General features: G+C 44.1%; 1 protein-coding gene across 1 annotated transcript; it reads left to right on the forward strand.

Annotated features, from left to right (window-relative positions):
* The first annotated feature begins 27,046 nt into the window (after window positions 1–27,046).
* LOC110529269 (uncharacterized) lies at window positions 27,047–48,096 on the forward strand. Its single transcript, XM_036984591.2, has 4 exons — window positions 27,047–27,200; window positions 33,482–33,784; window positions 37,549–37,781; window positions 47,243–48,096. The coding sequence occupies exons 2-4, from the start codon at window positions 33,505–33,507 to the stop codon at window positions 47,360–47,362; spliced, it is 633 nt and encodes a 210-aa protein (XP_036840486.2). The 5' UTR covers window positions 27,047–27,200; window positions 33,482–33,504; the 3' UTR covers window positions 47,363–48,096.
* The last annotated feature ends 23,993 nt before the right edge of the window (window positions 48,097–72,089 follow it).

Consider the following 72,089-nt stretch of genomic DNA (forward strand, 5'->3'; position numbering starts at 1 on the left):
ACCCTAATCCATGTCCATCAAGATAAGGGACCCTAACCCTAATCCATGTCCATCAAGATAAGGGACCCTATCCCTAATCCATGTCCATCAAGATAAGGGACCCTAACCCTCATCCAAATCCATCAAGATAAGGGAACCTAACCCTAATCCATGTCCATCAAGATAAGGGACCCTAATCCATGTCCATCAAGGTAAGGGACCCTAATCCATGTCCATCAAGATAAGGGGCCCTAACCCTAATCCAAGTCCATCAAGATAAGGGACCCTAACCCTCATCCAAGTCCATCAAGATAAGGGACCCTAACCCTAATTCATGTCCATCAAGATAAGGGACCCTTACCCTCATCCATGTCCATCAAGATAAGGGACCCTAACCCTCATCCATGTCCATCAAGGGACCCTAACCCTAATCCATGTCCATCAAGATAAGGGACCCTTACCCTCATCCATGTCCATCAAGATAAGGGACCCTAACCCTAATCCATGTCCATCAAGATAAGGGACCCTAACCCTAATCCATGTCCATCAAGATAAGGGACTCTAACCCTAATCCATGTCCATCAAGATAAGGGACCCTAACCCTAATCCATGTCCATCAAGATAAGGGACCCTAACCCTAATCCATGTCCATCAAGATAAGGGACCCTAACCCTCATCCAAGTCCATCAAGATAAGGGACCCTAACCCTAATTCATGTCCATCAAGATAAGGGACCCTTACCCTCATCCATGTCCATCAAGATAAGGGACCCTAACCCTCATCCATGTCCATCAAGGGACCTTAACCCTAATCCATGTCCATCAAGATAAGGGACCCTTACCCTCATCCATGTCCATCAAGATAAGGGACCCTAACCCTCATCCATGTCCATCAAGATAAGGGACCCTAACCCTAATCCATGTCCATCAAGATAAGGGACCCTAACCCTAATCCATGTCCATCAAGATAAGGGACTCTAACCCTAATCCATGTCCATCAAGATAAGGGACCCTAACCCTAATCCATGTCCATCAAGATAAGGGACCCTAACCCTAATCCATGTCCATCAAGATAAGGGACCCTAACCCTAATCCATGTCCATCAAGATAAGGGACCCTAACCCATGTCCATCAAGATAAGGGACCCTAACGCTAATCCATGTCCATCAAGATAAGGGACCCTAACCCTAATCCATGTCCATCAAGATAAGGGACCCTAACCCTAATCCATGTCCATCAAGATAAGGGACCCTAACCCTAATCCATGTCCATCAAGATAAGGGACCCTAACCCTAATCCATGTCCATCAAGATAAGGGACCCTAACCCTAATCCATGTCCATCAAGATAAGGGGCCCTAACCCTAATCCATGTCCATCAAGATAAGGGGCCCTAACCCTAATCCATGTCCATCAAGATAAGGGACCCTAACCCTAATCCATGTCCATCAAGATAAGGGACCCTAACCCTAATCCATGTCCATCAAGATAAGGGACCCTAACCCTAATCCATGTCCATCAAGATAAGGGACCCTAACCCTCATCCAAATCCATCAAGATAAGGGACCCTAACCCTAATCCATGTCCATCAAGATAAGGGACCCTAATCCATGTCCATCAAGATAAGGGACCCTAATCCATGTCCATCAAGATAAGGGGCCCTAACCCTAATCCATGTCCATCAAGATAAGGGACCCTAACCCTCATCCAAGTCCATCAAGATAAGGGACCCTAACCCTAATTCATGTCCATCAAGATAAGGGACCCTTACCCTCATCCATGTCCATCAAGATAAGGGACCCTAACCCTCATCCATGTCCATCAAGGGACCCTAACCCTAATCCATGTCCATCAAGATAAGGGACCCTTACCCTCATCCATGTCCATCAAGATAAGGGACCCTAACCCTCATCCATGTCCTTGGTTGAGGTTTGGTTTCTCAAATGATTGCCTCGCCTGGTTCACCATCTACTTCTCTGATAGAGTTCAGTGTGTCAAATTCGAGGGTCTGCTGTCCGGACCTCTGGCAGTCTCTATGGGGGTGCCACAGGGTTCAATTCTTGGACCGACTCTCTTCTCTGTATACATCAATGAGGTCGCTCTTGCTGCTGGTGAGTCTCTGATTCACCTCTACACAGACGACACCATTCTGTATACTTCTGGCCCGTCTTTGGACACTGTGTTAACAACCCTCCAGGCAAGCTTCAATGCCATACAACTCTCCTTCCGTGGCCTCCAATTGCTCTTAAATACAAGTAAAACTAAATGCATGCTCTTCAACCGATCGCTACCTGTACCTACCCGCCTGTCCAACATTACTACTCTGGACGGCTCTGACTTAGAATACGTGGACAACTACAAATACTTAGGTGTCTGGTTAGACTGTAAACTCTCCTTCCAGACCCATATCAAACATCTCCAATCCAAAGTTAAATCTAGAATTGGCTTCCTATTTCGCAACAAAGCATCCTTCACTCATGCTGCCAAACATACCCTTGTAAAACTGACCATCCTACCAATCCTCGACTTTGGCGATGTCATTTACAAAATAGCCTCCAATACCCTACTCAACAAGTTGGATGCAGTCTATCACAGTGCAATCCGTTTTGTCACCAAAGCCCCATATACTACCCACCATTGCGACCTGTACGCTCTCGTTGGCTGGCCCTCGCTTCATACTCGTCGCCAAACCCACTGGCTCCATGTCATCTACAAGACCCTGCTAGGTAAAGTCCCCCCTTATCTCAGCTCGCTGGTCACCATTGCATCTCCCACCTGTAGCACACGCTCCAGCAGGTATATCTCTCTAGTCACCCCCAAAACCAATTCTTTCTTTGGCCGCCTCTCCTTCCAGTTCTCTGCTGCCAATGACTGGAATGAACTACCAAAATCTCTGAAACTGGAAACACTTATCTCCCTCACTAGCTTTAATTAAGCACCAACTGTCAGAGCAGCTCACAGATTACTGCACCTGTACATAGCCCACCTATAATTTAGCCCAAACAACTACCTCTTTCCCTACTGTATTTAATTTCTTTATTTATTTTGCTCCTTTGCACCCCATTATTTTTATTTCTACTTTGCACATTCTCCCATTGCAAATCTACCATTCCAGTATTTTACTTGCTATATTGTATTTACTTTGCCACCATGGCCTTTTTGCCTTTACCTCCCTTATCTCACCTCATTTGCTCACATCGTATATAGACTTGTTTATACTGTATTATTGACTGTATGTTTGTTTTACTCCATGTGTAACTCTGTGTCGTTGTATGTGTCGAACTGCTTTGCTTTATATTGGGCAGGTCGCAATTGTAAATGAGAACTTGTTCTCAACATGCCTACCTGGTTAAATAAAGGTGAAATAAATAAAGAAATTACATTACATTTACAGGTGTTATTACATTTACTGGTGTTATTACATTTCATTTACAGGTGTCATTACATTTACAGGTGTTATTACATTACATTTACAGGTGTTATTACATTTACAGGTGTTATTACATTTACAGGTGTTATTACATTTACTGGTGTTATTACATTACATTTACAGGTGTCATTACATTTACAGGTGTTATTACATTACATTTACAGGTGTTATTACATTTACAGGTGTTATTACATTTACAGGTGTTATTACATTTACTGGTGTTATTACATTACATTTACAGGTGTCATTACATTTACAGGTGTTATTACATTACATTTACAGGTGTTATTACATTTACTGGTGTTATTACATTACATTTACAGGTGTCATTACATTTACAGGTGTCATTACATTTACAGGTGTTATTACATTTACTGGTGTTATTACATTTACAGGTGTCATTACATTTACAGGTGTTATTACATTTACAGGTGTTATTACATTACATTTACAGGTGTTATTACATTTACTGGTGTTATTACATTACATTTACAGGTGTTATTACATTACATTTACAGGTGTCATTACATTTACAGGTGTTATTACATTTACAGGTGTTATTACATTTACTGGTGTTATTACATTTCATTTACAGGTGTCATTACATTTACAGGTGTTATTACATTTACTGGTGTTATTACATTACATTTACAGGTGTTAATACATTACATTTACAGGTGTCATTACATTTACAGGTGTTATTACATTTACTGGTGTTATTACATTTACAGGTGTCATTACATTTTCAGGTGTTATTACATTACATTTACAGGTGTCATTACATTTACAGGTGTCATTACATTTACAGGTGTTATTACATTACATTTACAGGTGTTACTACATTTACCGGTGATATTACATTTCATTTACAGGTGTCATTACATTTACAGGTGTTATTACATTTACTGGTGTTATTAGATTACATTTACAGGTGTTATTACATTACATTTACAGGTGTCATTACATTTACAGGTGTTATTACATTACATTTACAGGTGTTATTACATTTACTGGTGTTATTACATTTCATTTACAGGTGTCATTACATTTACAGGTGTTATTACATTTACTGGTGTTATTATATTACATTTACAGGTGTTATTACATTACATTTACAGGTGTCATTACATTTACAGGTGTCATTACATTTACAGGTGTTATTACATTTACTGGTGTTATTACATTACATTTACAGGTGTTATTACATTTACTGGTGTTATTACATTACATTTACAAGTGTTATTACATTACATTTACAGGTGTTATTACATTTACTGGTGTTATTACATTTAATTTACAGGTGTCATTACATTTACAGGTGTTATTACATTACATTTACAGGTGTTATTACATTTACAGGTGTTATTACATTTACTGGTGTTATGACATTACATTTACAGGTGTTATTACATTACATTTACAGGTGTTATTACATTTACTGGTGTTTTTACATTACATTTACAGGTGTCATTACATTTACAGGTGTTATTACATTACATTTACAGGTGTCATTACATTTACAGGTGTTATTACATTTACAGGTGTTATTACATTACATTTACTGGTGTTATTACATTACATTTACAGGTGTTATTACATTACATTTACAGGTGTTATTACATTACATTTACAGGTGTCATTACATTTACAGGTGTTATTACATTTACAGGTGTTATTACATTACATTTACTGGTGTTATTACATTACATTTACATGTGTTATTACATTACATTTACAGGTGTTATTACATTTACAGGTGTCATTACATTTACAGGTGTTATTACATTTACAGGTGTTATTACATTACATTTACTGGTGTTATTACATTACATTTACAGGTGTTATTACATTACATTTACAGGTGTTATTACATTTACTGGTGTTATTACATTTCATTTACAGGTGTCATTACATTTACAGGTGTTATTACATTACATTTACAGGTGTTATTACATTTACAGGTGTCATTACATTTACTGGTGTTATTACATTACATTTACAGGTGTTATTACATTTACAGGTGTCATTACATTTCATTTACAGGTGTCATTACATTTACAGGTGTTATTACATTACATTTACAGGTGTTATTACATTTACAGGTGTCATTACATTTAATTTACAGGTGTCATTACATTTACAGGTGTCATTACATTTACAGGTGTCATTACATTTCATTTACAGGTGTCATTACATTTACAGGTGTTATTACATTTACTGGTGTTATTACATTTCATTTACAGGTGTTATTACATTTCATTTACAGGTGTTATTACATTTGCTGGTGTTATTACATTTACAGGTGTTATTACATTTGCTGGTGTTATTACATTACATTTACAGGTGTTATTACATTTCATTTACAGGTGTTATTACATTTACAGGTGTCATTACATTTCATTTACAGGTGTCATTACATTTACAGGTGTTATTACATTACATTTACAGGTGTTATTACATTTACAGGTGTCATTACATTTAATTTACAGGTGTCATTACATTTACAGGTGTCATTACATTTACAGGTGTCATTACATTTCATTTACAGGTGTCATTACATTTACAGGTGTTATTACATTTACTGGTGTTATTACATTTCATTTACAGGTGTTATTACATTTCATTTACAGGTGTTATTACATTTGCTGGTGTTATTACATTTACAGGTGTTATTACATTTGCTGGTGTTATTACATTACATTTACAGGTGTTATTACATTTCATTTACAGGTGTTATTACATTTGCTGGTGTTATTACATTTACAGGTGTTATTACATTTGCTGGTGTTATTACATTTCATTTACAGGTGTTATTACATTTCATTTACAGGTGTTATTACATTTGCTGGTGTTATTACATTTACAGGTGTTATTACATTTGCTGGTGTTATTACATTTACAGGTGTTATTACATTTACAGGTGTTATTACATTACATTTACAGGTGTTATTACATTTACAGGTGTTATTACATCTACAAGTGTTAATACGTTTATTGTTGTTACAGGGTGTTATTTGGGACGCAGAGGAAGTGGATGATGCCTCAGAGTCTCCGTGGGTTTTGGCTTCCATCGAGTTACCTTTACATGAACCCTGAGAGAGGCATTTTGATTGGCTGATCCCTCGGCGTATCAGTGGTGGTTGAAATTTGGAGCGGTTGACAGTGTGTAATCAGGAGGGGGTGGGGGTGGCGTGTGTGTGTGTGTGTGTGTGTGTGTGTGTGTGTGTGTGTGTGTGTGTGTGTGTGTGTGTGTGTGTGTGTGTGTGTGTGTGTGTGTGTGTGTGTGTGTGTATCGCAATGGGCACGAAGGGGGATGGGGTGAGGAAGGGAGACCAATGCTTGACATTAAAAAAAATGTTCTCTCAAACACCTTTCTGAAGTATACTGCTCTCAAATATGGATTGAGGGGAGAATTAGGAGGGTACACTGTTAATGTCATGAAATACAAGGCATATGGAGGACATAGCGACTAGGGATGTAGGCACACTGTTAATGCGTCGACAGCATAGGTGTTTATCAAAAAAAAGTACCACGTCCTAAAAGTGCTTGCGGAAGCTGTTAGTGATGCTCTCGTGACTACCGGTGTAGTTTGAAATAACTCACGGAGTGGAGCACTTTAGAAGATCCCACAAGAGACGTCGACTGACAGGAAATTAGTCCCGACACAGAGCCTGCCAACCTGCCAGCCTGCCACTGCTCACCACACAGGAGAGGAAGAGATGTCATTGGAGGCGACAGTTGGGAGAGTTTTAAGGCGATTTCGAAGGATGTCTCAATATTGCAAAGGACGGTACTGTACCGTAGTAGAGGATTTGAAAGCGACAGACAACCAACGACAGTTGGATACAAAGGGGTTTGAATGAATGTGCACAATGCATGATATTTTACATTTACAGTAAATATGCCCTTGCATTATTTTTGAAACAGGGATTTTACTGTATCCAATGTATTCAATTACTTTAACACTTTTCATATTTCATATCTCCGAGCCCAATTTAATTGATATAACTACCCCAGAGTGCATCTCTGAGAGGTGAGTGAGTTCGTTTGGTTTGAAATATTTTGCTCTGGGAATATTTATCTGCCCTATTCTGGGAATACTCATTAAATATTTATAAACACAAATTTACAGCAAGATTAAAAACAACACTTCCCAGAGAAATAACTAGTTTGATTTCTGTTTCTTTGTTTTTCTAACGAGGCACACGCCGGGGGCACACACACACACACACACACACACACACACACACACACAGCGGCACATTACTCTTATAAAAATGTCAGCCTCTGAAAAGTAGTTCTGAACGGGTTCAACGTTGTTGGAACGGGAACCTGAGGAGGTTTTCTACAGTTTAATTCCTCTGGGACTATTAGCTTCTTCTTCTGCTCTGATTCCTGAAGAGAACTATCTATTATTACGCCTGATAGATCTATCCATCTGTTAGTGGTTATTATGCCTGATAGATCTATCCATCTGTTAGTGGTTATTATGCCTGATAGATCTATCTATCTATTAGTGGTTATTATGCCTGATAGATCTATCCATCTGTTAGTGGTTATTATGCCTGATAGATCTATCCATCTGTTAGTGGTTATTATGCCTGATAGATCTATCCATCTGTTAGTGGTTATTATGCCTGATAGATCTATCCATCTGTTAGTGGTTATTACGCCTGATAGATCTATCCATCTGTTAGTGGTTATTATGCCTGATAGATCTATCCATCTGTTAGTGGTTATTATGCCTGATAGATCTATCCATCTGTTAGTGGTTATTATGCCTGATAGATCTATCCATCTGTCAGTGGTTATTATGCCTGATAGATCTATCCATCTGTTAGTGGTTATTATGCCTGATAGATCTATCCATCTGTTAGTGGTTATTATGCCTGATAGATCTATCTATCTGTTAGTGGTTATTATGCCTGATAGATCTATCCATCTGTTAGTGGTTATTACGCCTGATAGATCTATCCATCTGTTAGTGGTTATTACGCCTGATAGATCTATCTATCTATTAGTGGTTATTATGCCTGATAGATCTATCCATCTGTTAGTGGTTATTATGCCTGATAGATCTATCCATCTGTTAGTGGTTATTATGCCTGATAGATCTATCCATCTGTTAGTGGTTATTATGCCTGATAGATCTATCCATCTGTTAGTGGTTATTATGCCTGATAGATCTATCCATCTGTTAGTGGTTATTATGCCTGATAGATCTATCCATCTGTTAGTGGTTATTATGCCTGATAGATCTATCCATCTGTTAGTGGTTATTATGCCTGATAGATCTATCCATCTGTTAGTGGTTATTATGCCTGATAGATCTATCCATCTGTTAGTGGTTATTATGCCTGATAGATCTATCCATCTGTTAGTGGTTATTATGCCTGATAGATATATCTATCTATTAGTGGTTATTATGCCTGATAGATCTATCTATCTATTAGTGGTTATTATGCCTGATAGATCTATCCATCTGTTAGTGGTTATTATGCCTGATAGATCTATCCATCTGTTAGTGGTTATTATGCCTGATAGATCTATCTATCTATTAGTGGTTATTATGCCTGATAGATCTATCTATCTATTAGTGGTTATTATGCCTGATAGATCTATCCATCTGTTAGTGGTTATTATGCCTGATAGATCTATCCATCTGTTAGTGGTTATTATGCCTGATAGATCTATCTATCTATTAGTGGTTATTATGCCTGATAGATCTATCTATCTATTAGTGGTTATTATGCCTGATAGATCTATCCATCTGTTAGTGGTTATTATGCCTGATAGATCTATCCATCTGTTAGTGGTTATTATGCCTGATAGATCTATCCATCTGTTAGTGGTTATTATGCCTGATAGATCTATCCATCTGTTAGTGGTTATTATGCCTGATAGATCTATCCATCTGTTAGTGGTTATTATGCCTGATAGATCTATCCATCTGTTAGTGGTTATTATGCCTGATAGATCTATCCATCTGTTAGTGGTTATTATGCCTGATAGATCTATCCATCTGTTAGTGGTTATTATGCCTGATAGATCTATCTATCTATTAGTGGTTATTATGCCTGAAATCCCCAACAGACACCTCTAACTACTGATGATCGTGATCATTGGGATGTTAATATCTCAGTATAGAATATTGTTTGACAGTAAAAAAAAAAATTATGGATGAAGAAACGAGTTGGGTTGGCTGTTGAAGAGTGTGGTGATGTGAATGTATGGCATGTTTTTGTATCCCACTCAGTATGAAGTGTTCGAAGTGTGTGGGATATTTATGTAGAATGGTTACATCCTACTCATTATCCTTTCTTCCTACGTTGGGAAAACTGGCTTCACTATGTTCAGTACGGCGTAGTGAAACTAATTTACAGAGCGAACAAACTTTTTAACCAGAACCCTTTATTTGTTATCGAATCGTTTCGTTCTGAACAGAACTATTATTTTTTTTAGTTCCGCTCCGCTGTTCCGACCTGCAGAGTTCCGCTCCGCTGTTCCGACTTGCAGAGTTCCGCTCCTCTGTTCCGACCTGCAAAGTTCCGCTCCGCTGTTCCGACCTGCAGAGTTCCGCTCCGCTGTTCCGACCTGCAGAGTTCCGCTCCGCTGTTCCGACCTGCAGAGTTCCGCTCCGCTGTTCCGACCTGCAGCAGAGTTCCGCTCCGCTGTTCCGACCTGCAAAGTTCCGCTCCGCTGTTCCGACCTGCAAAGTTCCGCTCCGCTGTTCCGACCTGCAAAGTTCTGCTCCGCTGTTCCCACCTGCAGAGTTCCGCTCCGCTGTTCCGACCTGCAGAGTTCCGCTCCGCTGTTCCGACCTGCAGAGTTCCGCTCCGCTGTTCCGACCTGCAGAGTTCCACTCCGCTGTTCCGACCTGCAGAGTTCCGCTCCGCTGTTCCGACCTTCAGAGTTCCGCTCCGCTGTTCCGACCTGCAGAGTTCCGCTCCGCTGTTCCGACCTGCAGAGTTCCGCTCCGCTGTTCCGACCTGCAGAGTTCCGCTCCGCTGTTCCGACCTGCAGAGTTCCGCTCCGCTGTTCCGACCTGCAGAGTTCCGCTCCGCTGTTCCGACCTGCAGAGTTCCGCTCCGCTGTTCCGACCTGCAAAGTTCCGCAACGCTGTTCCGACCTGCAAAGTTCCGCTCCGCTGTTCCGACCTGCAGAGTTCCGCTCCGCTGTTCCGACCTGCAAAGTTCCGCTCCGCTGTTCCGACCTGCAAAGTTCCGCTCCGCTGTTCCGACCTGCAGAATAAAGTTCAGAAACGGTTGAAACACCCAAACAGTTACGGTTAATATAGTTCCGTTCTGTTCCTTTTTAAACCTCTGAAATCTTTTTTTTTTTACATTTAGCTCGACATGAAATCACTTCACCAATCAGTGCAGATAAAGCAGCTTGCTACTGAGCAGGTCAGATATAGCAGGTCAGATATAGTAGCTTGCTATGGAGCAGGTCAGATATAGCAGGTCAGATATAGCAGGTCAGATATAGCAGGTCAGATATAGCAGGTTGCTATGGAGCAGGTCAGATATAGCAGGTCAGATATAGCAGCTTGCTATGGAGCTGGTCAGATATAGCAGGTCAGATATAGCAGGTCAGATATAGCAGGTCAGATATAGCAGGTCAGATATAGCAGGTCAGATATTGCAGGTTGCTATGGAGCAGGTCAGATATAGCAGGTTGCTATGGAGCCGGTCAGATATAGCAGCTTGCTACGGAGCAGGTCAGATAGAGCAGCTTAATATGGAGCAGGTCAGATATAGCAGGTTGCCAAGGAGCAGGTCAGATACAGCAGGTTGCTATGGAGCAGGTCAGATATAGCAGCTTGCTACGGAGCAGGTCAGATATAGCAGGTTGCTATGGAGCAGGTCAGATATAGCAGGTTGCTATGGAGCAGGTCAGATATAGCAGGTTGCTATGGAGCAGGTCAGATATAGCAGGTTGCTATGGAGCAGGTCAGAAATAGCAGCTTGCTATGGAGCAGGTTGGATATAACAGCTTGCTATGGAGCAGGTTGTAAGGACCGGCGTTGGAGATGAGAAGCAGGTACGGGGAGTCAACATTTAATCGGGACCAGACAGGTGACAAGACAGGCACAGTGTCGGCACACGGGTAAACAAGGACATATAACAATCAACGGTGAAGCGGGGAACAGAACTGGGGAGCAGACAGATATAGGGGAGGTAATGACACAGGTGATTGAGTCCAATAATCACTGATGCGCGTGACGGGGGAAGGCAGGTGTGTGTAATGATGGTGGCAGGAGTGCGTAAAGCTGGGGAGCCTGGTGTGACAGTACACCCCCCCCCCCCCCTCTCTAGGGGCGCCACCCGGCATCCCACCTGGGCGAGCCTGACGGGCCGGCCGAGGCCCGACAGTATGGATGACTTCTGTTCCTGGTTTTGATTCTGTTCCTCTATCTTTTGTTATTTTCCGGTTTAATGTTCCCTGATCCGGTTTCAACCCCTGATTTCAACCCCTGATTTCAACCCCTGATTTCAACCCCTGATTTCAACCCCTTATATTTCTCGTTGACGTTGAATGCAATGCAAACCAGATTATAACAATGGGTGAATCCATTTGAATACAGTAACTTTTTGACAGTACCCCTTTTATTTTAACGAAACCTCCACACATATTTGGACATTATAGTAGCGATCAGAAAGTAACTTTTATGGACCTGGGTGACAAAACATTCAAGAGATAAAAGTGCTCAAAATGGACCCGTTTTGTCTTCATCACCGGAATAGATAAACGATTGAGATTAATGTCGTTTAAAAACAGTGTCTTGTTGGGATGTTCTCAGTACAGAATGTTGTTTGACAGGAAAAAATGTAAATGGATGAAGAAACGAGTTGGGTTTGAAGCATTTGAAGAGTGTGGAATATATCAATTAAAAAGCTTCACAAACAGTGTTGTCCAAGTATTTTGTCATTTGCGGGGGGGGGGGGGGGGGGGCAACGTCAATTATGTAACGTCAATTATCTAAAAATGCTTTAACTCAAATGTTTGTAGGTTAGACCGTATTTTATATAATCTTTCTGATTATAAAGGTTTCTGTGTTGTCTAAGCTACAACATATGCAAATCTGAGTGTACTCGTTTTTTTAGATAATTTACTTTAAAAGGTTTAAAAATGTTAGTTTTTTCAAGAGAGAGAGAGAGAGAGAAAGAGAGAGAGAGAGAGAGAGAGAGAGAGAGAGAGACCCCCATTCCTGTTTGGACAGCCTATTGACTGGCTAAACCCTGGGGGTAGGGGTGGTGGCTGGGGGGAGACAGAACAGAGAGCAAAAACAACCACCTAACTTTCTCTCCCGAACTAGGGTGGGGTCTTGGTGGCTGGGCGACAGAGGTAGGGGGGGGGGGTGCTGCTATCTAAATAACAGGAGCTCAAACAAGGACGAGGAGTTTGGGAGGAACTGGGGAGGGGTGTTTGCTTGTCTTGTTGTCTCACAGATAGTGCCTGTCATAACAAACCATCTTCTGGAATTTTAAGATAAGTTGAGAAAATCACTCTTCACACATCAGCAGATGTTGGGGTGAGGTACTGTGGAGCAAGGACACTGTCCTATACACTGCTTATACACACTACATACACACTCACACCACACTGAAACTCACACACATTCACATACACTACATACACACTCACACCACACTGAAACTCACACACATTCACATACACTATATGCACACTCACACCACACTGAAACTCACACACATTCACATACACTATATACACACTCACACCACACTGAAACTCACACACATTCACATACACTATATACACACTCACACCACACTGAAACTCACACACATTCACATACACTATATGCACACTCACACCACACTGAAACTCACACACATTCACATACACTATATACACACTCACACCACACTGAAACTCACACACATTCACATACACTACATACACACTATACACACACTCACACACATATCAACAAAATAGACACACACACATAGTACATACACACATTTACGTTCATCATTTGCTGCTTGCTACTCTGTTCTTTATTTTACTCTGATTATTATCTATCCTGATGTCACTTTACCCTGCCTTCATGTACATATCTACCTCAAATACCTTATTATTATCTATCCTGATGTCTAGTCACTTTACCCTGTCTTCATGTACATATCTACCTCAAATACCTTATTATTATCTATCCTGATGTCTAGTCACTTTACCCTGCCTTCATGTACATATCTACCTCAAATACCTTATTATTATCTATCCTGATGTCTAGTCACTTTACCCTGCCTTCATGTACATATCTACCTCAAATACCTTATTATTATCTATCCTGATGCCTAGTCCCTTTACCCTGCCTTCATGTACATATCTACCTCAAATACCTTGTATCACTGCACATTGATCTGGTACTGGTACTTCCTGTATATAGCTCCACATTGATCTGGAACTTCCTGTATATAGCTCCACGTTGATCTGGTACTTCCTGTATATAGCTCCACATTGATCTGGTACTTCCTGTATATAGCACCACATTGATCTGCTACTCCCTGTATATAGCTCCACATTGATCTGGTACTTCCTGTATATAGCTCCACATTGATCTGGTACTTCCTGTATATAGCTCCACATTGATCTGGTACTGGTACTTCCTGTACATAGCTCCACATTGATCTGGTACTTCCTGTATATAGCTCCACATTGATCTGGTACTTCCTGTATCTTCAATCTTGTGTATTTTATTCCTCTTGTGTTTGTATTTCTATTATTACGTCTTAAATGCATTGTTGGGATGGGATCATTTCACTCTAGTTTACACCCATAGACTTTGCGTGTGACAAAGATTGTTTGATTTGATTTGTTACTTAATTAATGATTTTACTCTGTAATTGACTTGCAGTTGACTTCCTGAAGACAATCATAGCAACACGAGGGTTTAAATGGACTACTTAGACTGTCTCCTGTCTGTACCTGTCTGTACCTGTCTGTTGTGCCAGTATACACCCTCACAGTAACACATTTTCACTTGTGCCCAATCGCAATGCAGATCAGGGACTGATAAAAGTATAATTTTTGGAATGACGCAATGCCATCTACACTAGGATGCACACACACAGAAACACACACGCACACGCACACACACACACACACACACTGCGACCCCCTACCCTGCAGCTAGCCAGGGCCACCAGGGTCGTTGTTGTGTCAGTGCAGATGTACTGAAGGAGGACACACACAGACGGTCAACAACGCCCTCAGGACAGGAGGCTGTAAAGCAGCACAGGGCTCTGTCTCTGTGTTTGTGCAACAACAGCACATCTCATAGTGCTTATATCTGGCAGGATAACCCCACAGGCAGGATAACCTCACAGACAGGAAAACCCCACAGGCAGGATAACCCCTCAGACACTATAACCCCACAGAAACTATAAGCCCACAGGCAGGATAACCTCACAGACAGGAAAACCCCACAGGCAGGATAACCCCTCAGACACTATAACCCCACAGAAACTATAAGCCCACAGGCAGGATAACCTCACAGACAGGAAAACCCCACAGGCAGGATAACCCCTCAGACACTATAACCCCACAGAAACTATAAGCCCACAGGCAGGATAACTCCACAGGAAACTATAACCCCACAGGCAGGATAACCCCACAGACAGGATAACCCCACAGACAGGATAACCCCACAGACAGGATAACCCCACAGGCAGGATAACCCCACAGGAAGGATAATCCCACAGAGACTATAACCCCACAGGCACTATAACCCTACAAATACTATAACCCCACAGACAGGATAACGCCACAGGCAGGATAATCCCACAGGAAGGATAATCCCACAGAGACTATAACCCCACAGGCATTATAACGCTACAAATACTATAACCCCACAGGCAGGATAACGCCACAGACAGGATAACTCCACAGAAACAATAACCCCTCAGACAGGATAACCCACAGAAACTATAACCCCACAGAAACAATAACCCCTCAGACAGGATAACCCCACAGAAACTATAACCCCACAGAAACTATGAGCCCACAGGCAGGATACCTCCACAGAAACTATAACCCCACAGGCAGGATAACCCCACAGGCAGGATAACCCCACAGGCAGGATAACCCCACAGACAGGATAAACCCACAGACAGGATAAACCCACAGACAGGATAACCCCACAGACAGGATAACCCCACAGGCAAGATAACCCCACAGACACAATAAACCCACAGGCACTATAACCCCACAGGCAGGATAACCCCACAGGCAGGATAACCCCACAGACAGGATAACCCCACAGACAGGATAACTCCAGAGAAACTATAACCTAACAGGCAGGATAACCCCACAGGCACTATAACCCCACGGGCACTATAACCCCACAGGCAGGATAACCCCACAGGCAGGATAACCCCACAGGCACTATAACCAAACAGGCAGGATAACCCCACAGGCAGGATAACCCCACAGGCAGGATAACCCCACAGGCAGGATAACCCCACAGACAGGATAAACCCACAGGCAGGATAACCCCACAGGCACGATAACCCCACAGACACAATAACCCCACAGGCAGGATAACCCCACAGGCAGGATAACCCCACAGACAGGATAACCCCACAGACAGGATAACTCCAGAGAAACTATAACCCCACAGGCAGGATAACCCCACAGGCACTATAACCCCACGGGCACTATAACCCCACAGGCAGGATAACCCCACAGGCAGGATAACCCCACAGGCAGGATAACCCCACAGGCAGGATAACCCCACAGGCAGGATAACCCCACAGGCAGGATAACCCCACAGGCAGGATAACCCCAAAGGCACTATAACCCCACAGAAAGGATAACCCCACAGGCAGGATAACCCCACAGAAAGGATAACCCCACAGGCAGGATAACCCCAAAGACAGGATAACCCCACAGAAACTATAACCCCACAGGCAGGATAACCCCACAGACACTATAAACCCAAAGACAGGATAACCCCACAGACACAATAACCCCACAGACACAATAACCCCACAGGCAAGATAACCCCACAGGCAGGATAACCCCACAGGCAGTATAACCCCACAGACACAATAACCCCACAGGCACTATAACCCCACAGGCAGGATAACCCCACAGGCACTATAACCCCACAGGCAGGATAACCCCACAGGCAGGATAACCCCACAGACAGGATAACCCCACAGACAGGATAACCCCACAGACAGGATAACCCAACAAACAGGATAACTCCAGAGAAACTATAACCCCACAGGCAGGATACCCCCACAGACAGGATAACCCCACAGAAACTATAACCCCACAGAAACTATGAGCCCACAGGCAGGATACCTCCACAGAAACTATAACCCCACAGGCAGGATAACCCCACAGGCAGGATAACCCCACAGGCAGGATAACCCCACAGACAGGATAAACCCACAGACAGGATAACCCCACAGACAGGATAACCCCACAGGCAAGATAACCCCACAGACACAATAAACCCACAGGCAGGATAACCCCACAGGCAGGATAACCCCACAGACAGGATAACCCCACAGACAGGATAACTCCAGAGAAACTATAACCTAACAGGCAGGATAACCCCACAGGCACTATAACCCCACGGGCACTATAACCCCACAGGCAGGATAACCCCACAGGCAGGATAACCCCACAGGCACTATAACCAAACAGGCAGGATAACCCCACAGGCAGGATAACCCCACAGGCAGGATAACCCCACAGGCAGGATAACCCCACAGGCAGGATAACCCCACAGACAGGATAAACCCACAGACAGGATAACCCCACAGACAGGATAACCCCACAGGCAGGATAACCCCACAGGCACGATAACCCCACAGACACAATAACCCCACAGGCAGGATAACCCCACAGACAGGATAACTCCAGAGAAACTATAATCCCACAGGCAGGATAACCCCACAGGCACTATAACCCCACGGGCACTATAACCCCACAGGCAGGATAACCCCACAGGCAGGATAACCCCACAGGCACTATAACCAAACAGGCAGGATAACCCCACAGGCAGGATAACCCCACAGGCAGGATAACCCCACAGGCAGGATAACCCCAAAGGCACTATAACCCCACATAAAGGATAACCCCACAGGCAGGATAACCCCACAGAAAGGATAACCCCACAGGCAGGATAACCCCACAGACAGGATAACCCCAAAGACAGGATAACCCCAAAGACAGGATAACCCCACAGAAACTATAACCCCACAGGCAGGATAACCCCACAGACACTATAAACCCAAAGACAGGATAACCCCACAGACACAATAACCCCACAGACACAATAACCCCACAGGCAAGATAACCCCACAGGCAGGATAACCCCACAGGCAGGATAACCCCACAGACACAATAACCCCACAGGCACTATAACCCCACAGGCAGGATAACCCCACAGGCACTATAACCCCACAGGCAGGATAACCCCACAGACAGGATAACCCCACAGACAGGATAACCCCACAGACAGGGCATCATCTAATGGAGAATGACTCATGTTGTTGGTACCAGGAGGAGAATATTCTGTTTTTCCCCACAGAAACTATAACCCCACAGACAGGATAACCCCACAGACACAATAACCCCACAGATAGGATAACCCCACAGGCAGGATAACCCCACAGACAGGGCATCATCTAATGGAGAATGACTCATGTTGTTGGTACCAGGAGGAGAATATTCTGTTTTTCGGTCTCTGTTTTGTGTACTACTGTAATACTGTATGCATTCAGAAAGTATTCAGACCCCTTGACTTTTTACACATTTTGTTACATTACAGCCTTATTACAAAATGGATAAAATCATGTTTTACCCTTATCAATCAACACACAATACCCCATAATGACATCACAATACCCCATAATGACATCACAATACCCCATAATGACATCACAATACCCCATAATGACATCACAATACCCCATAATGACATCACAATACCCCATAATATCAAAGCAAAAACAGTAGACATTAGAGTAGACAGTAGACATTTTTGCTCATTTATATTTTTTAAATATACTTAAAAATCACATTTACATAAGCATTCATACCCTTTCTCCAGTAAATTGTTAAAGCATCTTTGACATCACATCACATCACATAGAATAACAGAATAACATAAAATCACATAGAATAGCATCACAAAACATCACATCACATAGAATAACATCACATAACATCACATCACATAACATCACATCACATTACATCACATAGAATAACATAACATCACATAACATCACATAGAATAACATCACATAACAGCACATAATGTCACATAGCATCACATTGAATCACATCAGATAACATCACATAGAATAACATCACATAACATCACATAACATCACATAGAATAACATCACATAACATTACATAACATCACATAGAATAACATCACATAACATCACATAACATCACATAACATCACATAACATAATATCACATAGAATAACATCACATAACATCACATAGAATAACATCACATAACATCACATAACATCACATCACATAGAGTAACATCACATAACATCACATAACATCACATCACATAGAGTAACATCACATAACATCACATAGAATAACATCACATCACATAGAATAACATAACATCACATTACATCACATAGAATAACATAACATCACATAGAATAGCATCACATAGAATAACATCACATAACATCCCATAACATCACATAACATCACATAACATCACATAACATCACATAGAATAACATCACATCACATAGAGTAACATCACATAACATCACATAACATCACATCACATAGAGTAACATCACATAACATCACATCACATAGAGTAACATCACATAACATCACATAGAATAACATCACATCACATAGAATAACATCACATCCCATAACATCACATAACATCACATAACATCACATAACATCACATAGAATAACATCACATAGAATAACATCACATAACATCACATAACATCACATCACATCACATCACATCACATAGAATAACATCACATAGAATAACATCACATAACATAGAATAACATCCCATAACATCCCATAACATCCCATAACATCACATCACATCACATCACATCACATCACATAGAATAACATCACATCACATAGAATAACATCCCATAACATCACATAACATCACATCACATCACATAGAATAACATCACATAGAATAACATCACATCACATCACATCACATCACATCACATCACATCACATAGAATAACATCACATAGAATAACATCACATAGAATAACATCACATAACATCACATCACATAGAATAACATCATATAACATCACATAGAATAACCGAATAGCATCACATAACAGCACATAATGTCACATAGCATCACATTGAATCACATCACATAACATCACATAGAATAACATCACATAGCATAAAATCATTGGGTTTGGCATAGTAGTGGTTATATCAGCTGAGAGACAACAGAGTCACATGTCTATTTTCACCTCCATGTGTATAAATGGGAGAAGAAAGAGCTGGGACCATAACAAAGCATATGATTGGCAGGTTATGCGTCGCCATTTAGCAGGGTCGCCAATAGCAGGGTTACTAGTGAATGAATCATATTGGGCCAATAGCAGGGTTACTAGTGAATTATTTATATTAGACCAATAGCAGGGTTACTAGTGAATTAATTATATTGGGCCAATAGCAGGGTTACTAGTGAATTAATAATATTGGGCCAATAGCAGGGTTACTAGTGAATGAATCATATTGGGCCAATAGCAGGGTTACTAGTGAATGAATCATATTGGGCCAATAGCAGGGTTACTAGTGAATGAATCATATTGGGCCAATAGCAGGGTTACTAGTAAATTAATCATATTGGGCCAATAGCAGGGTTACTAGTGAATTAATTATATTGGGCCAATAGCAGGGTTACTAGTGAATGAATCATATTAGACCAATAGCAGGGTTACTAGTGAATTAATTATATTGGGCCAATAGCAGGGTTACTAGTGAATTAATTATATTGGGCCAATAGCAGGGTTACTAGTGAATTAATTATATTGGGCCAATAGCAGGGTTACTAGTGAATGAATCATATTAGACCAATAGCAGGGTTACTAGTGAATTAATTATATTGGGCCAATAGCAGGGTTACTAGTGAATTAATTATATTGGGCCAATAGCAGGGTTACTAGTGAATTAATTATATTGGGCCAATAGCAGGGTTACTAGTGAATGAATCATATTAGTGTCATGTACTGTCATGTTGTGTCTTGTCTCTGTCCTTTCCCTTCACCCTGTCTCCCTCTGCTGGTCGTTGTTAGGTTACCTTTTCTCCCCCGCTTTCCCCCAGCTGTTCCTTGTCTCCTCTGACTACCCATTCACCCCGTTTCCCACCTGTTCCCTTTTTCCCTCTGATTAGGTCCCTATATCTCTCTCTGTTTCTGTTCCTGTCCTTGTCGGATTCTTGTTTGTTGTGTTTCATGCCAGAGCCAGACTATCGTCATGTTTGCTGTAACCTTGTCCTGTCCTGTCGGAATCTGCCGGTCTATCTGAGCCTACCTATGTTTGGTTATTAAAGAAGCTCTGTTTAAGTTAGTTCGCTTTTGGGTCCTCATTCACTCACCATAACAGAAGACTCCGACCAAGAATGGACCCAGCGACTTCGGATCCTCTCCACTCAGCCGTCGGGATCCAGGGAGCGATGCTAGGCAGACACGAGCAGGAAGTGTCTGCTGCTCGACATGCCGTTGAGACCCTGGCCACCCAAGTCTCCAACCTCACAGAACAGGTTCACCATCTCCGCCTCGATCCACCGGCCACTTCCAGGGCTTTCGAATCTCCGGAGCCCAGAATCAATAACCCGCCGTGTTACTCTGGGGAGCCCACTGAATGCCGCTCGTTCCTCACCCAGTGTGATATTGTGTTTTCTCTCCAGCCCAACACTTACTCCAGGAGCACTGCTCGTGTCGCCTACGTCATATCTCTCCTTATTGGACGGGCTCGTGAGTGGGGCACGGCAATCTGGGAGGCAAGGGCTGAGTGTACTAACCAGTATCAGGACTTTAAGGAGGAGATGATACAGGTTTTTGATCGATCTGTTTTTGGGGAGGAGGCTTCCAGGGCCCTGTCTTCCCTATGTCAAGGCAATCGATCCATAACAGACTACTCTATTGAGTTTCGCACTCTTGCTGTCTCCAGTGGCTGGAACGAGCCGGCCTTGCTCGCTCGTCTTCTGGAGGGTTTCCGCGCAGAGGTAAAGGATGAGATTCTCTCCCGGGAGGTTCCTTCCAGCGTGGATTCCTTGATTGAACTCGCTATTCGCATTGAGCGACGGGTTGATCTTCGTCACCGAGCTCGTGGAAAGGAGCTCGCGCTCTCCGTCGCCTCCCTCTCCGCATCACTACCATCTTCCTCTGCCGGCTCGGGTGCTGAGCCCATGCAGCTGGGAGGTATCCGCATCTCGACTAAGGAGAGGGAACGGAGAATCACCAACCGCCTCTGTCTCTATTGCGGTTCCGCTGGTCATTTTGTCACTTCATGTCCAGTAAAAGGCCAGAGCTCGTCAGTAAGCGGAGGGCTACTGGTGAGCGCTACTACTCCTGTCTCTCCTTCAAGATCCTGCACTACCTTGTCGGTCCATCTACGCTGGACCGGTTCGTCAGCTTCCTGCAGTGCCTTAATAGACTCTGGGGCGGAGGGCTGTTTTATGGACGAGACCTGGGCTCGGGAACATGACATTCCTCTCAGACAAAGGAGCCCACGGCCTTGTTCGCCCTGGATGGTAGTCCTCTCCCCAGGATTCAGCGTGAGACGCTACCTTTAACCCTCACTGTTTCTGGTAATCATAGTGAAACCATTTCTTTTTTAATTTTTCGTTCACCTTTTACACCTGTTGTTTTGGGCCATCCCTGGCTAGTTTGTCATAATCCTTCCATTAATTGGTCTAGTAATTCTATCCTCTCCTGGAACGTCTCTTGTCATGTGAAATGTTTAATGTCTGCTATCCCTCCTGTTTCCTCTGTCTCTTCTTCACAGGAGGAGCCTGGTGATTTGACAGGGGTGCCGGAGGAATATCACGATCTGCGCACGGTGTTCAGTCGGTCCAGGGCCACCTCTCTTCCTCCACACCGGTCGTATGATTGTAGTATTGATCTCCTTCCGGGAACCACCCCCCCCCCCGGGGTAGACTATACTCTCTGTCGGCTCCCGAACGTAAGGCTCTCGAAGATTATTTGTCTGTAGCTCTTGACGCCGGTACCATAGTCCCCTCCTCCTCTCCCGCCGGAGCGGGGGTTTTTTTTGTCAAGAAGAGGACGGGTCTCTGCGCCCCTGCATAGATTATCGAGGGCTGAATGACATAACAGTGAAGAATCGTTATCCGCTTCCTCTTATGTCTTCAGCCTTCGAGATCCTGCAGGGAGCCAGGTTTTTCACTAAGTTGGACCTTCGTAACGCTTACCATCTCGTACGCATCAGGGAGGGGGACGAGTGGAAGACGGCGTTTAACACTCCGTTAGGGCACTTTGAATACCGGGTTCTTCCTTTCGGCCTCGCTAACGCTCCAGCTGTCTTTCAGGCATTAGTCAATGATGTCCTGAGAGACATGCTGAACATCTTTGTTTTCGTTTACCTTGACGATATCCTGATTTTTTCACCGTCACTCCAGATTCATGTTCAGCACGTTCGACGTGTCCTCCAGCGCCTTTTAGAGAATTGTCTTTTTGTGAAGGCTGAGAAGTGCACTTTTCATGCCTCCTCCGTCACATTTCTCGGTTCTGTTATTTCCGCTGAAGGCATTAAGATGGATCCCGCTAAGGTCCAAGCTGTCATTGATTGGCCCGTCCCTAAGTCACGCGTCGAGCTGCAGCGCTTTCTCGGCTTCGCGAACTTCTATCGTCGTTTCATCCGTAATTTCGGTCAGGTGGCAGCTCCTCTCACAGCCCTTACTTCTGTCAAGACGTGCTTTAAGTGGTCCGTTTCCGCCCAGGGAGCTTTTGATCTCCTCAAGAATCGTTTTACATCCGCTCCTATCCTTGTTACACCTGACGTCTCTAGACAGTTCGTTGTCGAGGTTGACGCGTCAGAGGTGGGCGTGGGAGCCATCCTTTCTCAGCGCTCCCTCTCTGACGACAAGGTCCACCCATGCGCGTATTTTTCTCATCGCCTGTCGCCGTCGGAACGTAACTATGATGTGGGTAACCGCGAACTGCTCGCCATCCGGTTAGCCCTAGGCGAATGGCGACAGTGGTTGGAGGGGGCGACCGTTCCTTTTGTCGTTTGGACTGACCATAGGAACCTTGAGTACATCCGTTCTGCCAAACGACTTAATGCGCGTCAGGCGCGTTGGGCGCTGTTTTTCGCTCGTTTCGAGTTCGTGATTTCTTATCGTCCGGGCTCTAAGAACACCAAGCCTGATGCTTTGTCTCGTCTCTTCAGTTCTTCAGTAGCCTCCACTGACCCCGAGGGGATTCTCCCTGAGGGGCGTGTTGTCGGGTTGACTGTCTGGGGAATTGAGAGGCAGGTAAAGCAAGCGCTCACTCACACTCCGTCGCCGCGCGCTTGTCCTAGGAACCTTCTTTTCGTTCCCGTTCCTACTCGTCTGGCCGTTCTTCAGTGGGCTCACTCTGCCAAGTTAGCCGGCCACCCTGGCGTTCGGGGTACGCTTGCTTCCATTCGCCAGCGTTTTTGGTGGCCCACCCGGGAGCATGACACGCGTCGTTTCGTGGCTGCTTGTTCGGTCTGCGCGCAGACTAAGTCTGGTAACTCTCCTCCTGCCGGCCGTCTCAGGCCGCTTCCTATTCCCTCTCGACCGTGGTCTCACATCGCCTTAGATTTTGTCACCGGACTGCCTTCGTCAGCGGGGAAGACTGTTATTCTTACGGTTGTCGATAGGTTCTCTAAGGCGGCTCATTTCATTCCCCTTGCTAAGCTTCCTTCTGCTAAAGAGACGGCACAAATCATCATCGAGAATGTTTTCAGAATTCATGGCCTTCCGTCAGACGTCGTTTCGGACAGAGGTCCGCAATTCACGTCTCAATTTTGGAGGGAGTTTTGCCGTTTGATTGGGGCTTCCGTCAGTCTCTCTTCCGGCTTTCACCCCCAGTCTAACGGTCAAGCAGAACGGGCCAATCAGACTATTGGTCGCATCTTACGCAGTCTTTCTTTTCGTAACCCTGCGTCTTGGTCAGAACAGCTCCCCTGGGCAGAATACGCCCACAACTCGCTTCCTTCGTCTGCGACCGGGCTATCTCCTTTTCAGAGTAGCCTCGGGTACCAGCCTCCGCTGTTCTCATCTCAGTTCGCCGAGTCCAGCGTCCCCTCCGCTCAGGCTTTTGTCCAACGTTGCGAGCGCACCTGGAAGAGGGTCAGGTCTGCACTTTGCCGTTATAGGACGCAGACTGTGAGGGCTGCTAATAAGCGTAGAACTAAGAGTCCTAGATATTGTCGCGGTCAGAGAGTTTGGCTCTCCACTCAGAACCTTCCCCTTAAGACGGCTTCTCGCAAGTTGACCCCGCGGTTCATTGGTCCGTTCCGTATTTCTCGGGTCATTAATCCTGTCGCAGTTCGACTTCTTCTTCCGCGATACCTTCGTCGCGTCCACCCGGTCTTCCATGTCTCCTGCATCAAGCCCGTCCTTCGCGCCCCCGCTCGTCTTCCCCCCCCCCCCCCCATCCTTGTCGAGGGCGCACCCATCTACAGGGTCCGTAGAATTTTGGACATGCGTCCTCGGGGCCGTGGTCACCAGTACCTCGTAGATTGGGAGGGGTACGGTCCTGAGGAGAGGAGTTGGGTTCCCTCTCGGGACGTGCTGGACCGTGCGCTGATCGAGGATTTCCTCCGTTGCCGCCAGGTTTCCTCCTCGAGTGCGCCAGGAGGCGCTCGGTGAGTGGGGGGGTACTGTCATGTACTGTCATGTTGTGTCTTGTCTCTGTCCTTTCCCTTCACCCTGTCTCCCTCTGCTGGTCGTTGTTAGGTTACCTTTTCTCCCCCGCTTTCCCCCAGCTGTTCCTTGTCTCCTCTGACTACCCATTCACCCCGTTTCCCACCTGTTCCCTTTTTCCCTCTGATTAGGTCCCTATATCTCTCTCTGTTTCTGTTCCTGTCCTTGTCGGATTCTTGTTTGTTGTGTTTCATGCCAGAGCCAGACTATCGTCATGTTTGCTGTAACCTTGTCCTGTCCTGTCGGAATCTGCCGGTCTATCTGAGCCTACCTATGTTTGGTTATTAAAGAAGCTCTGTTTAAGTTAGTTCGCTTTTGGGTCCTCATTCACTCACCATAACAATTAGACCAATAGCAGGGTTACTAGTGAATTAATTATATTGGGCCAATAGCAGGGTTACTAGTGAATTAATTATATTGGGCCAATAGCAGGGTTACTGAACTCTAACGGTTCAAGAGTTACCTATGGCAAGTTATTTTATTCAAATTTTGCAAGTTTATGCAGATTTATATAGTTATAAAGTTTATCAAAGTTTTTAAGAATTGGAAGTTAGGATAGCCTGAAAATGTTTAAGTTGGTTTGGTGTCTCTAGCTTGAAAAAATGAAGAGTTACTGTTTTTGAGTTATTTTATGCAAATGTAAGCACATTTATATAGTTATAGTTGATAAATATTCAAAAGCTGTTGAAGTTAGGATAGCCTAAACATGTGAAAATGTGTTTGGTGTCTCTAGCCTCAAAGGTTCCAGAGTTACTGTTTAATAATTTTATGCACATTTATGTAGTTTATAGTTGATAGAAGTTTGTTTGAATTTGAAGTTGGGATAGCCTGAATGTTTTCAAGCTGGTCTTGTAGCTTAATTGGTCAAGGAGCAGGACCAACTTGAAAAGCTACCCCTGTATTCCCGTGATTTAAAATCATCTTACTTTATGCAAATTGAAATCGTTATAGTTAAAAAAAAGTATACATAATATAACAACTGATTTGACGAGCAATCTAAATCAGGCCAGTCTTAACATCTGAACAATGGTTTGGAGCTGATAACTTACTTAAATGGTGAAAGAGGAGATAGGTCTAAAAATAAATATATATATTTTAATGTACCTTTCCACTCTATGGCCTCAGAGTTCCCTGATTTGTGTTACATGCCAGGAAATGCCATGAAAGTGAATGAAGCATTGACCAAAAGAAGGACTAAACTAAATGTATAACTTGAAAAGTATAAAAGATATCAACAAATTTTAAACATTTCAGCCTAAACAATATAGGAGTTGAGTGATAAAGAATAAGAAGAAGAAGAAGTATGTTGAAGATGTAACTGGGAGATTATGCTTTGCAAGCGGCACAATAATCTGTTGTTCTGCCCCCTGAACAAGGCAGTTTTAACCCCACTGTTCCTAGGCCGTCATTGTAAATAACAATTTGTTCTTAACTGACTTGCCCAGTTAAACAAAGGTTAAATAAAATAACATGAACATGTAAGAAAGCTAGATTTGTGCTTTGTCTTCAGCAAGCACACCTAATACATCACGAAAGAGCGTTTTTATTGACATGGGTTTTGCGTGATGGCAAGGCAGACCAACAAATTGATGGACTGTCACTTTAAGAGAATTGATTTCCATATTTTATTCGCCTTGTCTGGGCGGACCGATTTGTCACTGGTACTTGAGAGAGAGAAAAAACACTTGTACAGAAACGGCAAACGTTCATCTGAGAGACTGTAATGCAAGAGGTTGAAGGATACGCAGCTCTATTTAATTCTGGAGAATCAGTAACGACAAGTTGACAAGATACCACCAATCACAACGAAAGTAACTTACTTAACTGGCGGTGAGTCCTACATATGAGTCAGTTCGTAGGGTTGTTTATAAAATGACATTTGTAGGTTTTGGTTGATGTTGTCAGCGCGCTGCCGGGTCACCCAGTTTGTAAACAAATGCGGTGAACATGCTCGGTCATCGGGTTGTGTGTGATGGATTGTCTGTCAACCGCTTTCTGTTTACAGGGAAATAGCCTCCAGGCAGCGCAATCAAGGAGGGCCTTTAAACGAGTTAATTAATGCATTTTTGAATCAATTAAAATTAGCCTATTTAGCGGATAATTAATTGATTGAGTGACTGAATAGAATGAAAGTGCGGATCAGTTGTTCTGCTTCTTACCTTGTTTCCACACACCACTGTTGTTTAGAAAATCCGATTTTAGATGATATTTTGTATTGTGGTTGACATTTAGTTAGAATGTTTTGGACTAATGTCTGGAATTGATAGGCCAAATACAATCCGACAACAAGGGAGTTGAGCGTGACTGATATCAAATTGAGATGGGAATGATTTCGCTGCACGGGATAAATTAATGACGTTTTCCTCATAATTAACCATGGCAGTGTGTGTGTGTGTACTGTCTGTCGCACTGTCATTTATTGTTTTCGCTACAATGTTCAAAGCTAAATCAATATGTAATTTACCCGAAACTATGTTTATCGCACGTCAGTATCACGTTATAACATATTTGTTACGCACGCAGAACCATAAACGGTTTGTTTACTTGGAGAGTGACGGCCCATGGCAGCCTGCTTGCCACGCGAACCTCAACCAGCCTGGTCTCATAGACTAGACATGTTGGGCGGTAGGTAGCATAGCGGTTAAGAGTTTTGGGCCAATAACCGAACGGCTGCTGGTTCGAATCTCTGAGCCGACTAGGGGGGGGGGGGGGGGGTCTGTTGATGTGCCCTTGAGTAAGGCACTTTACCTAAATTGCTCCTGTAATTGCGTAAATGTACATAACATATTAAACATAAATCCGGGACACTCAAATTAGTCTGATATAGTGCGCTGAAAATACTGGACCCATATCGCACATCACTGTCACATCATTAAAAAAAAAAGAACAATGTACTAAGCTTTGAACACTTCATCAGATTTGCAAACGTGAAGCCAGTCTATAAAGGTGTCTTGATGGTCTTCCCCTGAATCCCTGACCAGAAGCTGCAACGGACTGGAATGTCCACCACGGGAAAAGGCAGGGTCCCTCTACATATAAACCTCTATAGGCCAGTCCTAGACCTTCAGAGGTGCACATGCATGGAACATTCTATCAGAAGAACACAAACGGTTGGAATCTTTTTTAGTACATTCTAAATAAACACCCAAAACTGGTTACTACAGCTCCAACAGTACAATCCTCTATGAACTATGGTGTGTTATGCTATGTTATTTTATTATAATTGTTTGATTATGTATTTATTTAGTTATTTTTCCCCTGTTTTCCTTCAAGTCCATCTAAGGACGAGTGTGTAACTTTTTGTTGTTGTTGCGTGAGCTAGAAACGCTATAGTGCAATGCGTCAGACGATCGTTTGCTCGATGTGTCAATGTGTTTGTACTTGTCCCTATCCAAATAAGCAAAAACAGAAGTAGTGTAGTTCGTTGGGGTGGATGGGTTGGCATGTAAGGCTAATGTCTAGCAAGCCAAAGTTTGCGTGTTCAAATCTTATCACGGTCAACATTAGCATTTTTTTTATATATATATAATTAGCAACTTTGAAACTACTTACTACTTTTTTTTAGCTACTTTGCAACTATTTAGCATGTTAGCTAATGTTAGCTTTAGCCACCTAGCTAACATTAGCCAGAACAAATTGGAATTCGTAGCATATCGTACGTTTCCAAATTCGTAATATATTGTATGATTTGCCATTAATAATATATCATACGAATTGTAATTCGTAACGTATAATACCTAATGTATAATGGACATCCACAAATGAATACATACAATACGAAACGTAACATATCATACTAATTTGAGTGTCCGGGATATACATTTACTATGTTACGTCGACCCCTGAATCCAGGTTGCCTCAACAGATGAATGTAGGCTAATGGGGTTCCCCAGACTAGCACCACATGCCCCCAAATTCACCCCGATTTCTAGGATGACTTTGAATTATGAAGAAAAACGTTTTTAAAAGCCATTTTGTTTAGATTGTAACCTATTTCATATCCAATAATTAGACATGATTAGGAATTATATATATATTTTTTTCAAACCAATTTCATGGTAATTAGAAAATACACACATTTAGACAGGCTGTGCTGTGCCAATGATGCCTAGTACTGCATTCTCCCATAGCCTGTCACAATAGCAGGTGCCTGGGTATACAGCCCACCTTGTGCCTTGACCTTCTGCCAATAAAGGGAGAGAGGTGGAAGACAGAGAGAGAGAGATGTGGAAGAGAGCCCAGTGCACAGACTGAACAGCAGAGGGAACTACTCTCCTCTGCAGTCTCAGCCCCTGTGACCGTGCAGTAGAAGTTGGCATGCCTGTGGGGTGTGTGTGTGTGTGTGCGTGTGAAACCCTGTGCCAGCCTTCTGCCCACTGCCAGCGTGGTTTACTTACTAGTTGTGTCATGTTCATAGTATCTGAAGTTCCACTTGCTGTAGCATACCATAGGAAAGTGCCTAGTAGTGCTTCATCGGGTATCATTTGCCTAAGTACGCATTGCGCCACCGCCCTGCCAAAGACAGATATCCAGGTGAAACACTGCCCAGTGTGACTGCTCATCATCATCAAACTATTTGGAAATGCCTTGTAAAATATTTCCCGACATAAATAAATACAAAATGTTTACATTTAAATGTATGGCAAACTAAAATAATTGGCCAAATCATATTGTATTTTTATTTGTTTTATTCATTACAATATGATTTGGCCAATTATTTTAGTTTGCCATACATTTAAATTAAAATCAAATAAATTGTATTCATGTTGGTATATATTTTACAAGATGGAATTTTTTTTTTTTGTTATGAAGTTGAACATGTGCTCTTTATGACAGAATAAACAATTAAAAAATTGGGGGGGGGGGAGAGAGAGGGGGGGGGGAGAGAGAGGGGGAGAGAGAGAGGGGGGGAGAGAGGGGGGGGGAGAGAGAGGGGGGGAGAGAGGGAAGGGAGAGAGAGAGAGAGAGAGAGAGAGAGAGGGAAGGAGAGAGGAAGGAAGGAGAGAGGGAAGGGGGGAGAGTGGGGGGAGAGAGGGAAGGGGGGAGAGTGGGGGGAGAGAGGGAAGGGGGGAGAGTGGGGGAGAGAGGGAGGGGGAGAGAGAGGGGGGGAGAGAGGGAAAGGGGGGAGAGAGAGGGAAGGAGGGGGGGAGAGGAGGGGGAGAGAGAGGGAAGGAAGAGAGAGAGGGAAGGAGAGAGAGAGAGAGAGAGAGAGAGGGAAGGAGAGAGAGAGAGAGGGAAGGAGAGAGAGAGAGAGAGGGAAGGAGAGAGAGAGGAAGGAAGGGGGGAGAGTGGGGGGAGAGAGAGGGAAGGGGGGGGAGAGGGAGGGAGGGAGGGGAGGGAGAGAGAGGGGGGGGAGAGGGGGGGGAGAGAGAGGGGGGAGAGAGAGAGAGGGAACTAGAGGAGAGGAAGGAAGGAGAGAGGGAAGGGGGGAGAGTGGGGGGAGAGAGGGAGGGGGAGAGAGAGGGGGGAGAGAGGGAGGGGGAGAGAGAGGGGGAGAGAGGGAGGGGGAGAGAGAGGGGGAGAGAGGGAAGGGGGGAGAGAGAGGGAAAGGGGGGAGAGAGAGGGAAGGAGGGGGGAGAGGAGGGGGAGAGAGAGAGAGAGGGAAGGAGAGAGAGAGAGAGGGAAGGAGAGAGAGAGAGGGAAGGGGAGAGAGAGAGAGAGAGAGAGAGAGAGAGAGAGGGAAGGGAGAGAGAGAGAAGAGGGAAGGAGAGGGAGAGGAAGGAAGGGGGAGAGAGGGAGGGGGAGAGAGAGGGAAGGGGGGAGAGGGAAGGGGGGGGAGAGGAGGGAGAGAGAGAGAGGGAAGGAGAGAAAGGGAAGGAAGGAGAGAGGGAAGGGGGGAGAGAGGGAGGGGGAGAGAGGGAAGGAGGGAGAGGGAAGGGGGGAGAGAGAGAGAGTAAGGGGGGGGAGAGAGGGAAGGAGGGGGAGAGAGGGAAGGAGGGGGGAGAGGGAGGAGGGGGAGAGAGAGAGGGAGGAGGGGGGGAGAGAGAGAGGGAGGAGGGGGGGAGAGGGAAGTAGGGGGAGGGGGAGAGAGAGGGAAGGGGGGGAGAGAGGGGAGAGGGAAGAGAGGGGGGAGAGAGAGAGAGGGGGAGAGAGGGAAGGAGGGGGAGAGAGGGAGGGAGAGAAGGGGAGGAGAGAAGGGGAGGAGAGAGGGAAGTAGGGAGGGAGGGGAGAGAGGGAAGTAGGGAGGGGAGGGGGAGAGAGGGAAGAGGGGGGAGAGGAGGGGGAGAGAGAGAGAGAGAGGGAGAGGGAAGGAGAGAAAAGGGAAGGAAGGAGAGAGGGAAGGGGGGAGAGAGGGAGGGGGAGAGAGGGAAGGAGGGAGAGGGAAGGGGGAGAGAGAGGGAAGGAGGGGGAGAGAGGGAAGGAGGGGGGAGAGGAGGGGGAGAGAGAGAGGGAGGAGGGGGGGAGAGAGAGAGGGAGGAGGGGGGGAGAGGGAAGTAGGGGGGAGGGGGAGAGAGAGGAAGGGGGGGAGAGAGGGGAAGGGGGGGAGAGAGGGGAGAGAGAGAGAGGGAAAGGGGAAGAGAGGGGGGAGAGAGAGAGAGGGGGAGAGAGAGAGGGAAGGAGGGGGGAGAGAGGGAGGGAGAGAAGGGGAGGAGGGGGAGAGGGGGGAGAGAGGGAAGTAGGGAGGGGAGGGGGAGAGAGGGAAGAGGGGAGGGAGAGAGGGAAGTAGGAGGGGGAGGGGGAGAGGAGAAGTAGGGAGGGGGGAGGGGGAGAGAGAGGGAAGGAGGGGGAGAGAGAGAGGAAGGGGGGGGAGAGAGAGGGAAGGGGGGGAGAGGGAGGGAGGGGAGAGAGAGAGGGAAGGAGGGGGAGAGAGTGGGAAGTGGGGGGAGAGGGAAGAGAGGGGGGAGGGGCGAGAGAGAGAGGGAGAGAGGGGGAAAGAGAGGGGGAGAGAGAGGGAAGGAGGGGGGGAGAGAGGGAAGTAGGGAGAGAGAGGGAAGGAGGGAGGGAAGGGGGAGAGAGGGAGGGAGGGAAGGGGGGAGAGAGAGAGGAAGGAGGGGGAGAGAGGAGGGAAGGGGGGAGAGAGAGAGGGAAGGAGGGGGGAGAGAGAGAGAGGGAAGAGGGGGAGAGAAAGAGAGGGAAGAGGGGGAGAGAGAGAGGGAAGGGGGGGAGAGAGTGGGAAGTGGGGGGGAGAGAGGGAAGGGGGGGGAGGAAGGAGGGGGGAGAGAGGGAGGGGGAGAGAGAGGGAAGGAGGGGGAGAGAGAGGAGGGAAGGGGGAGAGAGGGAGGGACGGGGGAGAGAGAGAGTGGGAAGTGGGGGGAGAGAGAGTGGGAAGTGGGGTGGGGGAGAGAGTGGGAAGTGTGGGGGGAGAGGGAAGGGGGGAGAGAGAGAGGGAAGGGGGGGGGGAGAGAGAGTGGGAAGGGGGGGAGAGAGTGGGAAGGGGGGGGGAGTGTCCAGTGAACTTGTTTTGTTTTTCTTTTGCTCCATGGAGCTCGTGTCTTTCGTTGTGGCGGACGCTTGGAGTTTCAGCAGGAACTGTGGTTTCACCCTGGGAAGGCAGCGTTGGGTACCGTTAGGCAGCTTTACGCCAGATCTGTTGGCTGACACTTATCAGGAGCAGCTCTGCTCGTGTGTGTGTGTGTGTGTGTGTGTGTGTGTGTGTGTGTGTGATGAGCGATGGCATATTGAGAGCAGCCTTTCCAGGCGTACGCTACGTCTCCATACTCTGTGACTGCTGCCTCATGACACCGATGTGAAAGGGAACTCACAAACTCCAAAAATCAGGCTGATTTTTTTAAACTGACTTTTGAGAAATGGTGTGTTTTTTTTGTTGTTGCAGTGATTGTGGTGTGGTATTACCACACATCCCCATGTGTGTGTTTTTTTGCACCTGTTATGAATGTCAAATGATGAATCATTCCATCCACTTCCTCAAGTTCAGCAGGTCTTTTATTACTACAGCTTTGATTGCTATTAAGACTTCTTCTTTTTTTTTCTCCCAAAGAATTGCTGGTCGCCAAAGTGAAGTTCCACGTGATTTACAGTAACTTCATCCAATGTTTTCCCCATGTCTCTGTCACAGACACTAAAGAGGAGGGCCTTTATCTCACTCACTCACACTCTCACTCACTCACTCACTCACTCATCCTGTTCTAATGTGTCCCTCTCTCCTGTAGGGAGACTACCGCTGAGGCTCCTAATGGATGATGAGGAGGAGGACCTGTCTCTTCAGCATCCTGCCTCACAGTGCTGTTGCACCCCCTTCAGGGACATCAAGTTCCACACCATGGACAGCAGAGGGTCCAGAGACGCCGGGGACAGAGGGGACACCCGGGACAGGTCTACACAGATGTCGACCGGACCCAATGCCATTGTCCCGCGGTCAGAGGGACACAACATCATGGTTCCACAAGGGCACAACAACAACACTTTGCCCTGTGGGTTACAGGACAATCGCCAGGCCATAATGCGTCTCCATGGTAACAACCACTAACACACATAACATCAAACCTACACTGAGTTTATAAAACATTAAGAACTCCTGCTCTTTCCATGACAGACTGACCAAGTGAAAGATATGAAACCCTTATTGATGTCACTTGTTAAATCCACTTCAATCAGTGTAGATGAAGGGGAGGAGACGGGTTAAAGAAGGATTTTATTAAAGCCTTGGAACAATTGAGACATGGATTGTGTGTGTGTGCCATTCATAAGGTGAATGGGAAAGACAACAGATTGAAGTGCCTTTGAACAGGGTAGGTAGTAGGTGCCAGGCGCACCAGTTTGTGTCAAGAACTGCAACGCTGCTGGGTTTTTCCAAGCTCAACAGTTTCCTGTGTGTATCAAGAATGGTCCACCACCCAAAAGACATCCAGCCAACTTGACACAACTGTGGGAAGCATTAGAGTCAACATGGGCATCCCTGTGGAACGCTTTCGACACCTTGTAGAGCCCCATGACCCGACGAATTGAGGTGTTTCTGAGGGCAAAAGGGGGGTGTTAGGAAGGTGTTCCTAATGTTTGGTTTACTCAGTGTATTTCAAATGCATGAATCAAACACAGTGTGGTTAGGTCTGACCAGAGGACAGTGGTAGTGTGGTTAGGTCTGACCAGAGGACAGTGGTAGTGTGGTTAGGTCTGACCAGAGGACAGTGGTAGTGTGGTTAGGTCTGACCAGAGGACAGTGGTAGTGTGATTAGGTCTGACCAGAGGACAGTGGTAGTGTGGTTAGGTCTGACCAGAGGACAGTGGTAGTGTGGTTAGGTCTGACCAGAGGACAGTGGTAGTGTGGTTAGGTCTGACCAGAGGACAGTGGTAGTGTGGTTAGGTCTGACCAGAGGACAGTGGTAGTGTGGTTAGGTCTGACCAGAGGACAGTGGTAGTGTGGTTAGGTCTGACCAGAGGACAGTGGTAGTGTGGTTAGGTCTGACCAGAGGACAGTGGTAGTGTGGTTAGGTCTGACCAGAGGACAGTGGTAGTGTGGTTAGGTCTGACCAGAGGACAGTGGTAGTGTGGTTAGGTCTGACCAGAGGACAGTGGTAGTGTGGTTAGGTCTGACCAGAGGACAGTGGTAGTGTGGTTAGGTCTGACCAGAGGACAGTGTTAGTGTGGTTAGGTCTGACCAGAGGACAGTGGTAGTGTGGTTAGGTATGACCAGAGGACAGTGGTAGTGTGGTTAGGTCTGACCAGAGGACAGTGGTAGTGTGGTTAGGTCTGACCAGAGGACAGTGGTAGTGTGGTTAGGTCTGACCAGAGGACAGTGGTAGTGTGGTTAGGTCTGACCAGAGGACAGTGGTAGTGTGGTTAGGTCTGACCAGAGGACAGTGGTAGTGTGGTTAGGTCTGACCAGAGGACAGTGGTAGTGTGGTTAGGTCTGACCAGAGGACAGTGGTAGTGTGGTTAGGTCTGACCAGAGGACAGTGTTAGTGTGGTTAGGTCTGACCAGAGGACAGTGGTAGTGTGGTTAGGTCTGACCAGAGGACAGTGGTAGTGTGGTTAGGTCTGACCAGAGGACAGTGGTAGTGTGGTTAGGTCTGACCAGAGGACAGTGGTAGTGTGGTTAGGTCTGACCAGAGGACAGTGGTAGTGTGGTTAGGTCTGACCAGAGGACAGTGGTAGTGTGGTTAGGTCTGACCAGAGGACAGTGGTAGTGTGGTTAGGTCTGACCAGAGGACAGTCGTCTCATGTTTTTTTTTTACATGTTTCAAACACATTCTTACAGTTTCTCATTCAGGAGAAAAAAACAGACAGAGGCTGGAAAATACACACACACACACAGACACACACAGACACACACAGACACACACACACACACATTTGAATAGAAGGTTGTGTGATGTAATGTCAGTGTGACATCACTCTAACAGCGTAAAACCGTTGAGTAACGCAGTCTGACTGCCGCCTGTTTATCAGACCAGTGAGAGGTGACCATTTTGTTCTCAACGTCTGGGTCAAAGTTCAGACACGTAAACACAGCCTACTGTTCTAACCTGCAGGCAGCAATTATTATGATCCGTGACTTGTCGTAGACACTAGACACTTTTTTCCCCATTTATTTATTTATTTATTTATTTATTTATTTATTTATTATTTTATTATTTTATTTATTATTTTTTTATAGTGTGTGACCTTTTACCTCTCTCACCGACATCCAGTTTAGGACTCTGTTCCCCGTCTCCAGCCTTCTCCATCTCTTTGTGTTCCTGTCCATCTCTCACTGTGGACTAAGAAACATCCAGATCTATTTTTATTACACAAAGATAATTGTTTTCTTAATGGCTTTGACAATGGCAGGTAAAGCGTGCCAATGGTCGGTGACTAAACTGCCAGACTGCTCTGACTTGTGGCTCTTCTAGGGAGGGTGTCATTAAGGTTGTTGTTGGTTTATCTTTAATGTTTGAGTTTCTACCGGTTACCGACACGCTCGTATAGAGGGAGGTTCTACCGGTTACCGACACACTCGTACAGAGGGAGTTTCTACCGACACACTCGTATAGAGGGAGTTTCTACCGACACGCTCGTATAGAGGGAGTTTCTACCGACACGCTCGTATAGAGGGAGTTTCTACCGACACGCTCGTATAGAGGGAGTTTCTACCGACACGCTCGTACAGAGGGAGTTTCTACCGACACGCTCGTACAGAGGGAGTTTCTACCGACACGCTCGTACAGAGGGAGTTTCTACCGACACGCTCGTACAGAGGGAGTTTCTACCGACACGCTCGTACAGAGGGAGTTTCTACCGACACGCTCGTATAGAGGGAGTTTCTACCGACACGCTCGTATAGAGGGAGTTTCTACCGACACACTCGTATAGAGGGAGTTTCTACCGACACGCTCGTACAGAGGGAGTTTCTACCGATTACCGACACGCTCGTATAGAGGGAGTTTCTACCGGTTACTGACACGCTCGTATAGAGGGAGTTTCTACCGGTTACTGACACGCTCGTATAGAGGGAGTTTCTACCGACACGCTCGTATAGAGGGAGTTTCTACTGACACGCTCGTATAGAGGGAGTTTCTACCGACACGCTCGTATAGAGGGAGTTTCTACCGACACGCTCGTACAGAGGGAGTTTCTACCGACACGCTCGTATAGAGGGAGTTTCTACCGACACACTCGTATAGAGGGAGTTTCTACCGGTTACCGACACGCTCGTATAGAGGGAGTTTCTACCGGTTACCGACACGCTCGTATAGAGGGAGTTTCTACCGGTTACCGACACGCTCGTATAGAGGGAGTTTCTACCGGTTACCGACATGCTCGTATAGAGGGAGTTCCTACTGTTTTATTACTCTATAATTTGACTGTAAGAAACTAGAACCAGTTTAGTGTTACTGGCGCCGGTACAGCGGCGTCATGCTAAAGTAAACACCGTGAGTCACCTAGCCTGCCAGCCGCTCTTTGGTGACAGACAAAAGGAGCATTGTGTTTTCTGTTCCTGGCACATAAACACAACCACCAGTAAATCTAGAAAGATTAGCTGCTTGTCACGAGACCAGAGTCGAGGGCCAGTTCTAACTCAAGTCCCCATACTAATCTGTACACTTCAAATAGGGGGAAGAGATCTGGTGTCTCCCTAATCCCTACACCCTTCTCCCCAAAATCATTATTAAACCCAATTGCAAAATGCTTTGGTTTATTATGATTGGGTCAACCGCATATCTCACTAACCGATGGTGAATCGGAGGCTAAATCCAGCCATTATAAAACAACTGAACAATATACGTTTTTCTTCCCATAGGCAACGCTGGATTCTGTTTGCACTTCCCAGCTCAGTTTGAGCCTATGGACGATCAGGGTGAGAGGCAGAACGATGAGGGGGAGGGTAGGAGAGCGGACGACGACGATGAGGAGGAGAGAAGGAGAATGGAGGAGAGACTAGATGAAGAGAGGGTGGAGGATAGCACGGAGGTCAGGATCGGACGTAAGCTCCGGGAGATCGGAGACCAGTTCCACCAGGACCATGTTCAACTGGTAAGGGTCAAAGGTTAACTATCTGTGTCTGTGTGTTTGGTTGGGTATGGTGCTGGGGCCACCCACTGCCAGACTGCTCTGGCTTGTGGCTCTTCTAGGCCGTCATTGTAAATAAGAATTTGTTCTTTAACTTATTTGCCTAGTTAAATAAAGGTTAAATAAAATAATTCACTGTGAAAAGAAAAGTCCAGACATTTTGCCAACTGGGGTGGCCACAAATAAGCCTGCTAAAAATAGAGCCTTGTCACCGATTCAACCACATTCTGAGCTAGAACCATTTAATAGAACCATTTAATAGAACCATTTAATAGAACCATTTAATAGAACCATTCAATAGAACCATTCAACAGAACCATTCAATAGAACCACCCCCCCCCCCCCCCCCCCAACCCAACACCACAAATTACCAAGCAGATATGCTAGAGGGTGGAGCCTGGTCACAAAATATAATATAATATAATATAATATAATATACTCATAAAGTACAATTATTTACACTGAAAAAGGAGATTATTTACACTTCTGAAGTAGAGTGAACATCAGGATCGACTACTCTTTCCATGACACAGACTGACCAGGTGAATCCAGGTGAAAGCTATGTTCCGTCATTGATGACACCTGTTCAATCAGTGTAGATGAAGGGGGGTTAGACGAGTTAAACATCCTTAAGAGAAGCACCGGTGCGTCAATCAAAAGTAAAATTATAAAAAAAATATTTAAAAAATCCCCATTTAAAATCCATCAATTTAACCTAGACATATATCTGCTTTTCTGCTTGGCTGCATCTCATTCCACTACATCGACCTATCGGTGGCCTTCTGCATCTGGAAGGCGGCTTGGCTGCATCTCATTCCACTACATCGACGTACCGGTGGCCTTCTGCATCTGGAAGGGGGCTTGGCTGCATCTCATTCCACTACATCGACCTACCGGTGGCCTTCTGCATCTGGAAGGCGGCTTGGCTGCATCTCATTCCACTACATCGACCTATCGGTGGCCTTCTGCATCTGGAAGGCGGCTTGGCTGCATCTCATTCCACTACATCGACCTATCGGTGGCCTTCTGCATCTGGAAGGCGGCTTGGCTGCATCTCATTCCACTACATCGACCTATCGGTGGCCTTCTGCATCTGGAAGGCGGCTTGGCTGCATCTCATTCCACTACATCGACCTATCGGTGGCCTTCTGCATCTGAAAGGCGGCTTGGCTGCATCTCATTCCACTACATCGACCTATCGGTGGCCTTCTGCATCTGAAAGGCGGCTTGGCTGCATCTCATTCCACTACATCGACCTATCGGTGGCCTTCTGCATCTGAAAGGCGGCTTGGCTGCATCTCATTCCACTACATCGACCTATCGGTGGCCTTCTGCATCTGAAAGGCGGCTTGGCTGCATCTCATTCCACTACATCGACCTATCGGTGGCCTTCTGCATCTGGAAGGCGGCTTGGCTGCATCTCATTCCACTACATCGACCTATCGGTGGCCTTCTGCATCTGAAAGGCGGCTTGGCTGCATCTCATTCCACTACATCGACCTATCGGTGGCCTTCTGCATCTGGAAGGCGGCTTGGCTGCATCTCATTCCACTACATCGACCTATCGGTGGCCTTCTGCATCTGGAAGGCGGCTTGGCTGCATCTCATTCCACTACATCGACCTATCGGTGGCCTTCTGCATCTGGAAGGCGGCTTGGCTGCATCTCATTCCACTACATCGACCTATCGGCGGCCGAGCTACAGCGTTTATTTTTTGTCAGACCTTGAGACATCCTGAAAATCAGTCTTCTTACGAAAAAACGTGTGTAGCATCCAAACTATTATGGGAAGGGGAGTCTCTCACAAACACGAAGGGGTCGGGAAATTCAAAATCAATAGCTAAATTATCCGTTGTATGACCTTCTACAACCCCCCCCCCCCCCCCCCACAACGGCTTAGATTGTTAACAATTTCAACAACTAGAGATGTGTTCGTCTTTCCCTATCAAGATTCTGTACGTATCTGGATACAGGAACCACACGTTTTTAGTTTGAAACGATTAGGTGCGATTCGGTTTGATTACAGAATGAATCGATTTAGTTCGATGCGATATGATTCGATGCACTAACATTTGTTGCATAAACACATTCATTTTCCATTCTACATTAATGTCTCTCTGAGCTGGGCCTCTCTGAGCTGGGCCTCTCTGAGCTGGGCCTCACTGAGCTGGGCCTCTCTGAGCTGGATCTGTCTGAGCTGGGCCTCTCTGAGCTGGATCTCTCTGAGCTGGGCCTCTCTGAGCTGGGCCTCTCTGAGCTGGGCCTCTCTGAGCTGGATCTGTCTGAGCTGGGCCTCTCTGAGCTGGGCCTCTCTGAGCTGGATCTGTCTGAGCTGGGCCTCTCTGAGCTGGGCCTCTCTGAGCTGGGCCTCTCTGAGCTGGGCCTCACTGAGCTGGGCCTCTCTGAGCTGGGCCTCTCTGAGCTGGGCCTCTCTGAGCTGGGCCTCTCTGAGCTGGGCCTCTCTGAGCTGGATCTGTCTGAGCTGGGCCTCTCTGAGCTGGGCCTCTCTGAGCTGGGCCTCTCTGAGCTGGGCCTGTCTGAGCTGGGCCTGTCTGAGCTGGGCCTGTCTGAGCTGGGCCTCTCTGAGCTGGGCCTCTCTGAGCTGGGCCTGTCTGAGCTGGGCCTGTCTGAGCTGGGCCTGTCTGAGCTGGGCCTCTCTGAGCTGGGCCTCTCTGAGCTGGGCCTCTCTGAGCTGGGCCTCTCTGAGCTGGATCTGTCTGAGCTGGGCCTCTCTGAGCTGGGCCTCTCTGAGCTGGATCTGTCTGAGCTGGGCCTCTCTGAGCTGGGCCTGTCTGAGCTGGGCCTCTCTGAGCTGGGCCTCTCTGAGCTGGGCCTCTCTGAGCTGGATCTGTCTGAGCTGGATCTGTCTGAGCTGGATCTGTCTGAGCTGGGCCTCTCTGAGCTGGGCCTCTCTGAGCTGACTGTTGTGTAATAAAAATAATAATAAACACTTGTTCTCAGTTAAAAGCTGACGTTTATCTCAAAAATACAACGGGAAATAGAACCATATTGCCGAGTCATTTATCATTTAAAAAAAAAACATATACCTGTAAACCAAAATAGACTGTCCAATCGATGATATGAATCATGGACGCTATACTAGACAATCGTTGATGAACATAAACTCGGACGTGTGTTTGTGTGTTTTTTGAAGGATGTCTATGGTGTCTGTAGTATATATATATGTAGGCACCTGATCTGAGCCATAAGGGAGACTAGACATCAACCACTGAAGTAGTGAACGCATCAGTTGTCACAAAATATGAGGTATTTTCGGGAAGGTAGAAAGAATGTAATACAAGCAAAACGTTTGAGTAAATCTCATTTGAACCGATGCCACATGCTATAACTGAACAGAAAATGTAAACGCAACATGTTAAGGTAAAGATCCCAGAAAGTTTATTTCTCTCAAATGTTGTTGCACAAATTTGCTTACATCCCTGTTAGTGAGCATTTCTCCTTTGCCAAGATAATCCATCCACCTGACAGGTGTGGCATATCATGAAGCTGATTTAAACATCATGATCATTACACAGGTGAACCTTGTGCTGGGGAAAATATAAGGCCACGCTATAATGTACAGTTTTGTCACACAAAAAAAAATGGCATGCTGACTGCAGGAATGTCCACCAGACCTTTTGCCAGAAAAATGATTGTTAATTTCTCTATCATAAGCCACCTCCAACATCGTTTTAGAGAATTTGGCAGTACGTCCAACCGGCTTCACATGCTCAGACAACGTGGAACCACTCCAGCCCAGGACCTCCACATCCAGCTTCACATCCTCAGACAACTTGTAACCACGCCAACCCAGGACCTCCACATCCAGCTTCACATCCTCAGACCAGGTGTAACCACGCCAACCCAGGACCTCCACATCCAGCTTCACATCCTCAGACCAGGTGTAACCACGCCAACCCAGGACCTCCACATCCAGCTTCTTCACCTGCCGCATCGTCCGAGACCAGCCACCCGGACAGCTGATGAAACTGTGGGTTTGCACAACCGAAGAAGTTCTGTACAAACTGTCAGAAACCGTCTCAGGGAAGCTCATCTGCGTGCTCGTCGTCCTCACCGGGGTCTTGGCCACTGGCACGCTGGAGAAGCTCTTTATTAATGAATCCCAGTTTCAACTGTACCGGCCAGAAAACGTGTGGTGTGCTAGCAGAGACAGTGTGGTGTGCTAGCAGAGACAGTGTGGTGTGCTAGCAGAGACAGTGTGGTGTGCTAGCAGAGACAGTGTGGTGTGCTAGCAGAGACAGTGTGGTGTGCTAGCAGAGACAGTGTGGTGTGCTAGCAGAGACAGTGTGGTGTGATAGCAGAGACAGTGTGGTGTGATAGCAGAGACAGTGTGGTGTGCTAGCAGAGACAGTGTGGTGTGCTAGCAGAGACAGTGTACCGGCCAGAAAACGTGTATTGCGTCGTGTCGGTGAGTGGTTTGCTGATGTCAAAGTTGTGGGGTTATGTTATTAGCATAAGCAAATGTATTTCAATTGACTGACTTCCTTATATGGGGTGGCAGGGTAGCCTAGTGGTAGAGCGTTGGGCTAGAAGCTTTTGTCATGTAGCCTGAATTAGCCTAGCCCCGCCTAGCCTAGCCTAGCTAGCTATCTTATCTAGCTTCCTTCTCTCGGTTTGATGCCAAGTCTTTTTTTAATTAGATAGGATGATAAATAACTGGTAAGAAGAACTCTACTTGGGTGAGTCAATATTCCGTGCTTGTTTTCTCTCTCTCCCAGTCTGTGCCTGTTCCAGCGCTCCCACTCCCACACATTGACACAGTCGGCCGCTCCCCACTCGCTCTCAAGCTTCACTCCATTGATCGATATGCACATTTTTATTTAACTTGGCAAATCAGTTAAGATCTATCACACCACACTGTCTCTGCTATCACACCACACTGTCTCTGCTATCACACCACACTGTCTCTGCTATCACACCACACTGTCTCTGCTATCACACCACACTGTCTCTGCTATCACACCACACTGTCTCTGCTATCACACCACACTGTCTCTGCTAGCACACCACACTGTCTCTGCTAGCACACCACACTGTCTCTGCTAGCACACCACACTGTCTCTGCTAGCACACCACACCGTCTCTGCTATCACACCACACCGTCTCTGCTATCACACCACACTGTCTCTGCTAGCACACCTCAATCATTACAGCGTAGTCACCTCTATTGTGAGGAAGAGGGAATCATTTGCATAGTTTCATAGAAGCACATTTACACAATGGGGCGGTGAGTGGGTACTAGTGTCCACTTGAAAAATAACTCAATTCAACTCTTTCTTTTCTTCTTTAAACATTCCTCTGTTAATGAGTAAAAACCCTGGGACCCCATATGTTGTACCCTTCCTTATCTGTGGTGTAAGTATTAGGCCATGCATGGGGTCTGTTTGCTAAGGTGAGGTGTGGCTGACTGATTATCAGTCTGATTAGTTTGGGAGAGCGAGAGTTCGACAGACAAAGAGATACGGAGGATGTGTAGTGTTCAGAGTGTGAGAGCTACTTCTGACTCTGGGTAGATCTGTGCCGGCTGTTTTATAAGAGGAACTAAAAATAGAACTGTGACTCACTAGCTACAGATACTGCCAGTAACGTGACGATTACCCCCTCCGGCTGGATCTGTGTGTGTGTGTGTGTGTGTGTGTGTGTGTGTGTGCGTGCGCGCGCGCGACAGAGAGAGAGATAAGAGGGGCTTTTATCTAAAAGAGACAGCAGAGACAGTTGTTTTTATTTGGTAAGATCTGATAATATTGTCAACACAAAGCCTGTCGCAGTAGTGCTGAAACACAGGATCTGCTGCTCAGGACACGTGACATCCACACTGTTTCTGTGTGGCCTCTGTCACACACTTCCACATGACGTGAGGCTGTGTGAGCTAATGTTTAGCTCCAATTAGCTGTCAAGTCTGTCTGTCTGTCGAAGGTGCTATCATGTCTAACTTGGCAGGTAGCCTAGTGGTTAGAGTGTTGGGCTAGTAACCAAAAAGTTGTTGGGTTAAATTGCCCCAAGATGACAAGGTAAAAATCTGTCGTTCTTTCCCCTGAACAAGGCAGTTAACTCACTGTTCCCCGGTAGGACTGTCATTGTAAATAAGAATTTGCCTAGTTAAATAAAGGTTAAAATAAAAACTAATGTTTGATGAGGGAGGGGGCGGGGGAGGGGGTTTAGGTGTTACCCATCTGTTTTTAGGAGGGCAGTAGACAAGTCCTTATTGTATTTGGTTACCATGTGTGACCACACACACACACACACACACACTGAAAATGTGACTGAAAATGAAGCACTTCACTATTGTTCCTTTCAAGAAAGCTTTCAGAAAGTATTGGACTTTAATTAAACTCTTTTTCCTAATTGTGTTGTGTTACAGCCTGAATTTCAAATGGATTACATTTAGATGTGTGTCACTGGCCTCTACACACAATGCCCCCATAATGTCAACATTTTTTACAAATCAGAGTTCGATAAGTATTCAACACCTTTGTTATGTCAAACCACAAATAAGTTCAGGAGTAAAAATGTGCTTAACAAGACACATAAGTTGCATGAACTCACTCTGTGCGAAATAATAATGTTTAACATGATTTTTGTAATGACTACCTCATCTCTGTTCCTCACATTCAACCTCAAAGATAAGGGAGGTTTTCCAAAACTGTACCCCACACATACAATTATCTGTAAGGTCCCTCAGTCGAGCAGTGAATTTCAAACACAGATTCAACCACAAAGACCAGGGAGGCTTTCCAATGCCTAGCGAAGGGCGCCTATTGGTAGATGGGTTTTAAAAAAAGCAGATGTTGAATATCCCTTTGATCATGGTGAAGTTATTAATTACACTTTAGATGGTGTTTCAATACACCCAGTCACTACAAAGATAAAGGCGTCCTTCCTAACTCAGTTGCCGGAGAGTAAGGAAACTGCTCAGGGATTTCACCATGAGGCCAATGGTGACTTTAAAACAGTTACAGAGTTTAATGGCTGTGATGGGAGAGAACTGACGATGGATCCACAATATTGTATTTGCTCCACAAAACTAACCTAAATGACAGAGTGAAAAGAAGGAAGCTTGTAAAAAATATATTTCAAAACATGCATCCTGTTTGCAATAAGGCACCAAGGTAAAACTGCAAAAGAAATGTGGCAAAGAAATTAACTTCATGTCCTGAATATAAAGTGTCATGTTTGGGGCAAATCCAACGCAAAACTGAGTACCACTCTCCATATTTTCAAGCATGGTGGTGGCTTTTTCTTAAATAAATAGAAACGGAATAGAGCTCAGCACAGGCAAAATCCAGGAGGAAAACCTGGTTCAGTCTGCTTTCCAACACACACTGGGAGACAAACGCACCTTCCAGCTGGACAATAACCTAAAACACAAGACCAAATCTACACTGGAGTAGATTACCAAGACGACAGTGAATGTTCCTGAGTGGCCCAGTTACAGTTTGGACTTAAATAGGCATGAAAATCTATGGCAAGACTTGAAAATGGCTGTCTAGCAATGATCAACAACCAACTTATAACATAGCTTGAATATTTTTTTGTTGTAAGAATAGTGTGCAAATATTGTATGATCCAGGTGTGCAAAGCTCTTAGAAACTTACCCAGAAAGACTCACAGCTGTAATCGATGCCACAGATGATTCTAACATGTATTGATTGACTCAGGGGTTGTGATTTAAGGAAATTAGATAATTCCGTATTTCAATTTCCAAAAATTCTTAAAACATGTTTTCACTTTGTCATTATGAGGTAGATGGGTATGAAATACTTTCTGTATCTGAGGGACAAATGCCTGCCTTGGAATCCATCCCCTTTTTTTATATTGCATTCTGGGAAAAATGTACACCCATTGTTACAGAACATTTTAAAATGGCATCAAAACAGGTGCTTATTGTAATCAATGGTCTAAATAAACAGTGAAAGCAGTTTCTCCACTGGCCTCGTGGGAGTAAAACAGGCACTGCAACATAACATTAAGACGCTCAATTAGGTTTGTGTTCAGTAGCACTGGTTCAACTAATTTCAGACAGCCTACTACTCTGTGGAGAGAGAGAGGGAGAGAGACACACAGACAGACATACTACTACTCTGTGGAGGGAGAGAGACACACAGACAGACTACTACTCTGTGGAGAGAGAGAGGGAGAGAGACACACAGACAGACATACTACTACTCTGTGGAGGGAGAGAGACACACAGACAGACTACTACTCTGTGGAGAGAGAGAGGGAGAGAGACACAGACAGACAGACTACTACTCTGTGGAGAGAGAGAGGGAGAGAGACACACAGACAGACAGACAACTACTCTGTGGAGAGAGAGAGGGAGAGAGACACACAGACAGACAACTACTCTGTGGAGAGAGAGAGAGAGAAACACACAGACAGACTACTACTCTGTGGAGAGAGAGAGAGGGAGAGAGACACAGACAGACAGACTACTACTCTGTGGAGAGAGACAGACAGACAGACAGACAACTACTCTGGAGAGAGTGAGACAGACAGTATGACTGATGCTTATGCAACCTGCTGAAATACCCAGCTTGACTTTTCAGTTAGAAAGCCAACAGGAGACGCGCTTGAACAGAGATGAGGGAAGGAAGAGGAGGCTTTTAGTGGTGGGATAGATGCAGCTCCTGGAGGGAAGGAAGTGGAGGAAGAGAGGCTTTAGTGGTGTGATAGATGCAGATCCTGGAGGGAAGGAAGTGGAGGAAGAGAGGCTTTAGTGGTGGGATAGATGCAGCTCCTGGAGGGAAGGAAGTGAGGCTTTAGTGGTGTGATAGATGCAGCTCCTGGAGGGAAGGAAGAGGGGGAAGAGAGGCTTTAGTGGTGTGATAGATGCAGCTCCTGGAGGGAAGGAAGTGGAGGAAGAGAGGCTTTAGTGGTGGGATAGATGCAGCTCCTGGAGGGAAGGAAGTGGAAGAAGAGAGGCTTTAGTGGCGGGATAGATGCAGCTCCTGGAGGGGAGGAAGTGAGGCTTTAGTGGCGGGACAGATGCTGCTCCTGGAGATGGGAGGTTGAGGAGGGAGACTAGTAACTTGTTCACTCCTTGCGGGCTCCAAGACAGCCCTTAGTGACAGAGCCCAGTTCTGTTGCACACCAAACACAAAAATAACTGAGACAGAACTGCTGTTGTGGAAATATCCGATCTGCTCCGGTGTTGTGTCTAGACAGCTGGTTTACCACCAGTTACTGTGTTATTTCACCTCAACCATGATGTCATATTGAACTCAGGAAGCACCACAGACGGTGTCATTCGTGGTTTCCAATAACTTGTTGCTGATGGCAACGTCTGTGATGATAGTTATGGTGGTGGACAGGTTACTTACTGTAAGGCACTATGTAAAAAAAAAAACTATAGAACTAATTCTGCTTGATATTTATCTTCCTCCCGCTCTCTTGTCTTCCTCACAGTTCCTGCGGCATCAGAGGGATGTCCTGCCAGTCTGGATGCATCTCACGATGGCCCTCTATGGCTTCCTGTTTAACAGAGGGCCTCCTGCCATTCCCCGTCTGAGAGGACAGGAGAGATGAGGGAGTACCTCGCACAAAAAAACCCTCCACCCGTCTCAGAGGGCCCCCCGCCCCCCCCCCCCCCCCCCCCTTTTAGATGGCACTGTATGACGGGACACGGGTTAGGGTTCCTTTTTTGTTGTTTTTTTAAAATCAAAGATGAAGAAGAGAAGAACTGGTTCCTGCTGGATGGAGACCTAGAATCATCTCTCCGTCCCTCTCTCTCTCTCAGCCATGCTGTTAGAAGACAGATATTTTCTAAAATAACTGTAAAATATAAAACAATTATTATAATTTTTTTTTTTTTATATATATATATATATATATATATAGATGAGAGAGGTCCCTTCAAGAGAAGACTTTATGGTGAACTTCTACTCACTCACTCACCACAACCACGAACTTGACAAACTTCCAATGTATTTTCTGAACTGGCAAAACTCCACGTATCTCGATGTTTCACACTGGTCTATATTTAAAGGAGAAAAAAAAAGGTTGTGATTTAATGACTCTGGTGGTGGGGTCGTCAAGACGAGCGCTGTCAGCATACGTGACTTGTCGATCTCTGGTGTAGATTGAGCTACGTTGTTTTATCCTATGTCTTTCAATGGTGCCGTCCACCAGCAACTCAGTCTGAAGTGGTTTTAAGATTCAGTCTGAATGAGATGAATGACCGGTCTGTTTTTTATTTAAATGATCAACAGGATGAATGCATGTATAATTTAACATATGTGTTCTGAAAGATCCTAAGATTATATAGGTCTGTCAAAGTTGAGGACAACTTTTGATAAACTCTGACAGAGACAAGATTGGATTTTCAGGATTTTCTTTACCTGGCAGAATTGACAATCACAAACAACAGACCCTGTGATGATACAAATGGTAGTCTCTTGTTGCCCTATGGGTCTGCTGGGTGGGGGAGGTGGGGGGGGTTGTACAATCAACGATTTGAGCAATACTGTAAAGATGAACCCGTTTGGAAGGCACTAAAGAAACCTTAGGAATCTAATTGCAGTTACAATCCAATTTGCATGCCCGGGACAACGTACTGTATATCTAATAATGCAATCAATCAATCAATCAATCAATGATGCTTAATGAAGGCTAGATTTGCTGCCGTCACTCAGGTCAATCGAAAGAGACCTCCTAACTCTTTTTATAACTCTTATCTTAGCCTGAATCCGTTTGGCATCGACACAGGTACAATTGAAACGGTTTCATGAAATAGACAATGAAAATGTATTCCTGTGCTGGTATGGCTCAATATGTTCAACAGAGGAACGAATGTACACAGAGCTGTCGACCAGCTGTCTCGGTACTGAAGGGTTGAGTCCTATATGACAACTGTCCCATTTTTTTTATTTTATTTTTCCCCAGAAAGGTTTTGTACAAAGTTGTTTTTTATTTAACAATACACACTGACACCGTGCCACCATTGGTCTTTTACTGGGGGAGGGGGCTCAGTTCTAGTGAGTCCTCACCTCCACCATGTCTACTCCTAAAGTCCCATAGGATCCAATATGTCAGCATTTTGATATGAAACCAACGACCACTGAGTGAACAGGTTCTTATTCGAGTACATTTTTAAAAGTGGTTTTAAAAATGATGATATCAACAAAAGACAGGATTTTAAATCAAAAAAAAAAACTAAAAAAAAAAAAAAGACAATTATAATATGAATGTAATTAATGAAGACTTTGATGGGTTAAATCTTTTTTTTTTATTATTCTTGTCTTTTTCAGGGAGTAGTTGCTGAGTCATTCAAGGCCTTCCTTAATGAGTGTTTCTATTCTACATTAACATGATGCGCATATGCAAATTCCTAATGAGAATAACAAGCTGTGCGTGCGTTTAGTACTGTTGGTTCTAGAACATCCTTCTTCCCGCATGACGTCACCCGATCAACAGACTATTGTTTCTGTTCCTATATGTCCCAAATGACACCTTGATCCCTACGTGTATATAGTGCTCCACTTTTTAACCAGAGCCCATAGAGAATGGATCATTTGGGATGCATGTGTGTTCTTTGATGGTTATCTGTGATGTCATTGACAGAAGGTTAAAATGCCAGACGCTGTTCTGTTTTTTGACATTTCACAATACATTTGAATATTTAAAACACCTCGAAACAAGCAAGATGACAAGACCAGGGAAAGAGAAAGTTTGAGCCCTTTGGCTCAGAGAGACCGGTCTCTTTGAAAGTAGTGCCGAAAGGTTTCCTGCAAACCACCGAACACTGAGCCATCTCTCTCTCTCAGCCATCTCTCTCTCTGAGCCATCTCTCTCTCTCTCTCAGTCATCTCTCTCTCTCTCTCTCAGTCATCTCTCTCTCTCTCTGTCATCTCTCTCTCTCTCAGCCATCTCTCTTTCTGTCATCTCTCTCTCTCAGCCATCTCTCTCTCTCAGTCATCTCTCTCTCAGCCATCTCTCTCTCTCTCAACCACCGAACACTGAGCCGGTCGAAGTAGTCTCTCTCTCTGTCATCTCTCTCTCTCAGCCATCTCTCTCTCTCTCTCAGCCATCTATATCTCTCTCTCTCTCGCTCAGCCATCTATCTCTCTCTCTCTCAGTCATCTCTCTCTCGCTCAGTCATCTCTCACTCAGCCATCTCTCTCTCAGCCATCTATCTCTCTCTCAGCCATCTATCTCTCTCTCAGCCATCTCTCTCTCTCTCTTTCTCTCTCTCAGCCATCTCTCTCTCTCTCAGCCATCTCTCTCTCTCTCAGCCATCTCTCAGCCATCTATCTATCTCTCTCTCTCTCAGCCATCTCTCTCTCTCTCAGCCATCTCTCTCTCTCTCAGCCATCTCTCTCTCTCTCTCAGCCATCTCTCAGCCATCTCTCTCTCTCTGTTCCAGATCTCTCTCTTTCTGTCATTACAACTCCTCCCTCGCTCAATCATCAACTACTCCCTTGCCTTTTCCACAATAGTTTTAATTTTTGACCCATTTTTTTACGTTCCTTTTCAAAAAGTAATTTATTTTAATTTATTTTTGTCTATATTCACTCAGTGCTACTGTATGTGTACACATGTGGATGTGTACAGTTTGTGTACAGTTTGTGTACAGTTTCTTCTCCTAGTTGATGGAACAGTCGGGCCAGGACAGTTAGTAACAGTACTGTGTGTGTTTTTAGAATCCCAAATGCAACCCTATTCCCTATATAGTGCACTACTTTAGACCAGAGCCCTATTCCCTATATAGTGCATAGGGTTCTGATCAATGGTAATACAGTATGTAGGGAATAGGGTACCATTTGTGTGTTAGCTGGGCCTGTGGGTCGAGAGGACAGACGGACTAATAGCCATGTGTCTCCTCTCACTTAGCTGTGTGTGTGACACCAATGAACAGACAATCAAATGTGCTACATGTGCCTTGTGTGAGTATGAGACCAGCCACACCAACCATCATCCATCACAAAAGTCTGGTCGTGGTTATCTATAGATGATGGTCACAGATCTACTAGTTCAGTCTGGTCGTAGTTATCTATAGATGGTCACAGTTCTACTAGTTCAGTCTGGTCGTAGTTATCTATAGATGATGGTCACAGATCTACTAGTTCAGTCTGGTCGTAGTTATCTATAGATGGTCACAGCTCTACTAATTCAGTCTGGTCGTAGTTATCTATAGATGATGGTCACAGATCTACTAGTTCAGTCTGGTCGTAGTTATCTATAGATGGTCACAGCTCTACTAGTTCAGTCTGGTCGTAGTTATCTATAGATGATGGTCACAGCTCTACTAGTTCAGTCTGGTCGTAGTTATCTATAGATGATGGTCACAGATCTACTAGTTCAGTCTGGTCGTAGTTATCTATAGATGGTCACAGCTCTACTAATTCAGTCTGGTCGTAGTTATCTATAGATGATGGTCACAGATCTACTAGTTCAGTCTGGTCGTAGTTATCTATAGATGATGGTCACAGCTCTACTAGTTCAGTCTGGTCGTAGTTATCTATAGATGGTCACAGCTCTACTAGTTCAGTCTGGTCATAGTTGTCTATAGATGGTCACAGCTCTACTAGTTCAGTCTGGTCGTAGTTGTCTATAGATGGTCACAGCTCTACTAATTCAGTCTGGTCGTAGTTATCTATAGATGATGGTCACAGATCTACTAGTTCAGTCTGGTCGTAGTTATCTATAGATGATGGTCACAGCTCTACTAGTTCAGTCTGGTCGTAGTTATCTATAGATGGTCACAGCTCTACTAGTTCAGTCTGGTCATAGTTATCTATAGATGATGGTCACAGATCTACTAGTTCAGTCTGGTCGTAGTTATCTATAGATGATGGTCACAGATCTACTAGTTCAGTCTGGTCGTAGTTATCTATAGATGATGGTCACAGATCTACTAGTTCAGTCTGGTCGTAGTCATCTATAGATGATGGTCACAGCTCTACTAGTTCAGTCTGGTCGTAGTTATCTATAGATGATGGTCACAGATCTACTAGTTCAGTCTGGTCGTAGTTATCTATAGATGATGGTCACAGATCTACTAGTTCAGTCTGGTCGTAGTTATCTATAGATGATGGTCACAGATCTACTAGTTCAGTCTGGTCGTGGTTATCTATAGATGATGGTCACAGATCTACTAGTTCAGTCTGGTCGTAGTTATCTATAGATGATGGTCACAGATCTACTAGTTCAGTCTGGTCGTAGTTATCTATAGATGATGGTCACAGATCTACTAGTTCAGTCTGGTCGTAGTTATCTATAGATGGTCACAGATCTACTAGTTCAGTCTGGTCATAGTTATCTATAGATGGTCACAGATCTACTAGTTCAGTCTGGTCGTGGTTATCTATAGATGATGGTCACAGATCTACTAGTTCAGTCTGGTCGTAGTTATCTATAGATGATGGTCACAGATCTACTAGTTCAGTCTGGTCGTAGTTATCTATAGATGATGGTCACAGATCTACTAGTTCAGTCTGGTCGTAGTTATCTATAGATGGTCACAGATCTACTAGTTCAGTCTGGTCGTAGTTATCTATAGATGATGGTCACAGATCTACTAGTTCAGTCTGGTCATAGTTATCTATAGATGATGGTCACAGATCTACTAGTTCAGTCTGGTCGTAGTTATCTATAGATGATGGTCACAGCTCTACTAGTTCAGTCTGGTCATAGTTATCTATAGATGATGGTCACAGATCTACTAGTTCAGTCTGGTCATAGTTATCTATAGATGATGGTCACAGATCTACTAGTTCAGTCTGGTCATAGTTATCTATAGATGATGGTCACAGCTCTACTAGTTCAGTCTGGTCGTAGTTATCTATAGATGATGGTCACAGCTCTACTAGTTCAGTCTGGTCATAGTTATCTATAGATGATGGTCACAGCTCTACTAGTTCAGTCTGGTCATAGTTATCTATAGATGATGGTCACAGATCTACTAGTTCAGTCTGGTCATAGTTATCTATAGATGATGGTCACAGCTCTACTAGTTCAGTCTGGTCGTAGTTATCTATAGATGATGGTCACAGCTCTACTAGTTCAGTCTGGTCGTAGTTATCTATAGATGATGGTCACAGCTCTACTAGTTCAGTCTGGTCGTAGTTATCTATAGATGGTCACAGCTCTACTAGTTCAGTCTGGTCATAGTTATCTATAGATGGTCACAGCTCTACTAGTTCAGTCTGGTCGTAGTTATCTATAGATGATGGTCACAGCTCTACTAGTTCAGTCTGGTCGTAGTTATCTATAGATGGTCACAGCTCTACTAGTTCAGTCACACAGGGTTCCATTTGACCAGGGCCTATAGAGAACAGGGATCCATTTGACCAGGGCCTATAGAGAACAGGGTTCCATTTGACCAGGGCCTATAGAGAACAGGGTTCCATTTGACCAGGGCCTATAGAGAACAGGGTTCTATTTGACCAGGGCCTATAGAGAACAGGGTTCCATTTGACCAGGGCCTATAGAGAACAGGGTTCTATTTGACCAGGGCCTATAGAGAACAGGGTTCTATTTGACCAGGGCCTATAGAGAACAGGGTTCCATTTGACCAGGGCCTATAGAGAACAGGGTTCTATTTGACCAGGGCCTATAGAGAACAGGGTTCCATTTGACCAGGGCCTATAGAGAACAGGGTTCTATTTGACCAGGGCCTATAGAGAACAGGGTTCCATTTGACCAGGGCCTATAGAGAACAGGGTTCTATTTGACCAGGGCCTATAGAGAACAGGGTTCTATTTGACCAGGGCCTATAGAGAACAGGGTTCTATTTGACCAGGGCCTATAGAGAACAGGGATCCATTGGGGACACAACCATATCCACCCTCTAGGGCACATGCCTGATCTATGCCCTTTATCCCTGACCCCTCTCAACCCTGACCCCTCTCAACCCTGACCCCTTTCAACACACACAGTCCCGGCTCATCACCTCAAAACTCAAATATCCAAACGACTGTTAGCAATCAATGTGCACTAGAAGTAATGTTTTATTTGTGTGTTTTTTTTATTTTTATATGTGCCTCTCTTTTTATACTCCTGTACTGAACCTTAACCTCTAGATCCATATGTCTTTAAAGATGTGTTTATATTCTGGATTGGCCTAGCTCGACAGAACTGTGTTCCTGTGCTGTCTTTGAAACCTATTCACACTGCTTTTGACCAGGGCCCATTGGGCTCAAAAGTAGTTTACAATAAGGAGTAGGGTACCAGTTGGTGAGGCATCCTAGTAGGGATACAGGCTGAGGGTACAAGGAGGAGTGATGCACGGCGGTACCGAGTATTATTTGGAAGGAGGAGGGGTTGTGGTCATCCTATAGGTTGGTGTTGCCGTCAAACCCTTAGGAACCAACCGTTGGTGTTGACGACACACCCATCGGAACCAACCGTTGGTGTTGACGACAAACCCATCGGAACCAACCGTTGGTGTTGACGACAAACCCTTAGGAACCAACCGTTGGTGTTGACGACAAACCCATCGGAACCAACCGTTGGTGTTGACGACAAACCCATCGGAACCAACCGTTGGTGTTGACGACACACCCATCGGAACCAACCGTTGGTGTTGACGACACACCCATCGGAACCAACCGTTGGTGTTGACGACAAACCCATCGGAACCAACCGTTGGTGTTGACGACACACCCATCGGAACCAACCGTTGGTGTTGACGACACACCCATCGGAACCAACCGTTGGTGTTGACGACAAACCCTTAGGAACCAACCGTTGGTGTTGACGACACACCCATCGGAACCAACCGTTGGTGTTGACGACACACCCATCGGAACCAACCGTTGGTGTTGACGACAAACCCTTAGGAACCAACCGTTGGTGTTGACGACAAACCCATCGGAACCAACCGTTGGTGTTGACGACACACCCATCGGAACCAACCGTTGGTGTTGACGACACACCCATCGGAACCAACCGTTGGTGTTGACGACAAACCCTTAGGAACCAACCGTTGTCTCAAACTCACTTCCAGGTTAAAATGTATATAATATGTTCAACCTTCAGTGTCTTGAATATCAAGTCCAATTCTTTTCATTTTTTATTTTCATTTCCTAAGACAGTGTGAATCTTAACTGTTAAGTGCTGTGATTATGTGTTTTATATAAACAAAAACAACAATTTGTCACAGCTGATTCTTAACTTTTTTTAAAAACTTTCTAAGCAAAAATAAAAAGTTTCCATACTTTCTTTTGTATAAAAAAAATAAATAATAATGTAAATGAAATCTGAAAACAGAATTTCTTGCTTTTTAAGATCGCTTTTTCAATGTTGTGACATGATTCTTGTTTTTTACCAATTAAGTCTGCTCAGTTCTCAGTTCAAGGGCTGTTTTTGATATTTGATCATTCTGTATATGGAGTAAAAATGCATGTCCCAGCATTCCTGAAATCTGTATCTTAAGGGGTTTGAATGTAAATTTCATTGAGAGGAAAAACCACAGTCTCTTTTTGAAATACTATCTGAACTGAAACAGTGAAACCTTCCGTCGAACTCCTGCTCTGTTGAATTGGGACTCTTATTTGCCATTGTCTAAAAATCACACATCATTAGAGCTCTCAGAACCATCTTCAAATCACACATCACTCTAGAACACCTCATTAGAGCTCTCAGAACCATCTTCAAATCACACATCACATCACTCTAGAACACCTCATTAGAGCTCTCAGAACCATCTTCAAATCACACATCACTCTAGAACACCTCATTAGAGCTCTCAGAACCATCTTCAAATCACACATCACTCTAGAACACCTCATTAGAGCTCTTTAGAACCGTCTTCAAATCACACATCACATCACTCTAGAACACCTCATTAGAGCTCTCAGAACCATCTTCAAATCACACATCACTCTAGAACACATCATTAGAGCTCTCAGAACCATCTTCAAATCACACATCACTCTAGAACACCTCATTAGAGCTCTTTAGAACCGTCTCAAGAATTCCGCGTCGGTTGGTCGGTGTGTTCTACGAAGTCTGGCCCAGTCTCTATGTAGCAGAACTATGCGTCAGTCATGGCGCCCTGTTCCCTATATAGTGCACTACTTTTGACCAGAGCTTTATGGTCCTTGGTCAAAAGTAGGGCACTATATAAGGGAATAGGGTGCCATTTTAGGTGCAACCTGTGTTATCTCAGATGCTCCTGAAAGCCCTGCACGGTTTTCAAACTGTGTGGAACACGGCGAGAGGGAGGGAGGGAGGAAGATATGTTTTTCTAGTGCAATATGCTGTACATAAAGAGCTTGGCTCTACAAAGTCTACAAATCTTTCCTCACTAAACATTTTCTCACTGGAACGTCCTTTTTGTTGTATAATGGGTACATTGTTATTTTTTTCATTAAAATGTTTTGAACGTTTCAAACGGCTCGTGTTTTCGCTTTGATGGATATGTAGATGGATTTGTTCACATAGACACACGATAATGAGAATGTCCTTCTACAAACACATCACACACTGAATACACTGAATACATCACACACTGAATATATCACACACTGAATACATCACACACTGAACACACTGAATACATCACACACTGAATACATCACGCACTGAATACATCACACACTGAATACATCACACACTGAATACATCACACACTGAATACATCACACACTGAATACACTGAATACATCACACACTGAATACATCACACACTGAATACATCACGCACTGAATACATCACACACTGAATACATCACGCACTGAATATATCACACACTGAATATATCACACACTGAATATATCACACACTGAATATATCACACACTGAATATATCACACACTGAACACACTGAATACATCACACACTGAATACATCACGCACTGAATACATCACACACTGAATACATCACACACTGAATACATCACACACTGAATATATCACACACTGAATACATCACACACTGAATATATCACACACTGAATATATCACACACTGAACACACTGAATACATCACACACTGAATACATCACGCACTGAATACATCACACACTGAATACATCACACACTGAATACATCACACACTGAATATATCACACACTGAATACATCACACACTGAACACACTGAATACATCACACACTGAATACATCACGCACTGAATACATCACACACTGAATACATCACACACTGAATACATCACACACTGAATACATCACACACTGAATATATCACACACTGAATACATCACACACTGAACACACTGAATACATCACACACTGAATACATCACGCACTGAATACATCACACACTGAACACACCACACACTGAACACACCACACACTGAACACACCACACACTGAACACACCATACACTGAATACATCACACACTGAACACACCACACACTGAACACACCACACACTGAACACACCATACACTGAATACATCACACACTGAATATATCACACACTGAATACATCACACACTGAATACATCACACACTGAACACACTGAATACATCACACACTGAATACATCACGCACTGAATATATCACGCACTGAATACATCACACACTGAATATATCACACACTGAATACATCACACACTGAATACATCACACACTGAATATATCACACACTGAATACATCACACACTGAACACACTGAATACATCACACACTGAATACATCACGCACTGAATACATCACACACTGAACACACCACACACTGAACACACCACACACTGAACACACCACACACTGAACACACCATACACTGAATACATCACACACTGAACACACCACACACTGAACACACCACACACTGAACACACCATACACTGAATACATCACACACTGAATACATCACACACTGAATACATCACACACTGAATACATCACACACTGAACACATCACACACTGAACACACTGAATACATCACACACTGAATACATCACACACTGAACAAATCACACACTGAATACATCACACACTGAATACATCACACACTGAACACAACACACACTGAACACACAGAATACATCACACACTGAATACATCACACACTGAACACACCACACACTGAATACATCACACACTGAACACACCACACACTGAATACATCACACTGAATACATCACACACTGAATACATCACACACTGAATACATCACACACTGAATACATCACACACTGAATACATCACACACTGAACACATCACACACTGAACACACTGAATACATCACACACTGAATACATCACACACTGAACAAATCACACACTGAACACACTGAATACATCACACACTGAACACACCACACACTGAATACACCACACACTGAATACATCACTGAATACATCACACACTGAACACACCACACACTGAATACACCACACACTGAATACACCACACACTGAATACATCACTGAATACATCACACACTGAAAACATCACACACTGAATACATCACTGAATACATCACACACTGAATACATCACACACTGAACACATTACACACTTAACACATGACACACTGAACACATGACACACTGAACACACCACAAACTGAATACACTGAATACAGCACACACTGAATACATCACACACTGAAAACACAGAATACATCACACTGAATACATCACACACTGAATACATCACACACTGAACACACTGAATACATCACACACTGAAAACACTGAATACATCACACACTGAATACATTACACACTGAATACATCACACACTGAATACACTGAACACATCACACACTGAATACATCACACACTGAATACACTGAATACATCACCACTGAACACAACACACACTGAATACATCACCACTGAATACATCACACACTGAATACACTACACACATCACACACTGAACAGAACACACACTGAACACAACACACACTGAACACAACACACTGAACACATGACACACTGCACACACTGAATACACTGAACACAACACACTGAACACAACACACACTGAACACAACACACTGAATACATCACACACTGAATACATCACACACTGAATACACTGAATACATCACACACTGAACACATCACACACTGAACACAACACACACTGAACACAACACACTGAACACAACACACACTGAACACAACACACTGAACACAACACACACTACACACATCACACACTGAACACATCACACACTGAACACATCACACACTGAATACACTGAACACATCACACACTGAACACAACACACACTGAACACAACACACTGAACACAACACACACTACACACATCACACACTGAACACATCACACACTGAACACATCACACACTGAACACAACACACACTGAACACAACACACTGAACACATGACACACTGAACACAACACACACTGAACACAACACACTGAACACAACACACACTGAACACAACACACTGAACACACTGAATACACTGAACACAACACACTGCACACACTGAATACACTGAACACATCACACACTGAACACAACACACACTGAACACAACACACACTGAACACATCACACACTGAACACAACACACACTGAACACAACACACTGAACACAACACACACTGAACACAACACACTGAACACATCACACACTGAATACATCACACACTGAATACATCACGCACTGAATACACTGAATACATCACACACTGAATACATCACACACTGAATACATCACGCACTGAATACATCACACACTGAACACGTCACGCACTGAACACGTCACGCACTGAACACACTGAATACATCACACACTGAATATATCACACACTGAATACACTGAATACATCACACACTGAATACATCACGCACTGAATACACTGAATACATCACACACTGAATACATCACACACTGAATACATCACGCACTGAATACATCACACACTGAACACGTCACGCACTGAACACGTCACGCACTGAACACACTGAATACATCACACACTGAATATATCACACACTGAACACGTCACACACTGAATACATCACACACTGAATATATCACACACTGAATACATCACGCACTGAATACATCACACACTGAACACGTCACACACTGAATACATCACACACTGAATATATCACACACTGAATATATCACACACTGAATACATCACACACTGAATACATCACACACTGAATACATCACGCACTGAATACATCACACACTGAATATATCACACACTGAATATATCACACACTGAATTTATCACACACTGAATATATCACACACTGAATACATCACACACTGAATACACTGAATACATCACACACTGAATATATCACGCACTGAACACATCACATACTGAACACGTCACACACTGAATACATCACACACTGAATATATCACGCACTGAACACATCACATACTGAATACATCACACACTGAATACATCACGCACTGAATACATCACACACTGAATATATCACACACTGAATATATCACACACTGAATATATCACACACTGAATATATCACACACTGAATATATCACACACTGAATACACTGAACACATCACACACTGAATACATCACACACTGAATATATCACACACTGAATATATCACACACTGAATACACTGAATACATCACACACTGAATATATCACACACTGAACACATCACATACTGAACACACTGAATACATCACACACTGAATACATCACACACTGAATATATCACACACTGAATACATCACACACTGAATATATCACACACTGAATACACTGAATACATCACACACTGAATATATCACGCACTGAACACATCACATACTGAACACACTGAATACATCACACACTGAATACATCACGCACTGAACACATCACACACTGAACACACTGAATACATCACACACTGAATACATCACGCACTGAACACACTGAATACATCACACACTGAATACATCACACACTGAATACATCACGCACTGAACACACTGAATACATCACACACTGAATACGTCACACACTGAACACACTGAACAAATCACACACTGAATACATCACACACTGAACACATCACACACTGAATACGTCACACACTGAACACACTGAACAAATCACACACTGAACACATCAAACACTGAATATATCACACACTGAACACACTGAATACATCACACACTGAACAAATCACACACTGAATACATCACACACTGAATATATCACACTCTGAATACAACACACACTGAACACACTGAATACATCACACACTGAACAAATCACACACTGAATACATCACACACTGAATATATCACACACTGAATACATCACACACTGAACACACTGAATACATCACACACTGAACACACCACACACTGAATACATTACACACTGAACAAATCACACACTGAACACAACACACTGAACACACTGAATACATCACACACTGAACACACCACACACTGAACACACCACACACTGAACACACCATACACTGAATACATCACACACTGAACACACCACACACTGAACACACCACACACTGAACACACCATACACTGAATACATCACACACTGAATACATCACACACTGAATACATCACACACTGAATACATCACACACTGAACACATCACACACTGAACACACTGAATACATCACACACTGAATACATCACACACTGAACAAATCACACACTGAATACATCACACACTGAATACATCACACACTGAACACAACACACACTGAACACACAGAATACATCACACACTGAATACATCACACACTGAACACACCACACACTGAATACATCACACACTGAACACACCACACACTGAATACATCACACTGAATACATCACACACTGAATACATCACACACTGAATACATCACACACTGAATACATCACACACTGAATACATCACACACTGAACACATCACACACTGAACACACTGAATACATCACACACTGAATACATCACACACTGAACAAATCACACACTGAACACACTGAATACATCACACACTGAACACACCACACACTGAATACACCACACACTGAATACATCACTGAATACATCACACACTGAACACACCACACACTGAATACACCACACACTGAATACACCACACACTGAATACATCACTGAATACATCACACACTGAAAACATCACACACTGAATACATCACTGAATACATCACACACTGAATACATCACACACTGAACACATTACACACTTAACACATGACACACTGAACACATGACACACTGAACACACCACAAACTGAATACACTGAATACAGCACACACTGAATACATCACACACTGAAAACACAGAATACATCACACTGAATACATCACACACTGAATACATCACACACTGAACACACTGAATACATCACACACTGAAAACACTGAATACATCACACACTGAATACATTACACACTGAATACATCACACACTGAATACACTGAACACATCACACACTGAATACATCACACACTGAATACACTGAATACATCACCACTGAACACAACACACACTGAATACATCACCACTGAATACATCACACACTGAATACACTACACACATCACACACTGAACAGAACACACACTGAACACAACACACACTGAACACAACACACACTGAACACAACACACTGAACACAACACACACTACACACATCACACACTGAACACATCACACACTGAACACATCACACACTGAACACAACACACACTGAACACAACACACTGAACACATGACACACTGAACACAACACACACTGAACACAACACACTGAACACAACACACACTGAACACAACACACTGAACACACTGAATACACTGAACACAACACACTGCACACACTGAATACACTGAACACATCACACACTGAACACAACACACACTGAACACAACACACACTGAACACATCACACACTGAACACAACACACACTGAACACAACACACTGAACACAACACACACTGAACACAACACACTGAACACATCACACACTGAATACATCACACACTGAATACATCACGCACTGAATACACTGAATACATCACACACTGAATACATCACACACTGAATACATCACGCACTGAATACATCACACACTGAACACGTCACGCACTGAACACGTCACGCACTGAACACACTGAATACATCACACACTGAATATATCACACACTGAATACACTGAATACATCACACACTGAACACATCACGCACTGAATACACTGAATACATCACACACTGAATACATCACACACTGAATACATCACGCACTGAATACATCACACACTGAACACGTCACGCACTGAACACGTCACGCACTGAACACACTGAATACATCACACACTGAATATATCACACACTGAACACGTCACACACTGAATACATCACACACTGAATATATCACACACTGAATACATCACGCACTGAATACATCACACACTGAACACGTCACACACTGAATACATCACACACTGAATATATCACACACTGAATATATCACACACTGAATACATCACACACTGAATACATCACACACTGAATACATCACGCACTGAATACATCACACACTGAATATATCACACACTGAATATATCACACACTGAATTTATCGCACACTGAATATATCACACACTGAATACATCACACACTGAATACACTGAATACATCACACACTGAATATATCACGCACTGAACACATCACATACTGAACACGTCACACACTGAATACATCACACACTGAATATATCACGCACTGAACACATCACATACTGAATACATCACACACTGAATACATCACGCACTGAATATATCACACACTGAATATATCACACACTGAATATATCACACACTGAATATATCACACACTGAATATATCACACACTGAATATATCACACACTGAATATATCACACACTGAATATATCACACACTGAATATATCACACACTGAATATATCACACACTGAATACACTGAACACATCACACACTGAATACATCACACACTGAATATATCACACACTGAATATATCACACACTGAATACACTGAATACATCACACACTGAATATATCACACACTGAACACATCACATACTGAACACACTGAATACATCACACACTGAATACATCACACACTGAATATATCACACACTGAATACATCACACACTGAATATATCACACACTGAATACACTGAATACATCACACACTGAATATATCACGCACTGAACACATCACATACTGAACACACTGAATACATCACACACTGAATACATCACGCACTGAACACATCACACACTGAACACACTGAATACATCACACACTGAATACATCACGCACTGAACACACTGAATACATCACACACTGAATACATCACACACTGAATACATCACGCACTGAACACACTGAATACATCACACACTGAATACGTCACACACTGAACACACTGAACAAATCACACACTGAATACATCACACACTGAACACATCACACACTGAATACGTCACACACTGAACACACTGAACAAATCACACACTGAACACATCAAACACTGAATATATCACACACTGAACACACTGAATACATCACACACTGAACAAATCACACACTGAATACATCACACACTGAATATATCACACTCTGAATACAACACACACTGAACACACTGAATACATCACACACTGAACAAATCACACACTGAATACATCACACACTGAATATATCACACACTGAATACATCACACACTGAACACACTGAATACATCACACACTGAACACACCACACACTGAATACATTACACACTGAACAAATCACACACTGAACACAACACACTGAACACACTGAATACATCACACACTGAACACACCACACACTGAATACATCACATTGAATACATCACACACTGAATACATCACACACTGAATACATCACACACTGAACACACTGAATACATCACACACTGAACACACCACACACTGAACACACCACACACTGAACACACCATACACTGAATACATCACACACTGAACACACCACACACTGAACACACCACACACTGAACACACCATACACTGAATACATCACACACTGAATACATCACACACTGAATACATCACACACTGAATACATCACACACTGAACACATCACACACTGAACACACTGAATACATCACACACTGAATACATCACACACTGAACAAATCACACACTGAATACATCACACACTGAATACATCACACACTGAATACATCACACACTGAACACACCACACACTGAACACACAGAATACATCACACACTGAATACATCACACACTGAACACACCACACACTGAATACATCACACACTGAACACACCACACACTGAATACATCACACTGAATACATCACACACTGAATACATCACACACTGAATACATCACACACTGAATACATCACACACTGAACACATCACACACTGAACACACTGAATACATCACACACTGAATACATCACACACTGAACAAATCACACACTGAACACACTGAATACATCACACACTGAACACACCACACACTGAATACACCACACACTGAACACACCACACACAGAATACATCACTGAATACATCACACACTGAACACACCACACACTGAATACACCACACACTGAATACACCACACACTGAATACATCACTGAATACATCACACACTGAAAACATCACCCACTGAATACATCACTGAATACATCACACACTGAATACATCACACACTGAACACATTACACACTTAACACATGACACACTGAACACATGACACACTGAACACACCACAAACTGAATACACTGAATACATCACACACTGAATACATCACACACTGAAAACACTGAATACATCACACTGAATACATCACACACTGAATACATCACACACTGAACACACTGAATACATCACACACTGAAAACACTGAACACATCACACACTGAATACATCACACACTGAATACACTGAATACATCACCACTGAACACAACACACACTGAATACATCACCACTGAATACATCACACACTGAATACACTACACACATCACACACTGAACACAACACACTGAACACATGACACACTGCACACACTGAATACACTGAACACAACACACTGAACACAACACACACTGAACACAACACACTGAATACATCACACACTGAATACATCACACACTGAATACACTGAATACATCACACACTGAACACATCACACACTGAACACAACACACACTGAACACAACACACTGAACACATGACACACTGAACACAACACACACTGAACACAACACACTGAACACAACACACACTACACACATCACACACTGAACACATCACACACTGAACACATCACACACTGAATACACTGAACACATCACACACTGAACACAACACACACTGAACACAACACACTGAACACAACACACACTACACACATCACACACTGAACACATCACACACTGAACACATCACACACTGAACACAACACACTGAACACATGACACACTGAACACAACACACTGAACACAACACACACTGAACACAACACACTGAACACACTGAATACACTGAACACAACACACTGCACACACTGAATACACTGAACACATCACACACTGAACACAACACACACTGAACACAACACACACTGAACACATCACACACTGAACACAACACACACTGAACACAACACACTGAACACAACACACACTGAACACAACACACTGAACACATCACACACTGAATACATCACACCCTGAACACAACACACACTGAATACATCACACACTGAAGCCACTGAACAGACCTGTTTGTTATTGCTAATGCAACCAACTGAGACTCAGATTTCCAAGAACTACATGAGATTTTTTTTTTTACCTTTATTTAACTAGGTAAGTCAGTTAAGAAACAATTTCTTATTGTCAACGACGGCCTACCGGGGAACAGTGCCTTGTTCAGGGGGGAGCAGAACAACAGATTTGTACCTCATCAGCTTGGGGATGCGACCTAGCAACCTTTCGGTCCAACAGTCTAACCACCAGGCTAACTGCCACCCCAGATGCAACAAGCCTTGACAACCCTGTGAAGATATAATGGCACTTCTGGCAAAGAGAGTGCAGATAGTCAAAATACTGAAGCTTAATATTCCTCAAACAACGGAGGTATATCATAAGCCTGTTGGGCTTCAGGGGGGGAAGAGAGGTATGTAAAACCTTAGAGGTGTTCTGTTGTAGCCTGGACCCAGATCTACATGCGTTGTTTTGCCAACTCCAATGCATTGCAATGATCATAGACAGCGCAAAAAACGAACAGATCTGGCTGGTGCCTGGCTAGAGGTGCTCCGTGATACAATAAGCCCTTATATAAACTGTGATTCACACATCTGAGACCCACACTCTCCTTTAGGCTCCTGCTCCTCCTGTTCTGAACACACCAGTGGGTGAGTTGTGATGAGTAGAGGAGGTTGGGGGTTATTATAGTGTAGACAGACAGGTAGTCCAGGGAGTCAATGGACTATTTCTTCATAAAGAGACAGACAGTTAGTCTCTGAAGTCACTAGCTAGGAGAGTCCAGTAGTACAGTTGGGGCAGCAGAAAGCCTAGTGGTTAGAGCGTTGGGACAGTAACCGAAAGGTGACTAGCTAGTGGCTTTAGCTAGTACCTGTGTGGTTACACATTTGCATATTAGGTTCTCTTTCTCTGTTCTGTCTCTCTCTCTCTCTCTCTCTCTCTCTCTCTCTCTCTCTCTCTCTCTCTCTCTCTCTCTCTCTCTCTCTCTCTCTCTCTCTCTCTCTCTCTCTCTCTCTCTCTCTCTCTCTCTCTCTCTCTCTCTCTCTCTCTCTCTCTCTCTCTCTCTCTCTCTCTCTCTCTCTCTCTCTCTCTCTCTCTCTCTCTCTCCTGTCCTATTTATCTGTTCTGTCCTCTCTTTCGGATGTTTTCTGACAGAGCTGCTATTTTCTCTACTGTGTATCTTTAAGGGACAGCAACTAGTGACACTGGCTGAGCTGGCGTGCGTGCGGGCGTGCAGGCGTGCGGGCGTGCGCGTGTGTCTGTGTATGTGTGTGTGTGTGTCTGTGTATGTGTGTGTGTCTGTCTACCTCTACCCTCTACCTCCTAAACACTACTATATAATACATTACCCACAGCCCCTCTACCTCCTAAACACTACTATATAATACATTACCCACAGCCTCTCTACCTCCTAAACACTACTATATAATACATTACCCACAGCCTCTCTACCTCCTAAACACTACTATATAATACATTACCCACAGCCTCTCTACCTCCTAAACACTACTATATAATACATTATCCACAGCCCCTCTACCTCCTAAACACTACTATATAATACATTGCCCACAGCCTCTCTACCTCCTAAACACTACTATATAATACATTACCCACAGCCTCTCTACCTCCTAAACACTACTATATAATACATTACCCACAGCCTCTCTACCTCCTAAACACTACTATATAATACATTACCCACAGCCCCTCTACCTCCTAAACACTACTATATAATACATTACCCACAGCCCCTCTATCTCCTAAACACTACTATATAATACATTACCCACAGCCCCTCTACCTCATAAACACTACTATATAATACATTACCCACAGCCCCTCCACCTCCTAAACACTACTATATAATACATTACCCACAGCCTCTCTACCTCCTAAACACTACTATATAATACATTACCCACAGCCTCTCCACCTCCTAAACACTACTATATAATACATTACCCACAGCCCCTCTATCTCCTAAACACTACTATATAATACATTACCCACAGCCCCTCTACCTCATAAACACTACTATATAATACATTACCCACAGCCCCTCCACCTCCTAAACACTACTATATAATACATTACCCACAGCCTCTCTACCTCCTAAACACTACTATATAATACATTACCCACAGCCCCTCCACCTCCTAAACACTACTATATAATACATTACCCACAGCCTCTCTACCTCCTAAACACTACTATATAATACATTACCCACAGCCCCTCTACCTCCTAAACACTACTATATAATACATTACCCACAGCCTCTCTACCTCCTAAACACAACTATATAATACATTACCCACAGCCTCTCTACCTCCTAAACACTACTATATAATACATTACCCACAGCCTCTCTACCTCCTAAACACTACTATATAATACATTACCCACAGCCTCTCTACCTCCTAAACACTACTATATAATACATTACCCACAGCCCCTCTATCTCCTAAACACTACTATATAATACATTACCCACAGCCTCTCTACCTCCTAAACACTACTATATAATACATTACCCACAGCCCCTCTACCTCCTAAACACTACTATATAATACATTACCCACAGCCTCTCTACCTCCTAAACACTACTATATAATACATTACCCACAGCCCCTCCACCTCCTAAACACTACTATATAATACATTACCCACAGCCCCTCTACCTCCTAAACACTACTATATAATACATTACCCACAGCCCCTCTACCTCCTAAACACTACTATATAATACATTACCCACAGCCTCTCTACCTCCTAAACACTACTATATAATACATTACCCACAGCCCCTCCACCTCCTAAACACTACTATATAATACATCACCCACAGCCCCTCCACCTCCTAAACACTATTATATAATACATTACCCACAGCCCCTCTACCTCCTAAACACTACTATATAATACATTACCCACAGCCTCTCTACCTCCTAAACACTACTATATAATACATTACCCACAGCCTCTCTACCTCCTAAACACTACTATATAATACATTACCCACAGCCCCTCTACCTCCTAAACACTACTATATAATACATTACCCACAGCCTCTCTACCTCCTAAACACAACTATATAATACATTACCCACAGCCCCTCCACCTCCTAAACACTACTATATAATACATTACCCACAGCCTCTCTACCTCCTAAACACTACTATATAATACATTACCCACAGCCTCTCTACCTCCTAAACACTACTATATAATACATTACCCACAGCCTCTCTACCTCCTAAACACTACTATATAATACATTACCCACAGCCCCTCTACCTCCTAAACACTACTATATAATACATTACCCACAGCCCCTCCACCTCCTAAACACTACTATATAATACATTACCCACAGCCTCTCTACCTCCTAAACACTACTATATAATACATTACCCACAGCCTCTCTACCTCCTAAACACTACTATATAATACATTACCCACAGCCCCTCTACCTCATAAACACTACTATATAATACATTACCCACAGCCTCTCTACCTCCTAAACACTACTATATAATACATTACCCACAGCCTCTCTACCTCCTAAACACTACTATATAATACATTACCCACAGCCCCTCTACCTCATAAACACTACTATATAACACATTTTCCCAACAGTCTTAAAGGAGTTCCCACATATGCTGAGCACTTGTTGGCTGCTTTTTCTTCCCTCTGCTTTCCAACTCATAACAAACCATTTCAATTGGGTTGAAGTCGGATGATTGTGGAGGCCAGGTCATCTGATGCACCACTCCATCACTCTTCTTCTTGGTCAAATAGTCCTTACACAGCCTGGAGGTGGCTAAAAGACTAACAGACTGATCCCAGAAAGGTCAAAAGGTCATTGATGTCAGTTATCATCATAACTTCTGCTTCACTCATTGAACTCACCGCCCAGGTCTGGCTGTTTTGGCTGGCTTGTTGTGAACCTCTGAACTCACCGCCCAGGCCCGGCTGTGTTGGCTGGCTTGTTGTGAACCTCTGAACTCACCGCCCAGGCCCGGCTGTGTTGGCTGGCTTGTTGTGAACCTCTGAACTCACCGCCCAGGCCCGGCTGTGTTGGCTGGCTTGTTGTGAACCTCTGAACTCACTGCCCAGGCCCGGCTGTTTTGGCTGGCTTGTTGTGAACCTCTGAACTCACCGCCTAGGCCCGGCTGTGTTGGCTGGCTTGTTGTGAACCTCTGAACTCACCGCCCAGGCCCGGCTGTGTTGGCTGGCTTGTTGTGAACCTCTGAACTCACCGCCTAGGCCCGGCTGTGTTGGCTGGCTTGTTGTGAACCTCTGAACTCACCGCCTAGGCCCGGCTGTGTTGGCTGGCTTGTTGTGAACCTCTGAACTCACCGCCCAGGCCCGGCTGTGTTGGCTGGCTTGTTGTGAACCTCTGAACTCACCACCCAGGACTGGCTGTGTTGGCTAGCTTGTTGTGAATGATCTCATTCATCAGCAGTTGTTGCCCCAGCTGGAGCTGGAGAAAGCACAGAGGGATATAGAGGCATTGTTTCGCATGTTAACACTGTCTGTCTATCCCTCGATGGTAAAAATAGTCCTCAGCTCCATTCTCTCTCTCTCTTTGCAGCAGAGCTAGACAGAGCCAGGGAGCGGAGAGCCAAAAACAATATTTGGCCTAGGCAGCAGATGTCCCCTAACTAACAAACCCACCAGGGCTGGAAGGGGGAACTATTGGCATCGCTAAACCCCAGATAGAGAAGAATAATAAAATGTGGGGTTTATCAGGAAACTCCAGAAATGTGTATACCCTCTACCTTCATTGTTGATTCAAGAGTAGAAAGTGAGAGCTCTTGTCTCGCTTTCAGATTCTCTGTTTTTCAAGGTGATGAGAAACTTGCATTTCTCTTTAATTTAAGTAAATACTTTGTAAGTTCAAGGAGTTGTCCTTTTTCTTGTAGCCATGTTAGAGACAAGTTAAAGGATTTCAGCTTTAATTTCAGTGCAGAAAACCAGGTCTCTCTCTGTCTCTCCTCATCTCTCTCCCTCATTCTCTCTCTTTCTTTCTCGCTTTCTCTCTCACCCACTCTGACTGGTGTTTGACTGTCTCGGCTGACAGCCAGCTCAGAGCAAACAATGGCACTGGTCGTCAGGGTGACAGATACCAATTTTGAGGGCAATAAACTAAGTAATAGAAACTGTGAGAGGTTAACCCCTGAGGTACCCGTGGTTGTGTGGTAAGCTTCCGGCCCTCTAAGCTCATCTACAACAGCTACAACAACAACCCACTGGGCACACGCTGGTTGAGTCAGCGTTGTTTTCTACGTAATTTGTCGGCATATTGTGTGACGTGGAATCAACGTGGGAATAATCAAATCAGCAACCAGTACTGTTTTTATCTGATTTCAATCAGCATTGAAAATTTTTAAATTAGGGTTAAAAAAATTTAAAACTCAAATATAATGACTTAACCTGGACTAATAGGTTGTTAGGATATAACAAACTATACAATATCCAAACGTAAAGGTTTATTATCAATATCATGAATTTGGCATCGTATTTATAGG

This window comes from Oncorhynchus mykiss, chromosome 8 (assembly GCF_057628025.1).
Source record: "Oncorhynchus mykiss isolate SJ-2025 chromosome 8, ASM5762802v1, whole genome shotgun sequence".
Classification (NCBI taxonomy): Eukaryota; Metazoa; Chordata; class Actinopteri; order Salmoniformes; family Salmonidae; genus Oncorhynchus; species Oncorhynchus mykiss.

What these genes read in the sequence shown, in the direction of transcription:
- LOC110529269 (XM_036984591.2), top strand. Translation starts at nt 33,505, where the DNA reads ATGGATGATGAGGAGGAGGACCTGTCTCTTCAGCATCCTGCCTCACAG. An exon ending in GGCCATAATGCGTCTCCATG is followed by an intron (nt 33,785 to 37,548) that starts GTAACAACCACT and finishes TTCTTCCCATAG; the next exon opens with GCAACGCTGGATTCTGTTTG. An exon ending in ACCAGGACCATGTTCAACTG is followed by an intron (nt 37,782 to 47,242) that starts GTAAGGGTCAAA and finishes TCTTCCTCACAG; the next exon opens with TTCCTGCGGCATCAGAGGGA.